Source organism: Pituophis catenifer, unplaced genomic scaffold, assembly GCF_029215685.1.
Source record: "Pituophis catenifer annectens isolate HBS135680 unplaced genomic scaffold, rPitCat1.0.hap2 SCAF_3, whole genome shotgun sequence".
Lineage (NCBI taxonomy): Eukaryota > Metazoa > Chordata > Lepidosauria > Squamata > Colubridae > Pituophis > Pituophis catenifer.
In genome coordinates this window covers 98,002,443-98,068,694 of record NW_027256883.1, presented here as the reverse complement: position 1 = coordinate 98,068,694, position 66,252 = coordinate 98,002,443, and the positions used below count along the sequence as shown (strand labels likewise).

The following is a 66,252-nucleotide window of genomic DNA, read 5'->3' as shown; positions in this document are numbered from 1 at the left end:
CTTAACACATTTATCACTAAGCAACATAGATTTTGGGCTCAATTGTGGTCATAAATTGAGGACTACCTGCATTTCATTTAATGAAATAATCTAGTCAATATACATTCAAAAATGATTTACTGTATTTTTCGGAGTATAAGACGCACTTACCTTTTTTGGTGAGGAAAAGAAGAAAAAGAAATCTCCCTCTGCCTCTGAGCAATTTTGCCTCCTTGCAGCAAACAATAAACAGCCTGCTTTACTTTCATTTTCGTTTTCAGTGTCAGGGTGCTAATTAATCCCATTCTGCTTTTGGGTAATCGCACCTTGATTTAGAGATGTGGATCGAGACTTTTCCTTGCAAGTATACATTAAGAAAATAAACCCGAAGATATATTTTCTAAGAAAAACTCATTTATTTCTTATAAAGAAAGTAAAACATCTCACTATCTAAAATAATTACATTTTGGCAACGTTCCTGCCGGCCACCCCTCTGTGGCCGGACCTCTTGGCAGCAGAACAAAGAAAGTTAGAAGGAAAGTGAAGGAATGCGGACATGCGCAGTGGATCAAAGATAAGGACTTGGCAAGCTACGGAAAGTCTGACAGTCCAGAAATATGAGCTCATCTGGTAAATACAAAAATGCAGTGACAACCCCTTCTTTTGCCAGTTGAGCGAATATCAGGTACATCATCAAATAAGGCACATCTTCTTACGCAGATACTCATGTTGAGCTGCTGGAAGCGGTTTGTTGAGCATGTCTGCAATTTGATCATGTGTAGATACATATTGCAATTTAACAAAACCTTTTTTCACTAATTGTTTTATGTTTTGATAACGGATGTCAATGTGTCTGGACCTAGAACCTGTGAAATGTGATTCAGAAATATAAACCACAGATTCATTGTCTTCCATCACTGTGATCGGTCTGATCAGGTGTGTCCAGATATCTGTGACCAAAGCATCAAACCACGTTAGAGAATTACATGCATCTGAAACACAAGCATATTCAGCTTCAGTAGATGAACAAGAAACAAAATTCTGTTTACGCACTTGCCAATAAACAGGACATCCATTCAAGAACATCATATAACCTGAAGTACTTTTACGTGATTTCTTATCACTTGCCCAATCAGAATCTGCATAACAACATAATTCTGCATAATCAGTATGTGTTGGTTCTAACAATAATTTCATATGTTTAGTGTGCTTTAGGTATTTCAATAATTTCTTAACACATAACCAATGAAACTGTTTTGCCTTACCTACGTGTCGAGATAAAAGATTAACACTCAGTGCAATGTCGGGTCTGGTCCAACTACTAATGTACAACAGTGACCCAATAACTGAACGATAAAGTGTTTGATCCTCAAACTCAGGACTTGCTTCATGTGTCAAGTTGTGAAAATCTGTTTGCATGGGTGTCTTTGTTGTGTTAGCATCCTTCATGTTGCAATGATGCAAAATTTGTTCAATTTTATCCTCTTGTGAAAGACTAAACCCCTTCTGTGTTTTGTCAATCTGAACACCTAAATAAGTGCTAATATGACCCAATGATTTCAATGTGAAGTATCTCTGCAAAGCTTTGGCAAAAATTTCACTCATTTGCTTATTTGGACCAATATAAACAATATCATCAACATAAACAAGAACTATCTCATATGTATTGTTAGATCTTTTTGTGAACACGCACTCATCAGTTTCGGACTTAATAAAGCCCATTGAATTTAGTTTGTCAGTAAGACATAAGTACCACATTAAACTAGACCTTTTCAGACCATAAAGACTTTTGTTTAGAAACCAGGTATCCCTTTCTTGCTGTTGGAATTCTGGAGGGCCTCTCACGTAGATCTCTTCATCTAGGTCTGCATGTAGATAAGCCGTGTCAACATCGAACTGGAAAACTTCTAAACCAAGGATAGTTGCAGTTGCTAAAGCAATTTTTACACTCTCAGTTCTGACTGTCGGTGAGTAGGTATTTGTGTAGTCCTCAGGATAACGTTGAGCGAAACCCTGAGCTACAAGTCTGGCCTTGTACAGTGACTCACCATTTGGCTTCTTTTTGATTCTGTAGACCTATTGAGTGCCAATGACCTTTTTGTTTGCTGGAGGTTTTGCAGGTGTAAACACTTTAAGTTTCTTTAGACTATCAATTTCAACCTGCATTGCCTAATACCATTTGTCTTGCTCTGAATCAGGAAGATATTTGATTTGCGTGAACGTATCAGGTGGAAGTGTAACATTGCAAATCAAAGGCAAGGGTGTTTTCGTCAGTTGTCACGAGTATCATTGTGGAGGGATTCCCTTTGTGACCCTTTTGGAACGTCTCGGAACAACAGTCCGTTCTTCTTCTGCTTCGTCCTCGTCGTCACATTCGTCGCTAGCATCAGCATCCGCAGCTTGCGAAGATGGAACATCAGGTTGAGAAGAACTAGTGGAATCTTGATCATCAATCTGCGCAGCATCAGCAGTATCATCTCTAGGAAAATAAACTCCAGGATCATTGGAATGAATCCTGGACCAGTCAACATCTTCCTCAAAATTAGCAGATTGGGAAATCAAAATTACATGTTCAGAGTCAATAAATTTGCTCCATTTTGAGTTATCATCAATGCCCATAAATCTCAGTCTCTTTGCTGCTGGACCTCCTTTTCTTCTTTGAGCTAAGGGGATGTTCACCATAGCATATGAACCAAAAATATGGATGTTTTTGAGATCGGGCTTGTAGCCATACAACATAAAGAAAGGAGTCTGATTTATTACACTGCTCCGAGTACGGTTGACAATGTAATTTGCATATTTGATAGCTTCACCCCAGTATGGGTTACTAAGGTTGGTGTCATCTAGGAGACAACGCATCATGGTTTGCAGTACCCCTTGTCGTCTCTCCGCAACCCCGTTGTGAGCCGGTGTGTAAGGGGCCGATGTCTGATGAAGAATTCCATTCTTACGCATCCAGTCCTGGAAACGCTGAGACATGAATTCAGCACCACGATCACTCTGGATTCTGGCAATGCGAACTTGGTGTTGGGTAAAAACAAGAGCAGCAAAGTCTTTAAAGATCTGAAAAGTCTCAGATTTTTCTTTTATAGGATATACATATCCATATCTAGAGTAATTATCAACAATTGTTAGAAAATATTTTCTACCACCAAGTGTTGGCGGAAATGGACCAACTATGTCAGTGTGAACCAAATCAAAAATGCGTGTTGACAGGCGTGTAGCGCGTTTGGGAATGGTTGCTGCTTTGGATTTGGCCTTTTTGCAGACAGCACAATCCAAAAACACCTTACACCCCTTTAGATCCAAACCTTTTGCGAACTCCGGCATCTTCCTAAGAACACGGAAACTGGCATGCCCCAATCTTCTATGCCATTTATGGATACACCTGGAATGCAAAGGTTTACCAGTTAGTGAATTCTCAACATTAACATTTTTATGAGGAACCTCAGGCTTGCTCTGAGCAACCTGTTTCCTAATTTTCATTTTGTTGGCTTTAGGAGCCTTTGGAGTAGCAATAGGATCTCTTACTGGAGCATCTCTCTCTGGGCCTGTGCTCTCCTCTTTTGGAGTTTGTATACTTTAATTTAATTTAATTTAATTTAATTTAATTTCGAATTTATATACCGCCCTTCTCCCTGAGGACTCAGGGCGGTGTACAGCCAAGATAAGAAACATAGAATACAAATATTAAAACATTTAAAAATATATATAAAATTTGGCCCAAAAAATTAAAAATCGCAGACTAATTAAAAGGATTTAAAAATTTTAAAAATTTCTTCTTAAGCCAACCCGGCTTGCTGAAAAAGATAGGTTTTCAGGGAACGACGGAAGGCATTGAGGTCCTGGATTCTTCTTATCTCCGGGGGCAACTGATTCCAGAGGGTGGGAGCCCCCACAGAGAAAGCCCTCCCCCTGGGGGCCACCAGCCTACATTGTTTGGCTGATGGCACCCTGAGGAGGCCCTCTCTGTGGGAGCGCACGGGTCGATGGGAGGTCATCGGTAGCAGCAGGCGGTCTCGGAGATAGCTAGGCCCTATGCCATGGAGCGCTTTAAAGGTGATAACCAACACCTTGAAGCGCACCCGGAAGACCACCGGGAGCCAGTGCAGCTCGCGCAGGAGTGGTGTTACATGGGAGCGCCATGTTGCTCCCATCACTACCCGCGCTGCTGCATTCTGGACCAGCTGGAGCCTCCGGGTGCTCTTCAAGGGGAGCCCCATGTAGAGAGCGTTACAGTAGTCAAGGCGAGAGGTGACGAGGGCGTGAGTGACTGTGCACAGGGAATCCCGATCAAGAAAGGGCCGCAACTGGCGAATCAGGCGAACCTGATAAAAGGTCCCCCTGGTAACAGCCATCAGATGTTCCTCCAAAGACAGCTGCCTATCCAGGAGGACTCCCAGATTGCGAGCCCTTTCAGTGGGGGCCAAAGACTCGCCCCCAATAGTCAGTGATGGAGTCAACTGACTATATCGGGATGCCGGGAGCCACAGCCACTCAGTCTTGGAAGGGTTGAGCCTGAGCCTGTTCCTCCCCATCCAGATCCGCACAGCCTCCAGGCACTGGGACATCACTTCAAGGGCATCGTTGGGGTGGCCTGGGGTGGAGATGTACAGCTGGGTGTCATCAGCGTACTGGTGGTATCTCACCCCAAAGCCACGGATGATCTCGCCCAGTGGCTTCACATAAATGTTGAACAGAAGGGGCGAGAGGACCGATCCCTGCGGCACTCCACAAATGAGAGGCCTCGAGGTCGACCTCTGCCCCCCTGCCAACACAAACTGCGACCGGTCGGAGAGAAAGGAGGAGAACCACCGTAACACGGTGCCTCCCACCCCCAACTCTTCCAGCCGGTGCAGCATGATACCATGGTCGATGGTATCAAAAGCCGCTGAGAGATCTAATAGGACCAGAACAGAGGAACAACCCCTGTCCCGAGCCCTCCAGAGATCATCAACCAGCGCGACCAATGCCGTTTCCGTGCTGTGCCCAGACCTGAAACCTGACTGGAACGGATCCAGATAGGATGTTTCCTCCAGGAATTGTGGAAACTGTTGCGCGACCACACTCTCAACAACCTTCGCAATGAAGCGAAGGTTGGAGACAGGACGATAGTTAGCCAATATTGCTGGATCCAGGGACGGCTTCTTGAGGAGAGGCCTCACCACCGCCTCTTTCAGGGCAGCGGGGAAGTGACCCTCACTCAAGGAAGCATTAATAACGCCCTGGAGCCAGCCTCGTGTAACCTCCCGGGAAGCCAGTACCAACCAGGAGGGACACGGGTCCAGTAAACATGTGGCCGCACTAAGTCTCCCCAAAATCCTGTCCACATCATCGGGAGTCACAGCATCAAACTCCTCCCAGATAACATTCTCAAGACTGTTCCTCGTCACCCTGCCCTGATCTACCCAGTCAGAGTCCAAATCCCCCCGGATCTGAGCGATTTTGTCATACAGGTATTGTCCGAAATCCTCCGCCCTGCCTTCTAAGGGATCCTCCCGCACTCCCAGATGGAGCAGGGTGCGGGTCACCCTAAACAGGGCGGCCGGACGATTCCCTGATGACGCAATAGAGGCGGAAAAGTAGTTAGACTTTGCCGTCTTTATCGCCACTAGGTAGGCCTTAATATGCGACCTTACCAGTGTTCGATCAGATTCAGCGAGACTGGCCCTCCAACCGCTCTCCAGGCGTCTTTTCCGGCGCTTCATTTCCCTCAGCTCCTCAGTAAACCAAGGAGCCACCCGGGATCGGCATCGGGTCAGAGGCCGCAAAGGCACAACTCGGTCCAAGGCCCCACCAGCCGCCCGATCCCAGGCGGCTACCAGGTCCTCGGCCGAGTCATGTGCTAGATCCTCAGGAAATGGCCCAAGCTCCGTCTGGAACCTATCAGGATCCATCAGGCGCCTGGGGCGGATCCATCTAATTGGGTCCGCCTCCCTGCGGCGAGGGGTCGCGGTTCGAAGATCTAGGCGAAGGAGTGAGTGGTCAGTCCATGACAAGGGTTCCATGTCTATATCCCCTATAACAAGACCACTCAACCACTGGCCAGAGACAAAAATCAGATCCAGAGTGTGACCTCCCCTGTGAGTAGGGCCATGAACTAACTGGGTCAGGTCCATGGCCGTCATGGAAGCCATGAACTCCCGAGCCACCTCAGACGTTTCACCGACAGATGGCAAGTTGAAATCACCCATGACTAAAAGCCTGGGTGTATCTACTGCCACCGTGGCTATCACGTCGAGTAGCTCAGGAAGGGCTGTTGCCACGTGGCAGGGAGCCAGGTACGTAAGCAACAAGCCCATCTGAACCCCACGGCCCCACCTCACAAGGAGGGACTCACATCCGGCTATCTGAGGCACAGTGGTCTCCCTCGGATCCAGATCCTCGTTAATAATAACCGCCACCCCCCCCGCCCCTCCCCTGGGCCCTTGGCTGATGGAATACTTGCCTGTGTTTGCGATTTAGGCTTTGGCTTTAAGTAATAAACACCACCAATTAACATGGTTTCAGCAACAATATCTCCATCTTTAACTATGTAACTTGCTTTTTCAAGGTGGTGAACCTGGAACTTTAACATTCTAGACAAGTGACTCTGACTAAGCAAATTACTAGTTGCTGTTGGTATGTAATAAACATCAGGAATGAATGCATCGAGCTCTTCAACATAAACAGTTCCTTTTCCTTTGAACTGACAAGGATGATTTGAAAAAGAATAAAGTTCACGTAGTTCAGGTTCAGGCTCGCGCATCTCTGTGAAAAGTTCCTTTCTGTAAGTAACATGCACCACTGCACCACTGTCCAAAGTCCACAGGAGTCGTCTGTCGTACTCTGGATGAGGTTGTGGACCATTGGCTAAAGCCAATGTGGCGAGTGGAGCTTGTGGATCACGCCTGGGACCATGACGACCTTGTCTACCGCCTCTGCCTCTGCCTCCTCTGGAATCTGTTCCTCTGGGCTGGTATGTGACGGGAGCTGGAACTCGGGGACAATCCCGGGTGGCATGTCCCACACGATTACAGTTGTAGCATCTTGGCATCCTTGGAGCATAGGTCCTTCCTCGGAAGGGGCGCCTAGCTGGAGCTCTTGATGCGGGTGGTCCTCTCAAATGTGGCGCGGCGAGCATAAGTGCTTCTTCTTCAATTAAAAGTCTGCATACATTGTCTACTGTGCGTTGAGCAATAGGCACTAGATTAATCTTTGTAATGGCATCTTTCCATTCATAATTCAATGAGTTAATAATAATGCTGATCATTTGAATATCATCAATATTATAGCCTCTTTCTCTCAATTCTCTTCTGATTCCTTTCAGTTTGGTTAAATGTCCTCCAATTTGTTCACCAGGTTTCAATCTCGAACCATGGAACTCAGACATGAGCAAACATGAAGATTCAATTGAAACAGGCCTGTAGCAATTTTCCAATTGGACCCAAATCTGTTGGGCTGTTGCATCAGGCGGACAGGTAACCTGCAGTTCAGTATCAATGAACATCAATAATGTTGTGCAAGCTTTAGTTTCTAAGTCTCTTATTGCAGGAATCCATGGCTGAGCAGGAGGATTAAAAATCATACAGTGAGTACCTTCTCTGCGAAGTAACAATCCAATCTCACTGACCCAGGCCTTATAATTCTGTCCTGACATCTTTAATTTCGACTCATCAGCTAATGCCTGGTGAGGAACATGCATTTGGTATGCTGGTTGTGACGGTAAAAATACCTGTGGTATTTGCTGTGCTTGTTGTGCTGGAGGTGGACCAGAAATTGGCCCTGGTTGTACAACTGGAGGCACGTGTGCATGCATTTGTGGTTGGAGCTGTGGCATTTGAGCTACAATATTAACATGACCTGCTGGAGACACAGTCATTTGCCTTTGCTGCATTAAGCGTTGTTGTGCTCCGTCTAAAAGGACACCAGCACCACCAGGGGGTGCTGAAGATTGAGCCTGTGGAGACACTTGTGGCATTGTAGCCTGAATATCTGAATGAGTTAAGGACATCTCTGATAAAGTCTTCTGCAACAATTGTAATTGCTCTCTCAAATTGTAATGCATTCAGCTTTCTCTAGTAAATTACTTTTGCCAGCAGATGGTGCTGCACCTTTAGTTTCGGGCAGCTCAGATAATTTTTCTGTCTTCATGGCATGATATGTAATTTGATCAGAGAGAACATCATGTGACAAATGTGACATGTGCACAGCTCTGTTCTGATTGGCCTGACACAAAATCCACCAGGGGATGTGTCTTTGGCTCCGAAGGAGAAGACAAAATGGCGTTTTCAGAGATTTTAAAAACACAAGACTCTCTCTTATCTTGCTCAAACATAGATAAAGCCATTTTTGCCTAGGATAGCTCATGTTCAAAAAATTTTATATGGTCATGATAGGCTTTTATAGTTTGCTCATCCAGGGCGAGCTCAGAGCTTTGAGGAGAATAATGAATTATTTCTCTCTCTGCATGGGAGTGAAAATGCTCGGCCATTTGTAGAAACTCTGGCCCTGCACCAAGCGTTACAAATTCAGAAGGTTCTGGGACGACTGTTTGAGAGCATGCATAATTGGAAGGGGGCGTCACCAACCTCAGTCGTAGCACATTACCTTCAAAAGCAGCTCTGCCTTTATCTTCCTCCTGAAGCCTTTGTAAGAGCATTTCGTCTGTTTCTTCTACTCCCACGGCTCCCTCTAGCCGGGTGGCTGAGGCAAGCGGCTGGAAATTTGAAAACCTTTCTGCCTCTTCTTCGTAGAAGAGGTTTAAATCATTAATAGGGAATGCTCTGAGTTTCATTTTGCCCTTTTTCTTCTTTTTCGGCATATTTGCAAAAATAATTAGCTTACTTTAGTAGCTAAAAACTAATTGCCTATGCGCTCATCATCAAAAGTAACAAGCAAGGAAAAACCATAAATCAACCATCGTTCTGCTACCAGGTGTCAGGGTGCTAATTAATCCCATTCTGCTTTTGGGTAATCGCACCTTGATTTAGAGACGTGGATCGAGACTTTTCCTTGCAAGTATACCTTAAGAAAATAAACCCGAAGATATATTTTCTAAGAAAAACTCATTTATTTCTTATAAAGAAAGTAAAACATCTCACTATCTAAAATAATTACATTTTGGCAACGTTCCTGCCGGCCACCCCTCTGCAGCCAGACCTCTTGGCAGGAAAACAAAGAAAGTTAGAAGGAAAGTGAAGGAATGCGGACATGCGCAGTGGATCAAAGATAAGGACTTGGCAAGCTATGGAAAGTCTGACAGTCCAGAAATATGAGCTCATCTGGTAAATACAAAAATGCAGTGACATTCAGCATAGCTTGATTAGCACAAGGAAAAAAAAAATCTGCTCCAGCAATTTACCTCTTTGCAGCAAGCAGCAGAGCCTGCGCAAAACAGCTGAGAGCAAATCAGCTGAGAGTCAGGAAGCCGATCCAATCAACTTGTGCTAATTAGGCTGTGCTGAAGCTGAAAGCTGTTTTATCTTGCTGTTTGCTTGCAAGGAGGTAACTACTGCGAGGCAGAGGCCAAAGGGTGGGGGTCAGTGGGTGGGCGGGGCTATATTCGGTGTATAAGATGCACTTAAATTTTCACCCCCCTTTTAGGGGGGAAAAAGGTGCGTCTTATACTCTGAAAAATACGGTGATATTTCCAAATGTTCAATCAATAAAGTCCACTCGATTGTGGTCTAAAATTGTAACAGCCTTTGTGTCACATGCTTCACCTTTAGAAATCAAAGAATAAAAAGATTGCCAAATTCTGTTTTAATTCATATATATTATGAACATATTATGAATTTAAAAGATATACCGGTAATTTGGGTGATAGTGCTATGAACTACAAAAAAATCCAAATTTTATTTAACTACCAGTATATTTATTATATAGTTCACATAAAGATCTTGTATTTGCTTTGAAGAATCTTGTGGTTGGACTGTAAGAATTCATGGATGCTGATTGACAATTATCTAACTATAAATATTAAAAAGCAACCTTTTCATCCTATAATGAATTCTGCAATTAGCCTAGAAAACATTATCAGAATTTGCATTAACCCCAACCTGGTTTCTCTAAAATTAATTTGTCTTTAGAGAGATGACAGTAAGGAACTGCATATCTATTTTCATAGGATAGTTTTTATTTAATTGATACTTTTTGTTAGACTGAGTACACCACTACTTATTTAAAAAAAAAAAACATGTAAAACAGCTTTTTTCTTCACACTTTGTGGTCATTGTGTAAATGAAGAAGAAAATAGGCATTTTCTCTTTATGACTTAATCCAGAGAACCAGGTTCTTACAAAAGACTCTAGAGTGGTTCTTATGAATGACTGGGCTTCAATATTTGGGAGACAAAATACTGAACTGTTTTACATAAAGGTGAAACAATTCTCACACATTTTTCACAAATCTCACACATTTACCATTCAATAACTGTGATTTATTAAATATGTAGAGAATAGCAACACTGACAAAAAAAATTAATCTTTAACTATTGGAATCCAACAACAAATAGGAAAACTTGCAGAAAGCTTAAGAATGGAAAGCTGTAAAACCAATCTTTAAAAATTATTAGTGGAGATTAAATAACTGATATTTTCAGAGCTAATGCTGTAAATCCTTCAGTGGAAAGTATTATTGTCTCTTCATTCATGATCATTAAGCAAATATTTACATTGTTTACTCCTATTTATATTGGATTAATATTCTATTAGCTTTAAAGACTTAATTGTGGCAATTTTAGTTCTTCGTTTAATTAAAATATTTGCATCTTATTATTTATTATTGCTGCTAACTCTGGGAATCCAAATATACAGTTTAAACAGTTTGAAAAACATGAAGTATGACAATGCAATCCAGACTAAAAACAACCATACTACTAAAATCTTAAGAGTGCTCTAGCAGGGATGTCAAACTGGTGGCCCATGGGCTGGATGCATCACACGCAGGCTACGTCCACTCCGGCTCGGCAAAAAAGTTGTGATACGTCACGTGATGTGATCGAGTTTGACACCCGTGCTCTAGAGGAATGCTGTCTCCAGGCTTGGAACAGAGCCAGGTCTTAAGGGCATTCTGAAACCCAAGGGGAAAGGCTGCTATTGGTGTCCGGGAGGATGCTGTTCCAGAGGGCAGTGGCAGAGAAGGCATACTTCCTTGGTCCCACAAGATGACAATGTTTGAGGGAGTTCAAGACAGGCAGAAACTTTCAGAAATAGTAAGTAACAATGGAAATAAAGGATTTTTCCTAATACGCGGAATATGCTATGTAAATTCATATGTATTTCTACATAGCAAACACTACTGACAAGAACATTCATATTGCATTCTGTATAAAAAAAAACCCTCCTAAATTGTACCTGCCCATAATGTCATGCATTCAAGGAGCACAATAAGAACTCTGTAACATAAACATTATAACAATTTTTTTATTGCAGTACAAATCCAAAGTGCAAGCCCCTGGGGAAGATGTGCTGTAGACAAGGAAAAAAGTATCTAAAAAGTTTCACTGCAATCAGGTGCTGCCCTTCGTTTTGACATGTAAGCAGGAAGCAAGGTGGGCTTGTTCCAGTGACTATTCCATCAGAATCAAATCTCCACTAGAGCTGAGCTTTCGGAATACAACTGAAGGAATCAAAGCCTCCTGGCAGCTTCAATATTTTGGTCTCTTCACCTCAACCCTGAAATTACAAACATTTATATGAAATGCTGTAAAATGGGACATTTTAGCAGAAAACACACATACACACACAAAACATACAGTATTAAAAACAAAGCATATCTTAGAACAAAAAAATGCAGAAGGTAAAGTAATTAATATTCTTCCGACCACCCATGTACTGTATCTCCTGCAAATGAGTAGCTGGACTTTGCTGAATACATACAAGGTAACATATATGAGAGAGATGGCTCCATGTGTACTTTTCACATCACATTAACTTTTCAAGTGAAAGCAATTATACTAACCCATCAGCCTCCATCTTCTTTCTTTTTTCAATGATCTGCAAAGAGAATACAATCACTGTATTCTGTATATGACATTAAAGCATTTATTTATTTTTGGAATGCCTAACTTTCAAGCAAAAGATCATGTGAACAGCAGGAAAATCAAATAGAGCAGCTGCTTTCTGGTAGAATGGATGCTGATTCTATTGCACACATGAACAAGTTTAGTTTGCTCCCACAATATAAAGATAACTTTAAGGCATCAGAATTTTGATCATAAAGAAGCTATTAGGTGTCACATTCTGATTGAAAGCCCTGACACAGAATTGCAAGGACCTAAAAATATATCCTATTTCTATGCATGAAACTGAATGAAATAGCAGAACACAATCCTTTCCAAATGTAAAATCCTTTACACACACTGTAAGTGTGTGTGTAAAACCTTAAAGAAAACTACAACCTATGCTGGACAAAACAAATGTTATTAAATAAATATAGCTTAAGATGCTTACTGCACTAATCTTTTTCCACTGCCGATCTAGTTCAGCTTTGTCATTGGTCTCTTTGAAACGACGTGTCTTACGGCCTTCAGACATCTTGATTCCATACTGGAACGCTGCTCTAAAATAAAAGGAACAAGTCAAGTACAGATGGGGAATTTGTGATTCAGCTAGTTTTGCTGCAAAAAAACTAAGAACTACTTTCTCAGCTTTTACATGAGGCATCCTGAGAGGCATTCTACAAAATGTAGTACGAATTTAGTTGTAATAATTTTAATTTAATTAACTTAATATGGCTACCCATTCCAGAAAACTCTGGGTGGGTTATAAAATCCATAAAAAGATAAAATAGTTAAAAACCACATAACAGGAAGCCCAGACTGAAACAACTAGAACAAAGAGTGCAATACAAATAATATGACAGGGGTACAATTAATATATCACATCACGTTAACCCTCGGCCTGGGGACAGAGACAGGTCTTAAGGGTTTTCTGGAATCCTATTATTTATAAATAATATATCCTATAATACCGTCTATCTTCCTACTCTTAAAAACAACTTGCAAACTCACTTAGGTAAAGCCTCCTTGTTATTCATGTACTCGCTATATTCTTCTTGTGTGTCGAAGTCCCAGCGACCCAGAGGTCCTTTTTTGTTTCCCTTGGGGAAGGAGAAAAAGACAAATGTAGTAGAATTATGTAGTAAAAACAACTGTACCACTTTAGGCTGAAAGTAAAGGAAACTGATTTTGAATGCTCCATATTTTAGAATACTTAATCACTAATTTTGATGCAGAAAAATGAACAAAAATGTTACCTTCCAAGAATAAAGTATCTAGACTAGAGAATTTTTGCAGTGGATATGCACACACACATATATAGACAAAAGCATTAAAATATTTTATCTCACATGGTAAAATCCATTGTGGCACCTTATTCAACTGCAAGTGAAGCTAGAAAGTTAAAGTTGCCAGGTTCCCATGAAAAATTTCAATATAAATATATACTAGACAAAGCTGATCCATTGGGTCAGCTTTTCAAATCTATTTCCTTATCAGATTCCTCAATGCTTTCAGCAATGGCAGAGCTAATGTTCTGCCTTCACTACAAAAAAACTTAAAAATTCAGGGAGATATTCAGAAGTGTATCTGCCTTGAAAATAGCCCATGTTGAACTGTACAGCACAATTGACCACGAGGTGGTTTATGTCATTTTGTATTATGTCATAAAATGTTTTATAACATTTGCCAAATTTCAATTGCATGAGAGTAATGGATTCTGAATTGTGACAACAATCTATAAGTTAATCCATTTGAGGTACCTTGGTTCAAAAATTATTGCCCTATGATATACCATTTTGTTGTTAAAGGTTACACACAAACATGTAGAGTTTTAATAGTATACAGATTCCAAATGACTCATTATGGAAATATTACACCATAGGAAAATACTTATTTTAAAATTATCGATGGTATACCTGATCCATTTTACTATAATCTACTTCTTCATCACTATCTACAGCCATGGCATCCATTCTAGGAAAAACACAAAATTGGCAGTAACTATATTTACAATCCCATTCAAAGTTATATTTTGAGATACAGCAGTAACAAATCTGGAATTCTCTGCTTAGTTTATATTCTATATATGTGGTAAAATCTAATACTGAAAAATTGGACTTCAGTCAGCATCTATATAGTAGGCTATTTCAAAAAAGTTATATTCTCCTAGCCCACTACTGTGCCCATTTATAACTCAGTTGAGTAGCAAATGTATGTGAATGCGCAAACTGATAGAAAACAGTTGCAAAACTGTTTTGAATATCTACAAACTATTTAACTTCATTAGCTAGATTTTACTAATGCTTCAGTATAAGGCCAAATATTTTCCAAGCATGTGCATATGATAATGAATTAGCCCTATCAGCCTCTGGCCCTGACATTTTAAATACATAAATGCTTTTATTTTGTCAAAATTTGCCAAGAAAATGTGCATGGTCCTTGAGCCAAAAAGATTTCACATTCCTGGTCTGAATGTTTTTTTAATTTGAAATTTATGTTCCACTATTCCAAAATTTTAAAACTTGCTGATGTTACTTCTGTTCCTATATCAGTAGTTCTCTGAATGTTGAATACATAATATTCTTACGTTGCAGGGTAGCATTCAGCATAGCTGTTTAGCATTCCGAAGAAATCACCCAGTTGCTTTTTATCTTCAGTTTTTTTTAATGTATTAAAGGATAAGGAACAAAAGTCTTGAAAAGGACAAGATTGTCTCTATCTAATAAGCAAGTACCATGAATTCGAGAACAAGCAGAATATTAAAAAGTTCTTAAGCTGTTCAGTCAATATTTTCTTTCTCACAAGCTATACTAACAAGCACATCAATTTCACTGGAGCCAAGTATCTCTTCCAGTCACTCCACTGGAAACAATAGGTAGCCTTCAACATACAACTGTAATGGAGTCTGGAATTTCTCATTTCAGCCAGAAAACGTCACTCTTGAGACAGAGCTGTTTTGAAAAAGAAACACATACTCCTGTTCCCCAAGGTCTGAAAAGTCCAAAACACACTCCATATTCAGATCCGAGCTTTCCCTCAGGAGTTAGACCAAGCTGTAGGACTCAATTCTTAAGTCATAACAGTTGTAAGTCATGGTACCCATATAACTGGCCCAATTTTATAACTTTTGTTGCAGCAGCGAATACTGTGGTTTTTAAGCTAATCACTCTGAAGCTATGGGTGTTTTCTACTGGAAACTGGACAAAAAGGCCAGAAACCAGCATAAAACTTCGTAAATTGTGGTCACATGACTATAGAACACTGTGACCAGCTATAAAGCTGTGCTGCTTGCCAAATGCCTAAAATGCAATCATGTGATCACATAGGATATGCAACTGTCAGAACTTTGGAACTGGGTTATATGTAGCTTTGCAGGGGGTGCCTGTCATAACTTTAAAAGGTCACTAAGCAACTGGTCATTAAGCAAGGATTTTTTTATATATATTTCCATAGACCATATATTAATGGCAGTCCTTGACTTACAACCGTTCATATGATGATCATTCAAAATTATGACAGTGCCAAATGGACTTGCAACTGTGCCCAAAGTTATGACCACTGCAGCACCCCTGCAGTCTTGTGATCAAAATTTGGATGCTTGGCAGCCCAGCCCACCTGCACTTACAACCACATGGGCACTGCAATTCCCCCCCCCCCCAATCCCTGAGGTACAATCCTACATAAAGGTCAGGGCCTTCAACAGTTTTAGCCAACTGTCCTACTCTTAGGCCTCAATTTCAATCTCAATACTGCCTCTACCATAGAGAATTGCTATCTCAAGCCCCATACTGCAGCCAGCCACACCAGCACCAATCAGCCCCATATGTGGGAAATGAAAAAAAAAAAAGAAAAAAAAATCAGAGAAACGTCTGAAGTATTAAGAGAATGGCTCCTACCTTTTCTATGCTGGCATTCTGGCAATCAGCAGCAGGGGAAACACAACTGAAGCGGAGTAGAATGCAGGGTGGCTGGCCACAGTGTGGAGCTTGAGACAGTATTTCTCAACAGCAGTGGCAGCATGAGGGCTGAAGTTGAAATTTGGGAGCAGCAGCAGCTGGCCAAGATTGTGAAGACCCCAGACCTCTATTCCAGGACCAACCCTGGCAATGTCACTGAATGCCACATTGTAAGGTTGGGCTGGGCTGGCTGAGGCTTCCTGAAGTGGTTGTGGTTTTGTACTGCACTGCAGCACCTAGCCAAACTCACACATGGCCTACACTGGGCTCCTAGGGCCTCCCCCACTCCTGAGGCAACCTTGCATTCCTTACCTGGGACTCCTCCATTTAACAACTTGCAAGATTGCTTAATGACTGCAACCCAGAGTGCCAGGATTGCAGTCATTGAGCAAAGCAGTCATGCAAGATCTCTCTTAACAACTATTTCAATGGACCATCAAGATTCTGGTTTCAAATGTCATCTTAAGTCTTGGACTACATGTATGGTGTTCTTTTGGAGCTTTCTCAAGATACAAAAGCAAAATATTTTTTAAATAAAGGTTGAAATTTATATAAAAGACATCTGTTTTACCAAAAACCCTACAGCAGCTGCTAAACCTAGAATCCCTCCTTCAATATACAGATGTAAAGGATATGGTTCTGTCCCTTCCCAGCCAGTAGCACCAGCAAACTTTTCATTGATTGATTTAATCAACTCTTTGGCTGAGCCAGGTCCTGAAAAAAAGGAGAAAGAAGAAAGAAATTATTGACCAGTTTGATAGAAATAATACTGTTCCAGCTGAATCTTATTGAAAACTAAGAGGAGATAAGGAGACATAGAAGATCCTCTTGATTGCGTGCCATTACTGTATAGAGATTGGAATCAGTAAATCCAAAACTTAAGGGATATAAAAAAGTCAGTGTTAGCTTATTGTGATATGTAAATCAGCCTTTAAATTCACCACAAATATGGAAATAATCATACAAGCAAACTAAAATATATGTTTTTAAAGATCTTTCTTGCATGGCTAGCCATCAAGCTAAAAAAAGAATCCCAGTCATACTGTATTAGATTTTCTAAATATTCAGTGGAGATAAATCTCTAGTGATATTGAATGACTGGGATAAAACTTGTTTCTTCTTAAATCTGCAATTGCAGAGATACTTTGTTTAGCAATCATATTTTTCCTGCTTGCAGCCAGTTTTTAAATCAAGGTTAACTTAAGAACTTACCTTTGTCTATATCATTAGGCTAAATGGAGAAAAGAAAATAAACACATTACTTTCAAAATAAACAATCAAGATGAAGGCTAGTTACTTAACGTAAGATAAACTGTTCCATGAATTCAAAAGATGCATATAGTGCAGAATTTTGTGCCCACGTGCCAGATACTGAGAAGCTGAAAGTTCATGTACCTCTGCAATTAACATCTGAGAAGTACTTGAGAATAGAGTAAAATACTACAAGACCATTATTTCTACAATTTTACTGACAATTTTGTACAAATAATATTCAATTTAATTCACTGTTTCCATTTACTTATTGTAACTACATTAAAGTTACAAAAGATTTCAAAACTGTTTTATAATGGTAATACACAGTCCTGATCAAAGAGCCACAAAAAACACAATATCTGTGAAGGAATGTCACCTACAGGAGCAGCGGGGGAGAGTTTTGGCAATAAGCACTTTCCCAGATAGAGGCCTAGACAATCCCACATTGGAGGGAGGGGGGAGAAAGAGGCTCAGGGTAACCACACTCTAGAATCTCTTAGGATTCATCTAGTAGGTTAGAATGTTACAGTTTTAGTTTGGCAAGATCCTGTCCATTCCGTGTAAGCAAGTAAAGAATTAAACTTAACTGAATTTTGGGCCTGACAAAGTCTCACTTTTATGCGATAGATAAATGATAGCCAGACAGACAGATATAGATGTGTGCTTACCTCATCATCAGCTTTAGGTTTCTCAAAGTAGCTGTGCCTCTTCTTCTCCTCTTCACGTTCCCTTTCTCTCTCCCGTTCACGATCTCGCTCATGTTCCCTGTCTCTCTCTCTCTCCCGTTCTCGGTCCCGTTCCCTGTATCTCTCTCGTTCCTTTTCTCGTGGCACTTTTGCCGCCGATGGTACATAATCACCAATATCTTCAAAAATACTTTTCATCAGACAAGCACATATTAAAAAGGCAAAAGATAAATCAAATACACATAAGTCTCAGAAAATGGCATAAGAATCACTGATCATAAATTATTCCTTTCTATTAAACATTTTTGCTTCCAAGGTGGTAATATCTTCTTTTTTAAACAATTCAGCTCCTGAACCCTGAAGGGGAAGCCAAATTAATTCACTTTAAGCAGCCTTTCGAAGTAACAGTAACAGAGTTGGAAGGGATCTTGGAGGTCATCTAGTCCAACCCCCCTGCTCATGCAGGAGACATTGTCTCTTCCTTCCAAACTGAGGACCATGCAAGAATGCAGCAGCTTCCTGAAAATAGTTCCAAATACAATGAGAAGGATCCAACCCCAAAGGATAAGCACTTTATGTACTTATACTTACTTCATGTCTGCCTCTGGGGGTTTCTTCTCATCCAGTTTCCCTACAAATACAGAGCAATCAGACTACACTTACTTCTGTACCTATGGTACATTATTTCTTTTAGGTGATAAAAATATGTTTTTGCAAATGTCTTGTAGCATTTCATCAATGGTGCATTTTTATATGATATGATACCCAATTTATTTTAATCTTTTCACCCTTTGATCATGCAAGTGTCTATTCCTCAGATTGAAAAAGAAATAATCCCCATCTTAAACAAATTTTCCACCCTAATGTGAAACATATAGGGCAATATAAAATCTAAGTTTTGTACTCTGTTACCATTCTGACAATCAAATGTTAACAGAATGTTAATTTTTAATGTTCATCATGTAAAATGAGATATGCAAGTCTGAATTCTAAACACATATGCTTACCTTTATCCTTTTTCTTGAGCTTTTTATTACGAGTGCCTTGCCTCAGATAGGAAAGAATCTGAGTCAGTTTACTAATTACAATATCATTTGTAGTCAATGTGGTCTGGGCCTAGAAGGATAAATTACAGGAATCACTACTCTGATAACTCATATACGACATATAATGCTCATAAAGCATTACCACAGCAATAAGGTCAATTACCTCCATGGTTGGACAATCAGCCTTACTTCTAATCAAAGTTGTGGGAATATCTGTGTCAGCATACTCATCATCAAGATCCACCACATAAGCCATTCGCCCTGGCAGGAAGAGCTCATTCCGCTCATATGCCTTGTTCCTGAATAGCATCCGATAGATGTTACGGCCTAGCAAAAAAGAGGATTCATGAATATGCCACTATTTACACAATACATTAAGCTAAACAAGCCACAGTATGTTTTTATGATATTGTCAGAACTAAAACCAAGACACTGCAGCCATTGCTCCAATAAGCCATTCTTCAAAGCACATAAACCCAAGCCTAGAAAAAAAAATATTTTCACCCTCAGGTTATTTAAGAACTCATAGAAAGAGAATAAACTTGCTCACAGTACATGTTCATGACATCTAATTCTAGGTAAAAAATATATAAGTTGGACTAAGATCAAGATGATCCAAGTTCACTCTCAAACACAGTTCATTGGGTGACTCTGGATGAGTCTCTCTCAGCCAGACCTACATCACAGGTCTTATTGTTGTTGGACAGAAAATAAAATGGAAGGAAGGCATATATGTTACCACAAGCATCTGGAGAAAAAAATAGAATGTATATCTAATAAATAAAATGTTTGAACAACCTTACCCAAGCGAGTCTTGAATTCAATTTTATTTTCTGGATCTTCATCCTTCCTAGAAAAGAAGCAATGAAATACATGTGAGTAGCTGGACTACTATTCTTTCAGCCTAAAATCTCATAGGTCAGAACTCTCTTATCCCTACTTACTTAGTTTCTTTTTGGGGCTTTTCCATTAGTTCTTCTTCCTCTTTTTCTTTGCTGGCAATCTCTGCCCGTACCTGAATAGAAATACATTTCCTTTAAAATTGTATTATTTTATTAATATAGATTCCGAAAAGATTAAATAGGATCAGACTTCTGGCTCCCAACAGGTCTTCACCACTGTCTGCAGATCGGAATCTACCATTTTCCACTACCACCCAGATGGTCAGCCACCATTGTTTTTCCACTGTTATGAGCAGCAGGAAAAAAAACTTCATAACTTATCAGGAAATTTAAAATATCTCCCTGCATAATAGCCTTGTTCAAAAGTACTATTTACTTACTGTTATTAGCAACCAAGAAAAAGCAATCTTCCATGCTCTCAGGATTGCTGAGGCAGGGAAGGTTAAGGAGAGAGGGAGAAGTAAGTAGTGGCAAATGGAAAAAAGGTTATTTAAATGTTTAATGCAGATATTTCATACATGAAATATATGTATTCTATGCAAAATATGTAACTGATATAATATACTTTAGTAGCAACCACTGAAAAATAACCCTGAACAAATTCTTTTTATTTCAACCAATTTCTGCAATTATATAATTGAGAAAAAGATAGGAAAAATTACACAAAAAAACCCCAACCCCTTAGATATATGGAATATTTTTAGGTAGAGCAGCAGCACAAATAAGGGCAAGAACTTCCTTAAGATGTGAATTGTTATGCACTGTTGCATTTTCTGGCTCACCTTTTGCAACAAAGCAAAATCAAGTCCCTTCACCAAGTGAGTGTGTTCCATGTCACCACCCAAGAATTTGGACTCCTGAATCAATTGCCGCCTCTTTTCTGCTGCTGATTTATCCCTAGTACAATAAAAATAAATAGTTTAAGGTAAGCACTATATTGTATTTCCAGCCAGAATGGCAATAACTGTGACTGTACTCACGCCTCTGCAGTGGGTCCTACTGCCCTGTAATTGGCAGTTGTACTGATTAGTTCTGTTTCTTCATAATCTTTGTTGACACCATCGCGTCTTTCCTTGGCACGGTCTCTGTATTTCTCAGCCAATTCCCTCTCTCGCTCAATCTCTTGCTGGCGTAGTTTTGCATAATAGCTGACATTTTAAAAAAGAAAAAAGGCCAAAATAAATTAAGCAAACAAAACATGGTATTCTAAGAATACTTTTTAAACACCAGTAATGCTGATTGCCACTTTCATTTCATTGTTAACCTAGACCTACATTAGTCATACAGAGAAATAACATATATATTGTCTGATTCATGCTTATATTAAGTACTAAAAGAGAAGCAAAATTATTAGCTCCATTTATCCAGCAATATGTTCTTCCTCCAGTTCAAAAATGCATCAGCTCTTTTGGAAACTTCAGGAACCAGTCTCTATTACCTTTTTTTCTTTCTCCTGCGGGCAGCTGGATCTTCATCTTCATTGTACTCTCTGGGCATTCTAAAAAGAACAAGAATAAAAATATTCATAATATTCTGTGATTAAACTGCAATAAAATGTGAATTCTAATTCCAAAATAATATTAGCAATAATGAAGGTTTACTCTTTATTCACCTCAGAGGAAACCATAAATGCCTTCAGGAAAAATGCTTTCAAAATAATAACATCATCATGTAGCCAGTTTATAAAAACTAATAAATCTTACTTTTCAGGATTCCTACATGGATAAAATGTACATGACATTCTCTGAAAAACATTACTTTTTTTGCAAATTTTATTTATTCAAGTAGTCTAGTCTTGATTTTAGCATTTATTGTGTGTGTATTTCAATTATTTTGATATATAAGTTATGCATGTATTTTTTTTATAGATAACATGAGATTAAATTAGAACTAGTATAAGATAGTTATGCATCAGCTAAAATGTATTTGGTAAATTTGATAAAAAGTACAAAAATTGCATGCTTACTCATGATGGCGAGATTTTGAAGGTGGTGCAGATGTTGGTGCTGCCCGTGGAGTCATAAGAAGCTTACGAAAGTCTTCATTGGTCAATTTAGACCTATCACAAAAACAATTGCTTATAAAAGTGCATAAAAACAGAATAAGTAACTACTGACTATAATTATTCATTAAATTTGTATGCCACCTGACTCCAAATGACTCTGAAAAGGTTAGAGGAATTAAAGCATTTGAAATACTGCAAAAATGTGCAACTCATAGTACATAATTTATTAAGAAAGAAAAACTAAATGCCCCTATACAATATTCACTTACTATACCCATACACTGTATATAGATTTGCCACAATCCCTGCTAGTAAGAAAATTACTTTGTGATGTCTCTTGATTTGCTCACTGATTATAGCATGAAAATTGGTCAGAAAAAACAGAGAGATCTAGAAAAAATCAAAATGTTACAGTTCCAAAGCATAATACATTACTGGACCCTTATTGTTTGCTTGGTCAGGTGGTATTTTATTTCATTATCAAAAGTACACTGGATAAAATGCCTCTATCTATCTATCTATCTATCTATCTATCTATCTATCTATCTATCATTTATTTATTTATTAAATTTGTTTGCCATCTTGTTGCAAGGCAATTCTAGGCATCTTACAACATTAAACACTATTTTGGCCCTTTGTAATCTCATTAGCTAATATGCCCAAGTTTTTGCTTGCCAATGTATTCCAATCAGCACTGACAAAGATCCCTCCCATGACAAGGCTTGCTTTTCCTCCGTATAAATTGGAGATAGAAGCAGGGATTCCGATCCTATACATATTAAGTGGTACTGCTTACATTTTGCATTCCACACAAGTGTGAGAACAATTAGCAATCTTCAAAGTTCTATGTATAGGATACGGAAACCCTATTGTTGGAGGAAAATGTGCTCGATTCCCTTAGCAATGTATATGAAAAAAAAATTGGTCTGTAATACTGAAAGCTGTATCTTAAAATACAATTAAAAGCTCTACTCACTGATGAAAAGAATGAGAATCATCCACATCATGGCCATCTGGGGCTAAAGGGTTAGAGAATGGCTCACCTAGAAAGAGAATTATGTCAACATAACATATCTGAAAGCTAAGTATACATTTCAGTCGAATAATCTATTGTGACATTTTTCATACAGAAAATATCTGCAGAGAAATAATACTAAGAAATACCTTATATGCAACTGATTTTCAGCCAGTTCCAAAATTTAACAGTGTGGAAAAATTAAGAGATTCAAGAAAGTACTTGCCCAGAACAGTATTAGCTTTCTTGCAGTCTACAGACCATTGTGTGAAACCCAGCAGGAAGGTACAGCGATAACAAACTATTTTTTTCTTTATCTTAATTTTTCCAAATTTAAACCTTCACAAATATAAAGTCCTCTTCTCACTTGAATTTTTCGTCACAACACCTTGGTCTTTTTATTTTGTACATAATAAATTATATTATTAAATAAATAATAATATATTATCTGTAGGAATATTAAGATTCTGTCTTAAAATTTCTACCAGAATTTTTTCCTTAAGAAATTGCAACCAAAGATTTTCTATGCAAGTAAAATCAAGGGAATAGCAGAAAGTAATATGATTGTTTGCAATACCTATAGTTATTTGGAATTGCTTCGGGATTCCTTGAAGACAGAAGAAACGAGAGATTCCCCAAAAGTCATGTGTATAAATCCCACAGAAGCATTATAATACATAAGTGCTTAAGAATCTGGCCATGTTTAGAAAAATCAAGAGGTAAAGTAAAATATAAAAGGGTGAAAAATAATTCCCATACAAACAAAACTTTGGTTTTCACCAGTCCATAAAAATGAATTCCAATAAGAAATAGAAACTGATGGAGACTTCCGGTGGCTCCGCAGATGACGAGGACGGTCTCCATAGACCGCCAGCCACCCGATCTGTAAAAACCGCCCTGACAGCGCTAAACTGCTGTCCGGCGGTTTGAAAAAACTCTCCCTCGGGCAAAGAAAGAGAGGAGAGTCGGAGGGGGTGGGTAGAGCTCCCCGAAAATCCCTGGATTAATTCCAGGGACTCAGAGGGAGAGAGCTCCCCAGTTCACCCCTCCCATTGCTCCGGATCGCTGGCAAGACGTCTGCGTCCAATTCTGCCGACAAACAGTGAGTTCTAATGATTTCTAACAAGGCAGACAGAGCGGAAGCAAGAGTGCAAGCTTTTTAAAAGAAACAAAACTTAACTCCGTGAATACATTGTTGCAAACGGAGCTCTCTTGAGCTGGAGGCTGGAGAGGAAGCCTTTGTTATGGGCGGAAGGGAAAGTGAAAGTTAAAGGGAAATTGCTTGTTAAGAGTCCTCTGCCTGAAGAGAAAACTGCTGGGGATTGAGTATAGCTTGAAGAGAGGACTGTTTATTTTGAAAAAACTCTGAAATACACTTTGTAAGACTGTTTATAAGACTTTGTGGCTGCAAAAGGAAAAAAACTCTTTTTAAAATAAAATGGCTGCTAAACAACTAAAGCCACCAACTTCTAAAGGGGGAGGAGGTTCCCCTGTAGTGACTCAAAAACAACAACTTCCGGCTGATACACAGTCACAAGACCTTAAAGAATTTATAATGGGTGCCCTGAACAATCAGGCAGAAATGATGAAAGAATTTTCAGAGGAGTTAAAGAAAATTAAAGGTGTGGTGGAGGAAAAACATGATGAAATAAGAGATGACATTGTTTTTGCAGTTTCAGGACTGGCTAATCATATGTTAAAGATTGAGGAGAGAGTACGGGAAATTGATGATGCTAACTTGGAGCTTGCAACTAAATTAGGAGAGGTTATGATACAAACAGAGAAAGTGGATGACGAAATGGTTATGTTACAATACAGATCAATGGAATTTGCCCTGAGGTTTGAAAGAAAAGAGTGGTGAAAACTTAAAAGATACTTGTTCCAATGCTTTAGCAGAGCTGATTTTAGAAAGGCCAGAAGACGTGGCAATTCAAATGGACAAAATTTACAGGGTTAATTCCTGGCTGGCAAAACAAAAGCAGCTACCAAGAGATGTGGTGATTTATTTCACAACAAGGAGAATTAGAAATGATATTCTGCAAGCTTCTTATAGAAACAAGATTAAAGTGGATGGACAAGAGTTGGTGGTCCTGAAAGAGCTTCCTCCTAAAATGTTAAGAGACAGAAAGCAGTTTGGTTTTTTGGTGAATGAACTAAGAAACCAGCAGCTCCAGTACAGATGGAATGTCCCATTTGGGATAATAGTGACATACGCTGGGCAAAGACATCGCTTAAACACAGTTGGAAAGGCAAAAGATTTTTACGTCAATGTTTTAAAGGCTGGAAGGCCACCCTCACCAGGGGGTGCTAGAAAGCAATTGGAAATGATACTACAAGAGAAAGATGGAGGGCAACCACAAACTTATGCTCAAGCATTAGCTGGAGGAGCTAATTTGGAAGAAGATTTACTCTTGAGTGGGGGTCCACCACCAACCCTTGAGCCATTAAAGATGATAGAGCTGCCAAAAGATCAACGATTGACAAGAGCTACTTACAAACAACATCTGGCACGACAGCCTCAAGATTCAACCCAACAAGTCCAAAAAACACAAGCAGTGGGAGGAGCTAGGCCGAAGTCCAAAATGGCGGAGGAGGTTCAGCTGATGCTCTCAAAGCTTGGAGGGCCCAGAGATGGCAAATAAATTCTTATCTTGGAATGAAAACGGTTTAAATTCTCCACAAAAAAGAAAGAAAATATTTCACTACTTGAAGCAATTTCAGAATGATGTCATTTGTTTGCAAGAAACGCATATTAAATCCTCAGATCAAAAATATTTGATAAATTCGAAATTAGGTACACATTTTGTTGCATCAGCACCAGAGAAGAAAAATGGCCTAGTTATATATGTTAAAAGAGGCTTATTGGCCAATTTAATTGAGGCTGACACTCAAGGTAGATATATTGCAATCGAATTAACAACACAGAATGCTTGTAATTGGAGTATATGCACCTAATCAACAACAAGACAAATTTTATAAACTTTTACATACTAAAATATTACAGTGGGATTACAGATCTTTACTTCTAATGGGTGATTGGAATGGGGTAATAAATACCCAGAAAGATAAAAAAAGTCTTTCCAAGATATCCATGCGTGCTAAGTTGCCTAAATCTTTTTTTGATATTTTGGAGGATATGGAGCTCAGAGACATTTGGAGAGAAAGGAACGTATTGGAAAGTGATTTTACTTTTTTTTCAGATAGGCATCAATCTTTTTCTACGATTGATTTTATATTAACCACAAATGATCTTTTTTCTAGGGTGAAGAATACGAAGATATGTCCAAGAACTTTAACCGATCATAGCCCGGTTTGGGTGGAACTAGAGCAGGAAAGAGGGGAAAGGAGGTCTTGGAGGTTAAATGAGAATTTGTTTAGATATGAAGATAACTTGAGTGAACTTAAAAAACAATTGAAAGAATTTTTTGTTAACAATATGAATAAAGGAACCTCGATGGAGATGGGATGGGATGCGAGTAAGGCATATATGAGAGGAACATTAATTTTCTTGAATAATAAATATAGACTAAAACAACAAAACAGACGGAAAGAGATAGAGGAGGAAATTAAAAAGAAAGAGCAATTGCTTATAATTAATCCAGGAGATAAAAAGGCAAAAGATATGATTAATATCTTAAGAGAGCAATTTAATATGTTAATGGCTGGGCAAGTAGCAACCAGCATACAATATGCCAGACATAATACATTTTGTAACGCTAATAAACCTGGGAGATGGTTGGCTTACACGATGAGAAAAAAACAAAAATCACGTGTTATAGACAAGATAGAATTTAGAGGTAAGGAGATTCATCAACAGAATTTAATAAAAAAAGGCTTTTTTGGAGTTCTATACAAAGTTATATGCTAAAGATGTAATTCAAGATGTTGATATTGATAGATATTTAAAGATGGAGATCCCTGAATTAACGCTGGAACAGAGAGAGAGATTGAATCAGCCAATAACATCCGAGGAAATTGTTGGGGCAATTAAACAATTAAAAATAGGTAAAGCTCAGGGAAGAGATGGACTAACAGCTGTCTATTATAAACATTTACAATCTGAAATGTTAGAACCGCTCAAAATCTTATTTAATAAAATACAAGTAGGAGGAGGAGTACCACCTTCCTGGAAAACAGCCTTTGTTTCACTAATTTCAAAGGAGGATCAAAATTCCATCAAACCTGAGAATTTTAGGCCAATTTCACTTCTGAATACTGATTATAAGATTTTTGCTAAGATACTAGCTAATAGATTAATGCCAGTTATGCAACAAATAATTCATAATGACCAATCAGGGTTTATAAAAGGGAGACAAATGAGATATAATGTTAGACAAATTGTAAACTTACTGGAATATTTGGAAAAAAATAATCAAGTCCCTGCAGCGTTTATATTTTTGGATGCAGAGAAGGCATTTGATCGCTTGAACTGGCAATTTTTGTTTAAAATAATAGAGAAAATGCACTTTGGGGAATATTTTATACAATCAATTAGAGCGATATACCAGCAGCAAACAGCACAAATTATAGTCAATGGAGGTTTAACAGAGGTTTTTAGAATTGAGAAAGGAACAAGGCTGGGGTGTCCTCTGTCCCCATTATTGTTTATTTTGACTTTGGAAGTACTATTGAATAAGATACGTGACTCAGAAAAATTGAAGGGTATTGTAATTAGACAACAAGATTATAGACTAAGAGCATTTGCAGATGACTTGGTTGTTACCTTATCCCATCCTATAGAGTCGGCTCCATATATATTGGATATAATTGATCAATACGGGAAAGTATCAGGATTTAAAGTTAACTCACATAAAACAAAGATGATAGTTAAAAATATGACTATACCTGAAAGAGATAAACTAGCAAGATTAACAGATTTTGAAATAGTTAAAAAGGTTAAATATCTAAATATACATAGCAGCTTCAAATACAAAATTATACAAAAATAACTATGAGGTTCTCTGGCAGAAGGTACAGAAGGATATGGAAAATTGGAAAAAATTACAGTTGTCTTTATTGGGAAGAATTGCAGCAATTAAAATGAATGTGTAACCTAGATTTTTATTTTTGTTCCAAATGATACCTGTGCTTAAGAAAGATGAAAATCTGAGAGAATGGCAGAAAGGTGTTAATACTTTCATTTGGGCTGGGAAAAAACCCAGAATTAAAATGAAAATTATACAAGATACACGTGAAAGAGGGGGTCTTAAAATGCCTAATTTAAGACTATATTATGAAGCAGCGGTCTTATCACAAATTAGTGATTGGTTTAATTTAACTGAGGGGAGAATTTTGAATCTAGAAGGTTATGATTTGTTATATGGATGGCATGCCTATTTGTTATATGACAAAAAAGTGGATAAAGTATTTAAGGCTCATATACTTAGAAATGCTTTGTTGAGGGTTTGGAAAAAATATCAATATAAGTTAAATTATAAGATACCTGTATGGGCAAATCCTAGACATGCAATAGAAAATATAAGTATAGAACAAAAACAGGAGGTGATTACTTATAAAGAGCTTCTTATTATGGAAAGGGGGGTAATGTATTTGAAATCTTCAGATACATTGAGAGAAGAAGATATAATTTATACATGGTTTCAGTATGGTCAGCTTCAAGCTAGATGGAAGGAAGATCAAAAAACTGGCTTTGTGCAAAATGAGAATTTGGTAAACCAAATTAGAGATCAAAAACAAATGCATATTAAAAGGTTGTATAATGCTTTATTGGAAATAGACTCTGAGACAGAACTGGTTAAAGACTGTATGATTAAATGGGCACAAAACTTTCAAGAACCAGTAATGATGGAGACTTGGGAAAAGATTTGGATTAGAAATGTGAAATTTACACAAGCACAAAATTTAAGAGAAAACTTTTATAAAATGTTTTATAGATGGCACTTAGATCCCAAAAAATTATCATGTATGTATCCCAATGTGCAAGCTAATATTGGAGATGTGACTGTGATGATGCAACTTATTATCATATATGGTGGACTTGTAGAAAAATCAAAGCATTTTGGATAAAGATTTGGTGGGTGATGCAGAATATTCTTAAAAAGAGACTGAAATTTACTCCACAGTTGTTCTTATTGGGTATAACCACGGACTGTACAGTTGCAGAGACTAAACTGATTTTGAACTTGATAACAGCAGCAAGATTGTTGGTAGCACAACATTGGAAGAAGGACTTTTTGCCTACTATTGATGACTGGATATTGAAAGTAACTAACTTAGCTGAAATGGCTAAAGTTTCAGCATATTTGAAGGATCAAACACAAGAAAGGTATATACAGGACTGGAGAAGATGGATTGATTATATACAAAATAAGTATCAGACCAAAAAATATCAAATAGCTTATGAATGATTTCTTTTATCTGTATAAGTGCTATATAAGTGATATTAGAAGTTTTATGTCTAAGAAGTAGGATTTTATATATGGGGGGTTAAGATTTTTTTTTTTTAGGGGGTGTTAGTTTAATGATTGGTTAAGCAATTTAGTTTATTGTTAAAAGTCAATAGAAATACCTTGTGATCTGCTCTGGGAAGTCAGGGAGGGGGTGGGGGGGTTGGGTGGGAGGGTTGTGGGGAAATTGTGTTTGTTTTAAAACTTTTTCAATTAAAAAAAAAGAAATAGAAATTGATGATAGTGATCATATTCAATTCTGAAATTGTAATTGAACAGGTAGTACTTCATGTAAGTAACCCTTGCTTTTCTCTTCATTTTTTCCTCAGGTTTCCCGACTGAAAATTCGCCTTTTTTATATCCAATGTAGTACCATACAGAGCAAAGTAGAGAATATATAATTTAGGAAAAAGTGTGGCATGTTTTGCAAGAATTTAGCAAACAAATCATCATCAATTTCTGGTAGAAATGTTAAGACACAAATGTTATTATTCCTACAGATAATATATTATTATGTACAAAATAAAAAGACCAAGGTGTTTTGATGAAAAATTCAAGTGAGAAGAGGACTTTATATTTGTGAAGGTTTAAATTTTGAAAAATTAAGATAAGGAAAAAAATAGTCTCTGTTATCGCTGTACCTTCCTGCTGGGTTTCACACAATGGTCTTTTCCCCATCTGACTCTATAAAGCTCCCCCCCTCAAAGCAGTAATTAGAATCGAAAAGCCCCCTACTGTATGGCCGTCCATTCTTTTCAGAGAGAGGGTCCCTCGTTCATTAGGGATTGCTTTGTTGTACCCATCACATGGGAGACAAGACCCCCTCCCAGCCCCCTTTGTATGGATTCAGCCCATCGGCCACTCAAGAATAAAACAGAGAAGGGACAGCAGGCTGCCATAGATCCCTCAGAATATATTCGCTGGCCCTTTATTTGAAAAGGGAGGCCAGCAACAAAAAGTCCGAGGCCAGTTCGCCGACTCCCTCTCACCCCCCCCCCCCGCCCCCGCCCCCCGCCGGCTTTAAGGTGACACTCACTGTCTCGCTCCGGCATTGTCGCTTCTCTTGAGATATAAACGGCTCCAACTGAGGTGACGAACAAGCTCCACGGAACTCTGCCTCTTTCCCACAAGGCACCGCGCAGGGAAGGCACCTTTAACCCGCAGTGCACTGCGCGGAAACTCTCCGGGAGCTTAGAGATATGTTATAGTTCATCCATAGTCTCATCGAGATAGGCTATTTCCGGGTTCAGTTTCAGAATCAAGTTTAGCCTTTCTTTCAATGATCTCTCATTAAAAATAACAGGCAAATCTAAGACTTCAGCATGTCTATTCAACAGATTGCAGCAAAAACACCCATTTTCATCAAGTCTTATTTTAACACTGAAAAACATCACTTTTTGCAGGTTGAGGGAACTTTAAATGAACTTGGCTATTTTATAAATTGATTTCAACGGCTTTTCGGGTTCTCTGCCTAAATGTTTATAAACTTAAATGCATCAGTTTTTAAAACAATATATAACGTTTATAGAGGACTTTGCGATATAGACTGCAAAGATACAATCTAATCGATCTTTCGGATTTTGGATGACCTGGGCCTATCAAGCCCTATTTGGTTGCTTACAAAAATGTTAATCTCGCTTTGCAGCCGCATTTCTTTCTACATAAATCAGCCGTTCCATCGCTGCTCTTCTAATTTTTCGCTGATTTCTATGCGTAGTAAAAAACGCTAGATCCCAGTATCGTAGAAAGTGCAGAGAAGAGCAACAAAAATGCTAAGGGGTCTGAAGGCTAAACCGAACGAGGAACGATTGAGCTATATCTAGTCTAACGAAGGGAAGCAGTAGAGGCGACATGAGAGCTGTCTTCAAGTTATTTGAGGAGCTGTCACAGAGAAGAGAGGTTCAACTTATTTTCCAAAGCACCAAAGACCTCCAGAGCAGAACAAGAAGCAATCGGTGGAAGCTAGTAAGAGAGAAATCCAAACTGGAACTAAGGAGAAATTTCCTGACAGTGAGACCAATTAATCAGTGTAATGGTTTGCGTCCTGGGGTTGTGGGTGCTCCAGTCTTCAACAAAAGATTGGTCAGCCATCTGTTCTGTTTGCAATAGAGTTTCCTGCCTTGGGCAGGAATTTCGGCTAGAAGAACAATCAATCGGAATAGAGCTGAGATCTGGAAGGGATCTTGGAGGTTTCCTCCCCTTGCTCAAGCAGGAGACCCTACATCATTTCAGATAGGCGGCTGTCCAGTCTTTTCTTACAAACCTCCAGGGATGAAGACCTGCAAGGTCCCTTTCAGTCCTATGATTCTAGTTTTCAGTCCCAGAACTTGGGCAGCCAGATACAGCTTTAAATTAAGAAAAAGATATGAGGTTTGTATCTCTTCAAACTGTTATAGGTTTATAAGCGGCAGCAAAGAACTATGCGTTCATTACCCATAATATCTCGCGCGCTTCTTATCCTGTCCGCGTCATTAAGCGTCGGTCTTCTGCTTAGCACCGGATTGGCTACAGCAACGCCCACTGCCCGCGGGACCTTTAGGGCTGGCGGTCACCATGGCGGCCGCCGTAATCGTCCGAGCTGTTGGGGGCAGCCTTGCCCAGAATCTCAAGGAAATTCGGATCCACCTTTGCCAGCACTCGGCGGCTAGTCAGGGAGTCCGGTAGGTGAGAGGCGAGCAGGGATCTTATCCGACCCCTTTGTGGAGGGGCATGGAAGCTGTCCCGCTTATCCCTTCGCTGCTTGGCTTTGCGCATCACCGATATGGTGAACACCGGTAGTATTGCCGAGCTTGGCGTTGTGTGCATTATAGACTTTTAGTACGCTTCAGTCTGCTTGGCTGCACGAAGTAGCCGTCCCAGAGTAAATGACTAGAAGCACTGGAGATACAAGGTATCAAGGAAACAAAAGTTCCTTTGAGAAGTGGGTCCTGGCGTGGCTGCTTCCTTAGGAGTTCCTGAGCGGATAGACTGGCAGGGAGAAAATCGCGAGGTGCCACCTGGGCTGCTATTAAGCCTTGTAGGAGGTAGCCCGGGGTGGGGGGTTAATCCTAATCCTTACTTATGTTTCAAGGCAGAAGGGATTTTAAAAAAATCTTGATTTCCTTACAGACAATAAAAGAAAGCTTTTTAAAAGATGGATTTAAGGGTGAATCATGTTAAGGACAGTCAGCCTTCTTTTTTACTGGGAGGGGGGTGTTTCCTAAACATATTTCTAAGTCTGAAGAATTTCAGAGTGATCTAATGTTCCTCCACCCATTACAGAAAAACCATGTTTTTTTTTTCAGCTATTCTAATATCCGTTTGCACGATACAGTGAATTAAAATATATGAGCTGGATTCACACACTGTGCTAGACAAAAATATGATTTGGCTTCTGTATGTGTGTAGTGTTCAGGTACAAAGTAAACTGACTTTGGATCAGTTGTTGTGCTCTCTCTCAGTACAACCTATCTCAAGAGTTCTGTTGTGGGGAAAGATAGAAGGGTGTGTTCCTATACAGAAGGTGGGCTGTAAATCAAATAAATATATGTAAATTTTGAAACATTACTTTGAAGTAAAGTGTAGCATATTCTGTGATTAATATTTATTTGTTAAATTTATTTATTAAGCATCTCACTATGGAGAGACTCTGGGCAGCTTACAATATCATAAAAACAGCAATATAAAACTTTAAAGTATTAAAATATTGAACCTTAAAAGTGAATCAAAACTGAGTCAGATAGGAATCAATACACATCTTTTTGGAATTTTGGTAATTGAATGGAATAAAATACTTGAACTGATTGTATTCTATTCTATTTGTTGAATTCTTTGCAGAGATTTCATTGAACAGCACTATGTCACATTGAAGAAGGCAAACCCAAACTTCCCCATCTTGATCAGAGAGTGCTCCAATGTTCATCCTATGCTTTGGGCTAGATATGGTGAGTTAGAAAGGGCTTTTCTGTAATATATTCTTTTACAAGAACAATAGAAACATTTTGTTCAATTGTTTGTTCACTAGGGTTTGTTATTTATCTCTAAAACATTTTACTTGAAATATATTGTTAAAAAGAAAAATCAGAAGGTTTTCTGCAGATATGCAGTTGTTTCTAAGCCAAAACCATTTTCACATATAGTTGATATCAACAGAATATATGCACATGTTGGCTTAATCTATTAAAAGAAATATACAGTATTACAAACAGAAGTTAGAGATTCAATAGAGACTTTTGTGTTAATTCTATTACATAATACTATTGACAAACCTAAGTTGAATTCTACATTCTTGCAACAGAGGGAAAGAAGTTGGCAGGAACCAATATTGTATAGAATAACTGGCAGAAAGGATTCTATGTTAGAATCATAGACAAAAACAGATGCTACTGTTAGTTTTTTTTTTTTACACAATTTTTACTTATCTTCTAATACACCATTATTTTAAAATTGAACAATTGATGAAGCAAAATGACTAGGAACATATGTGAATTTCAGCTTTGGTTGTATTCATATAACATGCTTAACAAGCCAGCTAAAAATCCTAAAGGTTGCATTCATGCCACATGTACTGTGTGCATCTTGAGTTTTGGTGGCATAGCATGATATGCCAGATATTGGTTGATGTTCTGGGTATTGTATGCACCAAGAAGATAGGCAATGGAGCACAGGTGTCAAACTCTATTTCATTGAGGGCCGCACCAATGTTTGACCTTGGGGAGCCCAGGGGGGCATAGCCACTCGTGTCGGGGGCGCCTGTGGCGGCCTGAGCATTCTGCCAGCGAAAACGGGCTCCCAAGCTGTTTTCGGCTACGACGGCTTCCTGCAACCCTCTGCCAGCAAAAATGGAGCTTAGGAGGGCCGTCTGCAGCACTTGCAAGTTTCATTTTCGGCTGTGACGGCCTCCTGCAACCCTCTGCCTGCGAAAATGGTTTTTGCTGGCAGAGGCACTGTGAGCCGGTCCTTCGCTTTTTCCAGAGCAGCCCCACGGGCCAGATGTAAACATCCCACAGGCCAGATCCGGACCCGGGCCTTGAGTTTGACACCCCTGCAATAGAGTATATATAAATGCAACCCTATGAAAATGAGTTGTATGCAGATCACAGGTACTCCTTGAGATACACAGCTCACTTAACCTCCATTTGAAGTTATGATCCCCCCAAAAGCTACATATAGCACTGTTTCAAATCTACAGCAGCTGCAGCAACCTGATCACAAGGATGCTGCAACACCCCCCATCCCGTACTGCTGGGACCTCACAGTGCTTAGGCCACTACTCCCGATGCCTCCTGGAAGACACAGCTGTCAATTTCAGTACCTAGACAATTACTTGTGGAAATGGTGACTCCTTTGGAAGTTTTCTGCCCCTATCAGCTGGTTATCAGGAGATTGCAAACCTCTCCTCAATGTCTTAGGCTGTATCAATAGAGGAATGGTATCAAGATAATGCAAAGTGATAGTACCACTTTATATTGCATTAATAAGACACACTTGGAATATTATGTCCCATTCTGGTCACCCCAATACAAAAAAGATTTTGAGGCTAGAAAGAGTGAGAACAATGACAAGGATTAGTGATCTGGGACTAAACTGTATGATGAATGGTTGTGGGAACTAGATATATTTAGTCTGGTGAAGAGGATTGGTGATGACATGATAGCAGTCTTCCAATACTTAAGGGACTATCACAGAGAAGAGGGGCTGAACTATTCTCCAAAGCACCCAAGGGCAGGACAAGTGAAGGATGGAAGATTATTAAAGAGAGATCCAACGTAGAATTAAGGAGAAATGAGAACAATTAACCAGTTGAACGGCTTGCCTCCAGAGTTTGTAGGTGCTTCATCACTGGAGGTTTTCAAGAAGAGATTGGACAACTATTTCTCTGGAATGGTATAGAGTCCCATCTCTGTTATTCTATAATTCTATCTTTGTGACCATAATAGGCAGACTCTATTATAGTTGTAGTTCAAGGACTACCTGTATTATAGAAAGTGCTGCTGGCACATCACAAAAAAAATATATCTTCATCAATGTATCCTTTGGCGCATTTTTTTTTTTTTTTGTACCATTCAGTGGCAGCTGAAAACGTTTTAGAAAAACAGTATTGTATATATATATATATATATATATATTATCCTCATAGGCTTTTCTTTTAATTGGATTAGCAAATCTTTTAGGTAAGCAATTCACTTGTAAAAAGACTTATAGATTAAAAACACAACTGTGTTTTGAAACCTTAAAATTATCTTTGAAGTCTATGTTTTTTTAAAAACAAATTTGCTTTTTTACAGCCTTTGGTCTAGAAAAGAGCGTGGCACTGAATAACCTAAATGTGGACCAAGTTGCCAAAGCCTTGGAGAATGCTGTTAATAGCAAAATATGAAGATAATCCTGTATTCTTGATTCTAAAACAATATATAGTTTTGTTTGTAATTTTCATGTAATTAATTGTGATCTACAAATAAAGTAATATACAATGTGTCCTGTTTTGATCAACATATGTACCAGGGCAATCTAAGCAATGTAGTGAAAACATTTAGAACAAGGCTTCTAGAATTCTTTCCCACAGCAGTGTCCATAAGAATTTGTGTTCATTCTTCTGATTTTACACTTCCCTTCATGTGTGTGTGTGGTTGTATGTGTGTGTGTGTGTATGCATTGGGAAACACATGGTGAATAACATTCGCTCCAGTTTGGATCACATCACGGAAAGAAGGGGAGTTTAGAATGCAAATCAGCAACTTTTGAATTTATTAAATTGCTGTCCAATTGACTCTCCCAAAATGATGAATTGGTGGATTTTTTTTTTCCTGGAAAGGTTTTTTCCACATTCACCAGATATATCCAATCTATTTCGAACTTGGTCCATTTTTGCTGGCTTCTGTCATCCAATCAAATAAATATTAGAAGCATATATAACAACCAATTTAATGAAGAAAAATATGTTACATTTGCAAATTAGAATGCAGGACTTTGGCAAAGTATTAATGACATATTTGAACACTACATTCATTATACTTAAAGTTTAAATCCAAATGGAAATCTTAAATTCTTACAAATAACAACAAATGAGTATTTATCTTGCTTATTTAAACATTTCTATTAATTGTGCTAATTGTTACAGAATTCCTGGAATGCCTTAATACATATACTTTTTTTAACAATGCTTTGTCATTTTTCAGCTGAAGGGAAAAGAAATGGAAGGTGCACGTGAGCAGAAATGCTCAGAAAGGAAAGGTGCTGGTGGATATGGATGTGTGTGTGAGAGAGAGAAAACACGAGCATAGGGATGCATTCTGTAAATTAACCCATTTGAGGTAAATTGATTCAAAAATTGTTGCTCTATGATCAACATTTTGCTTAATTGAAGGTTACAAACAATCATACAGACATGAGAGATTTAGTAGTACACTGCTATTCAAAAGGTATTGTTTAAAATTTGTTGGCAACAAATTAATATGTAATTGCTTCAAGTTTGTAAGGAAGTAAAATGAAGATTTTCAGTTCCAAGGGGATTATTTTGAGGGACAGCAGTTATCTGGCTAGTTGTTTGAATTAGCACTTTGACTTGCTCTTGCAAATGTAGGTTATTTTGATGCTGCTGTAAGGCATGTAGTCCAGAATGATTTACAAAGTCAATGGCAGCCTGATAGAGTGAAAGAATATACACATTAGTATTGAAACTGCTAGTACATCTTGGACTTTTAAAATATATAATAATACTGTGATACACAATGCATTAAAGTCTACCTTTGGCCAGTAAAGGAAGATGAGATGCAATAGTTCTAGATCTTGGCCTACTACTTGGACATCAGAAACAACAAGGATATTTACAAGAGAAGGAAGCATAGCTTTTTGATGCAGCATTTCACAGTAGGCAGCACCCTTGGCTGCTATATTGCATAACACAGTTAGAACCTAAAGGGGAAGATGGAACAAGAAACTAAGATGACTAACTTCAGTTACCAATATCAATTTATACTGATATTAAAAACTTTCCTCAAATATTGTAACACTGTTTACAAAGATTTCTTGCCTTTCCACTAAGATTCAGGACACAGTATCAATGTATCTGGATCCTCACACATGAAAACCAACAACACTATTGATTAGCCACAGAGTTTAAAAATTGAATTAAGCCATAAGAATAAATAAAAAACTGCATTCATATGTACTTACCACCTTAACAATTTACCTCAATCTGATTTACGTATATATGGCTCTCACCTGCACTGTTTTATTCAAAAGGGGGTGTTTAATATTTGTGTTCTGATCACAATAAAATGTTATTCTAAGATAAGGGGTACCAGTGAACCGTTAGTCTTCTATACAGTTGAAAATAATAATCTCATTCTATATGATAAAATGTATATTCATGATAAGGGACTTTACTGAATCTTCCACGTTGTGTTTAGTTCAAATTCACACAGGTAAATTCCCTAAGATACTTGGGGGCTTTTAAATATATTAAATATATTTCAATTTGAAAATTAATGTGTATGTAATTATATTTGTAGCTCATCCATCCTTGTTACTGAGAGTAACAATATATTCTCCTATAATGTATAGAGAGATTCTTTGTGCAACTATTTTCTGAACTTGACCAGATACACCTAAACGAGATGGGAAACCTATAATTCCTTATATAATGCGTAAGTAGTACTATCTAAGTGGCATCTAAATGAACCTTAGTATATTTCTAACGGTCACAAGTTTGGGAATCTCAATTTCCATGAAGTAATTTTCAACCAATAATTATATTTCCTAATTTTTGAGTAAATAAAAATGGATATATTCCCAATTTGGCTCTAACTGCAGCAGTTGGATTCTTTTATCCACACTCAATAAACTAATTTTAATAGTTTGCTTGAAAGGTCCAAACAAACAGACAAATATAAGCTGAGGTAACATCCTGGTAACTCAAGGAGATGGTGATCTGAGCATATCCAAAGTATGAAATTTTCAAATGTGCCCACCAGCCCATAATAGCTGAACATTTCTAATCTACAGAAATAGGAATATGCTGGTAGACCTCAACCTATGATCATTTGTTTAGCAACTGTTTATAAAGTTAAGATGGTTACGACCAGTCCTTGGTAGTTCTGACTATCCCAGCACTGCCGTGGTCATATTGCAATCTGTGCACTGACAACTGATTTGCACTTATAATGGGTTGCAGTATCTTGCAATCACTTGATTGCCATTTTCAACCATTTGCAAAAAAGTTTGCAAGTTGCTGGGGTAAGCCCCACACACTTGCATCCTTCCCCAGCCCTTCTCCACTTGCACCATAATGGCCTGTGTACATCCTCCCTAATCTATTGCACACTCATGCACAACCCTGACCTGTATTATGCCTCCTGTGCACCCACCCCAACCCGTACCTCTTTCACATCCTCCACAATCAATGCCTCTTGCATACACTCTTGCGCCCTACCTAACTCATGCCTCTCATGCACCCTCTCCTCCCTGATCCATACTTTTTGTGCATGCACACCCTCACACACTCCCTGATCCATAATGCACCTCTCATGCCATCCTTGCACCTTCCCCAACCCACACTACTTGCACTTCCCCTTGCGCTCTCCTGACCCATGCTACACCTCTCACACACTCTTGCCAACCTTCCCCAATACTCTTACGGATGTCCACACTCCTTTTGCACTGTCCCTGTATATTGTGTAAAGATCAGTTGTCTGAAGCAGCTATTTTGCTTTGATTAATGGCACGGCAAACAGTTTCATGCATGTCTTTTAACTTAACCTTGCCAAAAATGTCACTAAAACATATTTGCATCAAATTGTGAATACGCAGTTCCAGATTTTTCACAGTGACAATATTTTAGAAACAATATTTTTACCTACCAGCAAGCTGATCACCTGATAAGAACATAACAGCTTCAACAGATCAGAAAAGACTTCCAGGCTTAGCAGAACAGAACAAGATGTGGTGCTGTGGACTGAAAAAAGTACAGAAAAATCAGCCATTCATTTACAAGTACTCCTTGACCTAGGCCAGGAGTCCTCAAACTAAGGCCCGCAGGCTGGAAACAGCCCGCCGAAGCCATTAATCTGGCCCGCGTGGGACCACCAGGCTTCTCCGCCCATATTGCCCCGCCTACCCACCAGCCCCCACCCGCCTTCTGGAGGCCAGGGAGGCCAAAAACAGGATGCGTAGAGGCCTTAGGAGACCAAAACCAGGATTGATTTTGGGCGGCAGAATGCTACTGGAGGCTGGGGAGGCCAAAAATGGGACATGTGGAGGCCTCAGGAGGCCAAAAACGGGCCTGTTTTTTGGCAATAGAGTGGTACTGGAAGCCGGGGAGGCCAAAAATGGGATGCACGAAGGCCTCAGGAGGCCAAAAACGGGGCCGTCTTTGGCCTCCCTGGCCTCCACTGAGAGAGGGAGAGATAGAGAGGGAGGGGCACACACACACACACACACACACACACACACAGAAACAGAATGGACAAACAGAAGTCCATCATACACACCCCAAGGCAGCTTCATTAACCTGCTTTTCACCCCCAGGAGCATAACAAATTAAAGTTTAATGTGTGTATTGTTTGGACTGCTAAATTGGCCATGCTCACCCAGTCACATGACCACCTAGCCATGCCCACCTAGCCATGCCCACCCAGCATACGCCCCCCCCAACAGTCTGAGGGACCATGAATTGACCAGCTGTTTAAAAAGTTTGAGGACCCCTGACCTAGGCCATTTGTTTAATGATAGTTTAAAGTTATGATAATGCTAAAAAGTGACTTAAGACCTGTCCTTGAAATTATGACCATTACTCCATCCACCCCCAGTCACATGATCAGAATTCAGATTCTTGGCAACCAACTCCCATTTAGAACAGTCGCAGCATCCTGCAGTCATGCGATCGCAATTTGTGGCCTTCCTAGCCATCTTCCAATAAGCAAAGATAATGGGGAAGCTAGCAGGAAAGGTGGAAAATCATGGTCATGTGATGTCTTGCTTAATAACCATACTGATTCAATTAATGACTATGGCAAAAAGTAATAAAAGTGGATGCAGTGCCATAATTTAACAAGCGCATCATTTAACAATACATTTTCCAGTCCCAATTTTGGTAAATTGAGGACTACCTGTCTGGAAGTAGAGTCATGTCAACTAACTATTTTTTTGTTGGTTTGAAATATTTCATTGCTTATCTAAGTAGCTTCTTCAGTCAGAGCAAGTTATTCCAACTCCTAAAATTCTTAGGCATTATTAAGTATGGCCTCCCTGGTGAACTTGTGAAGTGCTCTTAACTTTCCTGGGGACTAATAAGAGAGCAGCACACAAAATGGGGGACAGGTTGTGTCTAAGGTCTCAATTTCTATTGAGGGAAGGCTTTTTGACTTTGGCATAACTGGACACCTTTACTTGTCTCTCAAACCATTTATCTTCTCTGTCCAAAATGTGAACCTTATTGTCCTCAAAAGAATGTCCTTTTTCTTTTAAATGAAGGAATGCTGCTGATTCTGGTGCTGATTCTCCTGTGCTGAGCCATATATGTAGAGCTCTAAACATTCCTCACTGCATTGAACTGCATACATATATTGCTCTTATTTTTTAGTGTCCAATCTTTAGGGTGGACAAGCCTCTGTGTCAGTGTGTTTGAAAAACACAGGTATGTGGGTTTTCAAATATTGGTTTTAGCTTCTCTAATATACCAGCCATGTAAGGAAGGTCCAGTTCTTCCACAGACTCTGACTCTCAGCTTACCTGTGGTTCTTTTGTTGGATCCAGATGCTGATTTAATAAAGGCCCAATTTCAATACCCACAAGCCTTAGAGAGCTGCCCTCAGATGCCTGTATTCCTTCTTTTAGGCATTCCTGGAGGTGAAATGTTTTCTGCCTGTGATGTAATGTCCAGATGACTCTTAGACTCTCATGTTGAAGTGAGTGGTGGGAGTCAAACAGCAGTTTTTGGGCTCTGTGTGGTGGTTTCCTGTAGCTCTCCATTTCTACAGTGCCACAAGGCACAACAGAAGTGGACTTCAGACACAACCTGTCTCCTATTTTTTATGCTGCTCTTTCATTAGTCCCAGCAAGTTTAAGACCACAGTTCTCCAGGGAGGCCCCACTTAATGACCGCCTAAGAATTTTAAGAGTTGGTACTGTCAGGTCCACCATCGTGTCCTGCCATTCTGTTGGGAGCGGGGAGGGAAGGTGGCTTGCTGGCATTTTTCACATGCTTTTGCTTTTGCTGTAACTGCTTGGGAATTAGGGAGGGGATCTGCTCCATCTTTGGAGATGGAGCAGACTCCCAGCCTGTTACAGCCTGATACGTGCCCTGAGGGTGAACTGTTATCTGCCTAGTACCTCAGAGTTCCCATAACAACTTTGCAGCCTCACATTGGCTACTGGTAAACTGGTCAGGGGGGTTGGGTTTGGGGAAACAAAAGAATTGCTGTGTACTTTGCACAGGACTTTTCAGATTCCACCTTGCTTTCCTGAAATCACTCTCTCTCAAGTAAAAGTTCTTTTGATTCAACTTAACGGATTCAAGAGACTTACTTGAGGGACCAGCTAGGGCATGTCCTCTGTCTCCTCAGATTCCCCCTATCCAACTTGCTCAGACTGAAGAAGCTACTTGGATAAGCAATAAAACGTTTCAAACCAACAAGAAAATAAGTTCAGTTGCTATGCCTCAACTTCAAGACAGTTCTACCTGGATGACTGAGAATCTTCATCGATATATTGAGGATTATCTGTATTTGCTTACCACTTCTCAAAAATTGATTTTGCTCTGAGCAAGGATGCTCTATCATTCTACCGTTTTTATAAATCTGTAATGTTCTAAAATTAGGCAGTTAATATTCTAACCAATTCTTTTAACTGAGTTCTTAGTATTATCAAAGCTATTACTCTTTGGAAGAGTCTAAATGACAACAAAAGAAAGACTAGCAATCCTGTTACTCTCTCAACCAGAATATCTGAGACATGTTCAAGGGACCTACCAGTGAGGTTGTTCAAGAGCCACAAACATTCGCTTACAACAAAGGTGTGTTTGGGCAGGAAATACTGCATAAAGATAAACAAGGCCTTCAGAAGGCACTCTTCCTTTATTAGCAGTTCATCATTATTTGCTTTGTCTTCCGCAAGAAGATTGCCAACACACCGTACAACAGGGCATATCAACTGAAGGTAAAATAAAATGAGATAGATTCAGAAAAAAGTTTCAGAGTCTTAGTCTGGTAAATCCAATATATAGTATTTCCTTTTCACTTTACCAATTCTAGACCCTCAACAGAAGTTGTTGCTATCAGAGAGGACAATTCCAGCAACAGTTGCACTAGGGATGGCACGGTCCTTTGGGAAATCAGCAATGAATTGTTCACTTGGCTACAAATAGAAGGAAACCAAAAGATAAGTATTTTATTTCAGCAACATGGATACATCCCAATGTTTCTCTTTTCCATTACTGTAATCCTTCCCACATTCATTTTTCAGGCACACCAGATTTTGAATCTTCACAATCTGAGTGGAACCCATGGAATGTAAGAAACACAGTGTGTTGTTGCCCGTCAGCGGCCTGTGTGGATTGTAGCTGATTCTGACAGCGAGGAGGCTGGTGTGGTGTTGTGCCAGCAGCCTGTGCAGCTGGCACCTGAGTCAGACAATGAGGAGGCTGGAGAAGATGTGGTGCCAGAGGCAGGGATTCAGCCAGGGCCTTCAGAACCTCCAGAAGCTCCTTTAAGTGAAGAGGACGAAGAGGAGGAGCCTCTTCTCGATGCACGGGCGCGCAGAGCTGCCAAAAGGCAGGAGTGGCTCCTCAGGAGGAGGTCTCCTCGAGAGCAAGGCTTGGGGCTAATTGGCCACTCCCTTAGCTTATTTAAGGAGGAACGCCGACTGAAGCAAGTTGTAGGGAACAACTTTAGTTCATTCTACTTCGCGTCTGGATTCTCTGCACATTGCTTCTGGGCTTTCTGCCAACCTTCGTAAGATTGTTATTACTTTATCTTTGGTTTCTTGTAGGCTGTTAAGAAAGTTTATTAACAGTGTTTGTTTTGAAAAAGACTGAGTTAATTTAATAAATTAAGTTTTGTACAAACTTTGTGTGTGCTGTGTTCTTTGGGATCTGTAGCTGGGGCAGAACACAGTGTTGGATAAAGACAAATCCTGATTTAGCTCGAGTAGAAGCTTCTTAGCAACTCTGATCTATTATCTAGAAGCTTACCTCTTTGGGTTTATATTACCTTATAGGAAAGAAATTAGAATATACCTTCTATTTATTCCAGATCTGTAAAGTAATGGATTTGTTTCATAATAATCTAAATAGAAGTTTAGGTATGTGGAGATATCAATTCTGGTATTCATAATATGTATTGACCTCAATACACAAACATCTATATCATTCCATTCTAAACAACAAATTCTGCAGTGAGTGGGAGATCAAACAATTCCTAACCAACCTCACTGACAACTTTGTCATCCAAAAGATAGAGGAGGGAACTAGACTGGACCTAATTCTTACTAATAGAGAAGAAGTGATAAAGGGGGTTGACGTTGCCGGAACCTTGGATGAAAGTGACGATATCATACTGGAACTCAATATAATGCAAACACAAGCAATAGAAAATAATCCAACCAGTGTCTTAAACTTTAAAAGAGCTGATTTTAACAAATTCAGAGAGAGCCTAGTAAAGATTCCATGGAAGAAAATCCTAAAGGGGAAAACAATTCAAGAAGCATGAGAAACTCTGAAAAATGTGATCATAAAAGCCCAGTCCAGCACAACACCACTGAAAAAGAAAAACAAGAAATTCAAGAAGAAACCAGAATGATTACACAAAGATCTCTGACAAACTGAAAGACAAAAATGACAAGTACAAAAAATGGAAAGAGGGACACATAAGTAAGGCTGATTATCAGCAGATAGCCAGAACATGCAAAGATAAAATCAGGAAAGCAAAGGCTCAGAATGAACAAAGACTTGCAACAAAAGTCAAAGATGATTTTAAAAAAGTTTCTTTCAACATATTAATAACAAGAAAAAAGTCAAGGAAACAGTAGATCCACTAAAGAGAGAAGATGGCAAGGAAGTAACAGGGAGTAGAGAGAAAGCAGAGCTGCTTAACTCATGCTTTGCATCAGTCTTCACACAAAAAGAAATTATAGCCAAACGTTCCAAAAAAACTACTGTAAAAGACAAACTAGAAATAAAAATTAAAATAAGCAAGAAAATGGTTAGAGAGCACCTATCTAACTTTGACAAACATAAACCACCGGGATCTGACAGATTACATCCCAGAGTTCTGAAGGAGCTGGCAGATATTATCTCAGAACCATTGTACCATATCTTTCAAAAATCCTGGAGCACTGTGGAAGTACCCAAGGATTAGAAAAGGGCTGATATGGTTCCCATCTTCAAGAAATGAAAAAAACAGACCCAGGAAACTACAGACCAATTAGCCTAATCTCAATACCTAGGAAGATCCTGGACAAGATAATCAAAAAACAGATCTACTAACAATTAGAAGCAAATAAAGTTATAACTAGTAGCCAGTACAGGTTTGTTAAAAACAGATCATGCCAAACCAATCTTATTTCATTGTTTGATAAAGTAACTAAATTAGTAGACCAGCAAAATGCTGTGGACATAGTATACTTAGATTTCAGTAAGGCATTTGACAAAGTAGACCACAACCTACTTCTTGATAAACTAGAAAAATGTGGAATAGACAACATCACCACTAGATGGATTTGTAGCTGGCTGACAAACTGTACTCAATGAGTAGTTTTTAATGGTATTACATCCACATGGAGAAAAATAAGCAGTGGAACACCACAAGGCTCTCTCTTAGGCCCAGTATTCTTCAATATTTTCATAAATGACTTAAATGAGGGAATAGAAGGGGAACCTATCAAATTTGCAGATGATACTAAGCTGGCAGGAATAGCCAACACCCCAGAAGACAAACTCAGGATCCAAAAAGATCTTGATAGACCTGAACAATGGGCCTTATCCAACAAAATCAATTAAAGTGGCGAAAAGCAAAGTTTTACATTTAGGCAGGAAAAATCAAAGGTATAAGTATAGATTAGGTGAGACCTGGCTCAAAAACAGTAACTGTGAAAGGGACCTTTGAGTCCTAGTGGATGATCACTTGAATATGAGCCAGCAATGTGTAGCTGCAGCCAAAAAAGCTAATACAATCCTGGTTTGTATAAACAGAGGCATAGAATCAAGATCACATGAAGTATTAGTACTGCTTTATAAAACCCTAGTAAGACCACACCTGGAATACTGCAACCAATTTTGGTCACCATACTACAAAAAAGATGTTGAGACTTTGGAAAAGTTCAGAGAAGAGCAACTACTAAGATGATCAAAGGCCTGGAGACTAAAACATACGAAGAACGGCTGCAGGATCTGGGTTTGGCTAGTCTAAAGAAAAGAAGAATTAGGGGTGACATGATAGCAGTATTCCAATATTTAAGGGGCTGCCACGATGAAGAGGGGATCAAATTATTTTCCAAAGCATGAGAGGGCAGGACAAGAAACAATGGTTGGAACCTAATCAAAGACAGAAGCAACCTGGAATTAAGGAGAAACTTACTAACAGTGAGGACAATTAACCAATGGAACAACTTGCCTTCAGAAATCACTAGATTTCTAGTGACTAGACTAGACAGTCACTTATGTGAAATAGTATAGGTTCTCATGATTAAGCAGGGGGCTGGACTAGAAGACCTCCAAGGTCCATCCCAGCTTTATTCTATTCTATTCTTATTCCAGAATGCAGGACATAGAATATGGTCTAAAATTAGAGTAAGACAGATGAACTGGCTATAACGGGGTGAATCCTGCTCATATTTCAACATATCCACAGGGCTTCCATCAAGCAGGCATGCCCTCATCACCTACCAAATGGACTATCTATTCAAAGTGGTTAGTGGGTAGAAGGTACTTTCATGTCAATGGAGAAGTCTTTGCAGTTTTCTTGGCAACATTTTTGGAAAAGTGTTTGCCATTGCCTCCTTCCTAGGGCTGGAAAGTTTGATTGGTCCACCCAGCTGGGTTGTGTCTATGGCAGGATTAGAACTCAGAGTGTCCGAATTTCTAGACCGCTGCCTTTAAGTAGTACATCAAAGTGGCTTGCTCGGCTCAAAATGGGACTATCATACAGGATTTTTGGCTGATACAAAATGCAGCTGTCTGTTAATGGAGATCTCCTAATAATATTTCGCAATACCAGTACTTCAGGAATTGTGCTAGCTACCAATTTGTCTCTGGTACAATTCAAGGTACTAGTAATAAAGGCCTTTATGTTTTGGGGCATAGATGTATGTTTGGCTGCTTACTCCAAGCAGAATCTATTCACCCAAGGTGTACAGCACAGGAACGATATTAAAACTCCCTATCCTCCACCCTCAAGGGGCAAGAGCAGGGGATTTAGAAGGAAGCATGTTTCTTGATGGGGAACTGCTTCTCACTGGAAATAAAATCAGCATCCTCATTGTGAAAATTGGTGAAAACTGAGTTATTGTATTTAAGCGAGCATTCAGAAATTAAAATATGTAGCTAGCATGTAGTTGAGCATTATAAATGATGTTGTCAATATGACTTTTACTACTGATATTATATTAATGTGTATGGTATTGCATTTGTTTTTGTTAAGGCACTCAGGTTGCTTTTTCCCCCTGAAGCAGAATAAAAGCACTTGTAAATATATAAACCAAGCTCTTTTTCTCCTGATTTTTCAATTGTACTGGTAGCTGGTTCTGTTTTTCTTTGTTCTTGCTCTGATTTCAGGCAGATTGAAAATTCCTCTTTTTTCCTGATTTTCTGACATAATTATATCATCTTAAAAATCCAGTGATATGATGCCAAAGGATCAACCTTCTGTGTTGTTTTTATTGTAAATCAATGTGTACAATTATCCAATGTACTTACAGAACTATAAATAGAATCCTACCAAAGGGATTGTTTTCTTCTGTTTTCTATTTACTGACACACCCTCTCCCCTTCAAAAAAACAACAGAAGAGTAGTAATCTAGCACATGAGCTAATCTAATTTCCTACTTAAAATAACAATGTTTTTTCCTTAGGGAAAGCCTATAACTAAATTCTGTCTAAAAATTAGTCCTGCTACCAACTGTCTTTTGCTCAACATTTTCCCCATCCTCAGTTGCTAAGAAGATTAATTAATTCTTTAATGGCCACTCCTCCCACAATGACACCAGGGTTGACAGGGTTTTTTTTTCATGATTTACCTACAAAGCCTGGAATGAAAAATTAAGCCTCTGCTTAACGTTTATTCCCCTCTATATGCTGACTACTATTTGAGACCTTCATTGTCCACAAAATATATTTACCTGCAAATAATGTAGTGAAGACCCCATGCACATTCCACTGCAGTTCCTATTCCATCTTCCAGCCTGGAACAAACCAAGTGAAGCATGCGTTGAGGAAGGGTGGATTCTAAGAGCAACCTGCAAACAAAAAAGAAAATCTTATTTAATTACTAAGCAAAGAACTAAGCAGTCAGATAAGTACGATCGTATCACAGAAGCTTATATCGTGTGGAAAAAAACATTGTACTATTGAGGCCTTGATAAATGCAGCAAGAATTTATATACAATTTTACAGGGTTACTACATTTGGATTCTCTGCATTAAAATGTATGTAGGTACTGGTTAAGGAATAAGGCTAGAAACAGGGAGACTCTAGTCCTGCCTTAGGCACAAAGACAATTTGGTAACCTTAGACCAGTCACTTTTTCTCAGTTGAAGGAAGGAGGCAATGGCAAACCACTTCTGAAAAATCTTGTCAAGAAAACTGCAGGGACTTATCTAACCAAGCACGATTAAGAATAAATTTTAAAAGTGTACTCTTTACCTTAAGACCAAGGAAGATATAAATGAAAAGGCGAAAACAGATTACTTCTTTTTTATGGGGAGGTTGTGCGAGTGACCAGCAAGAGACAGCTTACCTATGAGAAGCACCCTACTAGAGGCTAGTGAGAAGCACCCCACATTTTTTGCCCCACATCAGGGTGAAATCCAGCAGGTTCTGACAGGTTCTGGAGAACCAGTAACAGAAATTTTGAGCAGTTCGGAGAACCGGCAAATACCACCTCTAGCTGGCCCCAGAGTGGGGTGGGAATGGAGATTTTGCAATATCCTTCCCCTGCCACACCCACCAAGCCACACCCACAGAACTGGTAGTAAAAAAATTTGGATTTCACCACTGTCCCACATCACCCAGGACACTGTTGCTGCAGGAGCAGTTTCCAAGAGACATACTTCCTTGAACAGCCCTCATGCCACAGCTTGACATTGCCAATGTCCAATCAGGGCAGGAGGAACTGAAAAATGGTATTTGGATCCAAATGGGCATCACATAATTACATAAATAAGCATGTAATTCCTAATTGGAATTTCACTTACGGTATGATTTCAGCTGCAGCTTCCTTGGATTGCACGAGTTGTGAAAGAACATAGCCAACACCTTCTTGTATCGTCACATGAGAAGACTGAAATCAAACAATCCAACTTATCATCCAATAGTTTAGGGTCAAAGAGGCAGTTGGAGAAGGAAGCAGAGAATAGCAATGCATATACAAGAAAACAGATTGTTCTAAGTATCCCACAAATTGTACGGAAACACCCCACAAATATTTTCTTGTTTGGTAAATTGGGCTAAGTCAGTGAAGAAAAAGCTGTAATGCTGACAATTCAGTTGCCCATATTCAGTAGCATTTCTAATAGTTTTGTGCAGAAAATAATATATTGGACCTGTGGACAAGGTTACCTATGCAAGAACTATCTCAGAAAATATACTCTTTTAGAAATATTCAGAAGTTTCTCAATAAGTTAAGCAACTCTTAGTAATACAGTAACAAGCTATATTTTTTAAAAAAGGAAGATATCCTCTTTGAAAATTATTTAAATGTCTTGAGCAACTGTAAGATATTGCACATGCTACAGAAAAAGGAGATTTCATTTTTTTTAGTCATGGACAATGAAAAATGAGTGCATTGTAGTAGTTGAGGCATTCAATCAAGACTAGGAATACCCATTTAGTCTTGGACTTCATTGGAAGGCCTTGGGCCAGTCATTATTTCTCAGTGTAACTTAAATCAAGTAACTTATCATGTAACTTAAATGAAGGAAAATTTCACATTTGTATCAGGAATAATATATAATAAATAAAAGTAATTCATAAACCAAAACTGATATTCAAAATGGCTGGGCAAGAATTATATTTGATACTCACCTGGATACAGGATGCCAACACTGGAATGATGCCCTGAGGTAGAAGGTATTTCTTCACAGCTTTCATCTCAACTACTAAGTTCCCTAATGTGTATAAACACAACTCCTGAAATACATTAGGAAAGAGTATGTTCCTCCCCTATGTTCACTCTAATTGCAACTTTATGAACAAGAACTGCAAACAAGAGTAAGATTGGTAAATATTTGGAAATTTAAATTTTACTTCTGGCTTAACAGAAGTAAGAGCTATAAAGCACAAGAATCCATCTTACCATGAGAGCTACACTGTGTCCAGAGAGGTAAGTCAGGAGATAAGAGGTTGCTGGCAAGCATGCTTCGACCACAGCAGGATCAGTAGACAGTGAAAGTTCGTGTAAACAGCAAGCTGCATCCATCTGCAGATTGGCTAGATTGCTGGTAAATAGGCCAATCAGCACAGACATATTTCCCTCCAACCTATCAATTAAAACATATATATTCTCCTGTTACATTGCATCCTTGTTGGATATGTCTAAGCAAAGGAAAGCAATGCCCAGTTGAAAGTATCCTACGGTAGAACAGTTACAGGTAATCTAACTCGTCAGCCCTTCATGCTAGTCCAGACAAGAAGCACAAACTATGAGTATTAATAATAGCTATTATAAGGCTACAATAACAAATCTGAAAGTATTACAAGTCTGAAAGTATTCCTCGCCTCCTTTACTTTCACTTTCCAGAAAACTAGCAAGCATCTAGTACCTTCTGTCTTTCAAGATTATTCCTACATACCATTACAACCCAAGAGGCAAAAGTGAATAGCATTTATGGAACCAGAACAACAACAAAAAACCTGACTGCATTTATTCTCCTCCCCAGAACTGGATTAGAATACAATATGTACATTTTTGAACATAGATCATAAAGTTTAAAGATTTGGTTTGTGTTTCCTCTTCCAAATTTGAGTTATCTGTTGTAGGTTTGAAGTATATCAGCCAGGTGGAACAAAGGGGAAAAAACAGTACTGCTGGGGCTGCAAACTGCTTCCCCATTCATAACATTTATTTCTGAAGCTGTTGATTTTTTTTCCTATGTAAGAAAAGGCGAAGGAACAAAATTATCTACATTCAAAACACTGAACAGTAGGTGTAGTAGTTCAACTTCTTAACCCTTGTATAAATTGGAACTGAATTTCTAATTCTGACCTAAGACAAAATTAATATCTAACCTCTTAGTGAGGACTGAAAATTAATTATAATTAACCAAGAAAATGGTGCTCCTCTACATATTAAACATGAATGTTTTGTAATTAAATGTTTATATACAAACTTCTAAATTTTCTCTTTCTCTGCCAAGCAAAATAGTGTTTCCACATTGCAAGTTATTAGGAAAGGGGACAATTTATTTTCAAATATTACAAGATTGTACACACTCATCCATGTATGTACAAAATATCCTATAGAAATTAAAAAATCCACCAGTGTGGCAACAGAAAGTTACAATAAATATTAAAAAGGGAAAAAAAATTATGCTACTACCCTGTTTCCCCCAAAATAAGACATCCCCTGATAATAAGCCCAATCGGGCTTTTGAGTGCATGGCAATAAGGCCAAGTGCTTACTTCAGGGTTCAAAAAAATATAAGACAGGTTCTTATTTTGGGGGAAACACGGTATATTGTTTACTCAGTAAATGTTATTTTGGCAATCATTTATAGAATCAAAATGAAAAAGTAATGAATCTTGTGAAGAGAAAAACAAAATCAACCAAGTATTATGTCTTGCAGGAATGGCAGAGACAGACGTAAATATTTAGGAGGAAGGAACCAAAGCAATGCCTTTCTTACCAAGTGACCAAGAAAGACAGACTCCTGTTGGTATATCTTTATATTTTTCTTTTTAGGAAGGTTTTTACCAGTATTGCTTCCTATTCCAGACTCTTATATAGATCAAGTGCAAACACTTGATTTAGAGTGAAAATTAAACTTAATCTCCCTTAAGTTCCAACAAATTCCTTTAAACTCTATTTGCTGACTCAATGACGAAGTTATAATACATATAAAATTTACTAACAAATGCAGACTTCAAGACTAAATGCAGAAAAAAGGCTGTAGTACTTTCAATGATATGCTCTGCTTTGAAAGACACACATTAAAGATGCCTTCTGGATTCAACAGGAAAATTTCCTGAAAGCTCTAAAACTATTAAGCTAGTAATACTCTTAAATCTAGACACTGAAATAAGTAAGCTAAATGCTCCTGAATCTAGACATTGAAATAATGAGCCATATCTTACCAAATAACCACTTCCCAATGGTTATATGTAAGCTATTCACAAGCGTATACGGTAGGTCAAGATCAAAGCCTTTGAGGCAGCATGTTATCTAGCACGTTGCCTTCTGAAAACAATCCAGCTGGGGAAAAAGGCCTCTTACCCAGATAAATGTGACAGCATAAAGTTTTAGTTGATTCTATCAAACCAAAGAAGCAATTTATACTAGTATCATTCTATAATGGATGTGTACATCAGCTAACCTGATAAATTTCTGCTGGATTTCTCTGTATTGTAGGCCTTGTCGAAGAATTTGCATAGAGGCTGTTCTGTCTTCTGTTCCTCTCTGGATTTTTTTTAAAAGCTGTGAAACCTGCCAGTGAGCAATACTGAATCAACACAAAACTTTACAGAGAAACCAAATCTGAGATGGAAGCTTGTTTTTATTCCACTTGATATGGAAGGCAAAAATACACATTTTGCAACAGGAGAGAGACTTTTTTTGTCAAGAAAACAAATGGATCATAGAACAAATCAATCCAGAATTTTCACTTAAGGAATAAATGGCCACTTAAATGATAATAAGAGGTTGTGAAAATCAAGATTGCTATAGCTAAAGCATGAATGACTGTCCAAAATGGATCAACTCATTAACAACTGCAATTGGCATACCAGAAATATTGATAAAACCTTTGCTCGCCATCATTTGTAAACCTAAAGACACCCTCTGTTCAATAGTGAATACAGGTAGTCCTCAACTTACAATTCATTTAGTGATTGTTCAAAGTTACAATAGCACTGAAAAAAGTCACTTATGACTGTTTTCACATTTATGATCATTGCAGCATTCCTACGGTCATGTAATCAAAATTCAGATGCTTGGCAAGTGACTTGTATTTATGACGATTGCAGTATCCCAGGGTCATATGATCCCTTTTGCGACCTTCTGACCAGCAAAATCAATGGAGAAGCCAGATTCACTTAACAACTGTGTTACTAATTTAACAACTGCGGTGATTCACTTAACAACTGTGGCAAAAAAGATTGTAAAATGGGGCAAAACTCACTTAACATAATAATGCTGGGAATGGTAAAAAGAGAGAGAGAAATAAGGTGAGCAGACTTGATTGTAGCAATGATGTGCGCACTGTTGAAAGACCTGAAGGATCAGGTTGAGGACACATCACCCTGGAGAAGGTCTATCTATGTAGTCATTAATTTTATTTTTATTTATTTTATTTTCGAAAATTTATATTGCCGCCTACGCGACTCAAGGCAGCTTACACAGATATCGACACTGACTCATGATAGCATCTGATAGCATGTAATGTAACTCTTTAAGAATGCTGAAGGGAGGGCATTAAAGCAATCTCTGGAGAATGGCCACCAGTACTTGAGGTAAGTTTTCAGAAAGTTGATAACCCAAAGAGTGGAACTGAATATACTGCAGTGAATTCCAATTCATTTAGTGATGTATATCTTACCTCTTCCTCTGATAAAAAAGCTGCTGTCTCACCATCCATTTCAACTTCTCCATCGGATGACTTGTCTTCACCTAAACGCCGCTTACTGAACAACTGTTTTAGCCTCCGAGCACTTCTCAGAGCTGTAATAAAACCGTAAAATTATCAAAGTGCCCTTGTATAAAAGGAAGAGTGAAAAGAATAGTTTAATGCTATTATACAAGATTACCCAGCTGTTCAATTATATAAAAATGCAATTGACAAGGGGAAAGCATAATGAAAGCTTAAAGAAGTTTGTATAAATGAATCAAAAAATGGATATCTTTTGAGACATTTAGTAAGTTTGACTTTTTTTTTAATATTGTCTATGTTAAATGTTTGGATGGAATCATGCTAAAATGACAACATACATTAAGTGGGATAAAAAATAATGAATTGTCTCAGTTCAAAACTAAATAAGGAAATTAGAAACACAGTTACCTGCTTCTTTCTCTCTCCACCAAGTTCTCAGGTGCTCAACACTGCATCCATGCCAGCGGTAACAACTTCTCTTCCAGCTTTTCGGACCAGCCATTCCAGGTACCGAAGCAGCCATCATGAAAACCCGAGAATAGACGAATAGAAACAGTAGCTAAAATCAGATACAGCACTATGGCATGGGATGGTGTTGTCTCTTTAAAGTTCAGCTTAGTCAGCTCCAGTTCTGATTTGGGCTCTGTTTACATATTCGTTTTCTATACTAGGACTCCTAACGTCGCATTCACACGAGTAAGTAAGAGGCGCTCTATCAAGGCCAGTCTACCTTTCCTCAGCGCTTTCGAAGAGAGCCAAACGAGAAATGGGGCATGACGGAGCAGTTGTCTCCAATAATCTTTTCCGGAAGGCCTTTTCCCGGTGCAAAGGGCTACTGCTGTACGCCGTTCCTAGAAGAACAAAACCAAGACGAGCAACCTCCCTCCTCCGGCCCACGTCGGCTCTCCACAGCCTTTTTCGTGAGGACACGGGCTTCACACAGCGGTGGAACGTCTGCGCAGCAGAAAGGGGTGGAGCTGTGTTCGGGTTGGTTGATATAGGCACGCCCGGAGAAAGGAACTGAAGATGGGGGGGGGGGGCGGGACTGTAGATTGGAGGATTATAATGTGCCACGGGACTGTCTCAGAAGTGGGGGGGAGACTAATGTGATATTTTGGTGAAAGTAGAGAACTAGGATGAAAGGTGGGACACCCAGACTTTAATTTGACAACTTAATCTGACAATGTAATTTGACAAAGTGACTACATTAGCGAATAAGGGGAATGCTGAGGACATAGTTTACTCTACTTGGACTTCAGTAAGGCATTTGACAAAACAGACCACAGTCTACTTCTGGTAAGACAGAACAGATGGAACTCCTTCTACACGGAGGGAGCTATGCAGTGGGGTACCACAAGGTTCTTTCTTGGACCCAGCATTCTTTAACATCTTCATAAATGATCTAGAGGCAGTGGTGAAATCCAGGTTTTTTTTACTACTGGTTCTGTGGGCGTGGCTTGGTGGGCATGGCAGGGGAAGAATAGTGCAAACTCTCCATTCCCACCTCACTCCAGGGGAAGGATACTGCAAAATCTCCATTCCCATCCCACTCCAGGGGAAGGATACTGCAAAATCCCCATTCCCTCCCCACTCTGGGGCCAGCCAAAGGTGGTATTGGCCGATTCTCCGAACTACTCAAAATTTTCACTACCAGTTCTCTGAACTGCTCGAAATTTCCGCTACCGGTTCTCCAGAACCTGCTGGATTTCACTCCTGTCTAGAGGAGAGGATGGAAGATGAACTCATCAAATTTGCAGATAACACAAAGCGGGGGAGGGGGAATAGCTAACACTAGATCAGAGATCCCCAATACCTGGGCCATGGTACTGGTTCGTGGCCTCTTAGGAACTATGCCACACAAGCAGCAGGTGAGTGAGCAAACCTTCATCTGTGCATGCACGGGTTATAGGCTGCACACGAAACTATCCCCCCTCTCCCTATCTGTAGAAGATAATTTTTCTTCCGAAACTGGTGCTGGTGCTAGTTTAGTTTAGTTTAGTTTATTATATTTGTATACCGCCTTTCTCCCAAGGGACTCGGGGCAGTGAACAGCCATGGTAAAAACAATGTACAACAAAAATTAAAAGCTTGTTAAAATAATTCAATCATTCGGTCAAATTTAAAACATCCTACTAAGATCATTTTAAAACCCCTATCAAAACCCAATTTAAAAAAACTTTTATCCTGTCAGTCCAGCTTGCTGGAATAATAGGGTCTATCTGCTAGAAAGGTTGGGGACTGCTGCTTTGGAAGATAGACTCAAGATTTAGAACTATCTTAACAGACTTGAACACAAGACCTTATCTAAGAAAATACAATTCAGTGGTAAGAAAAGTACACATAGGCAAGAAAAGCCAAATGCATACATATAAAATAAATGGCACCAGGCTCAATAGCAATAACTGTAAGAGCGACCTCACAGCATCCAAAAAAGCTAATGTAGTCCTCAGTTGTATAAACAAATAGTTTCAAGTTCATGTGAAATTCTAGTACTACTTTATAGTGCACTTTATAGGTGAAACTACAGTTGGAATACTGCTTCCAATTCTGGTCACTACAATACTAGAAAGAGTGCATAGAGTAACATAGAATAACAAAGAATAACATAGATTAAGGGACTGAAGGCTAAACCATAGGATGAATGATTGAGGAGACTATGTCTAGGACTAGAGAAGGACTAGGAGTAGTATGATAGCAGTCTTTCAGTACTTTATGGGCACTCACAGAGAAGAGGGAGTTGGCCTCTTCATCAAAAAACCTGAGGGCAGGACAGGAAGTAATGCGTAGAAGGTCATTAAAGAGAGATCCAACCTAGAACTAAGGAGAAATTTCCTGTCAGTGAGAACAATTAATCAGTGGAATAACTTGCCTCCAAAAGCTCTGGATGCTCAATTACTTGTGGTTTTTAAGAAGAGATTGGACAGTCATTTATTCAGATTGGTATAGGTCTCTTGGTATAGGGGATGGGCCTACCTAGAAGATTTCCAAGGTCCCTTCCAACCAGTGGTGGGTTTCTACCAGTTCACGTGAACCGGTAGCGGTAATTTGGCCTGGGTTGTCAAACCAGTAGCGACTGCTGGCTGGCCACACCCCCAAACTGGTTGCCTGGTCATCGCTTGCTTGCCCCACCCGCCTGGTCATCGCCTGCTCGCTCACCCCACCCACCCACCTCTCCCAGTCACTCCTCACCTCCCGGGCAGCTTGCCTGCCTAAGCTGCCTTTCCATGTGCTGCGCCCCAACTGAGCTGCCTCCTCCTGCCTACAGGTAAGTTCCGTTAGGGCTCCCCCTCCCTGGAGCTTGCTGTGGCCCCCCACAGTCCCCACCGAGCTCATGTGACTGGCTAAGCTGCCACAGCCTGGTGCGGCTCCATTCCAGGCCGCACTACCTGCAGCCTAGCTTGCCGCCGGCCCATCGTTCCCCACCAGGCTTGCGACCTTACCTTTGTCCCATGGCTGGTGGCAGAGAGGAAGGCATGCCAGCACCCATGAGGAACATTGTTGTTAAGGAGGACCAATCCTCGGCCCCAGTCATGCGTTTTCAAGCCTGGGCTATTGCAATAGCTTTTCACTCCAAGCAACCCGGGCTTGAAAACGCATGGCTAGAGCCGAGGAGTGGTCCTCCTTACCTCCAAGCCTTGGTTCCTCATGGGCACTGAAAGTACTGGCCTTTAACCTGGCTGTTTCTCTGTGCCTGGCTTTCCGGATGAGTCCCCAAAGTGCTGTGCTTGTTATGGTCTGCCAGCAGCCTGCGGATCTGGCAGCGGAGTCCGACAGTGATGAGGCTAAGGAAGAACATGGGCTAGTCCTGGAGGCTGGGTAAGGCCCGGATGAGGGTTCTGTGTCAGATGCAGAGATGGGGCCAGGGCCATCGGGGAGTGAAGTGTGGACTCCAGAGCCTCCAGAGACTGATAGGAGTGAGGCAGAGGAACAGGAGGAGCCTGTTCCTAATGCACGCATGAGAAGAGCTGCCAGAAGGCAAGAGCAGCTCAAGCAAAGAGGACAACTCGGGAGTAGGGCCAAGAGATGATTGGCCCCTCCCATAAGGCTTAAAACAGACCAGCAACGGCGTTTGGGCTTTGCCGGAAAACAACGTTGGTAGCTTTGTCTTCTTCGTCTACGTCTTGTATTTATTTTTGTATCTGTGACTTCTGAACATTTGCCAAGAAAGGCCTTTGGCAATTTGCCTAATTGGACAAGGTTTGCGATAGGACTGAGGAATTTGTGTTGGGAGGAATTTGCTTTAATTTAGTTGAACGATGCTGGGAATGAAGTAATTTTCAGCTGTTCGAATAAAGTTTGTTTTTTCACTGACTGATTTTCCTACTACTTACTTGGGCCTGGGTCACAACAGTGCTGCAAAAGACACTCCCTCAACAAAAGAGTGGTGGAGAGAAGAAGCAGCTGCTGATCACATGGAGCATTGTTCTCCGGCGACCTGTTTTCTCTTCCCCGCTCTCTTGCTGGGGGAGCGTCTTTCACAGCACAGCATTTTGGGTCCCATAAGTGTAAGTCCCATCCGGAAAGCCAGGCAGAGAGAAACAGGTTGAATCCTGTTTCTCTCTGGCACAGTGCTTTCCGGACTTACCAGGACCCAAAGAGCAGTGCTGCAAAAAACTCTCTCTCTCTCTCCCAGCAAGAGAGTGGGGGAAAGAAAACAGGTTGCCAGAGAACACGTGGAGGGCTCCATCATGTGCTGTCCAGGTCAGTGGCTGCTGCTTTTCCCCCCTGCTGCTCTTGCCTGGGAGAGAGAGTCTTTCGGAGCACTACGCTATGGGAGTCGGACTCCTGTAAGTCCCATCTGGAAAGCTTGTGTTTTCCCAGGGCCCCAAGAGCCGCCCCCCCACCTGCTGCCACCTGGAGCTCCCCTGTCGGCTGCCCCTCACCTGCCACTGCCTGGAGCTCCCATTTCGCCCACAGCCGCCACCCGCCCGCCTGCCACCGCCTGGAGCTCCCCTTTTAGCCGCCACCACCAGCTTCTGCCACCTGGAGCTCCCATTTTACCCGCCCCCCGCCTGGCGCCGCCTGGAGTTCCCATTTCACCGCTGTCACCGCCCCCAGCCTGCCGCTGCCTGGAACTCCCCTTTCAGCCACCGCCGCCACCTGTCCCCACCTGGAGCTTGGCACGGCAGCCCTGGGAGGGAGGGCAGATGTCCCAGAGCTGCACTGCAGCGGAGCAGCAGTCTCGGCTCCAGCGTGGTGTCTCCCCTGAGGGTCGCCTGCTGTCAGCCTTACCTTACCTTCATGGACAGCCACGCGCTGGCTCCATTGGGATCTGAAGGGATCCCATATTCAGGCCGGCGGAGGCATGTGGAAATCTAGAAGGTAAGTCTGATGCTGGCAGCAGGGGAGGGAGACCCTCTGCGCTCAGCCAAAGAGCCGCCTTGGGGGGACATGGCGAAGCTCACTCGCCTTTGGGCCTGGCACACTTGGCTTTTGCGGGGCCTTTGGGCAACTGCCGTCTGCTTGCCTTCCCCTCTGCTTTGGGTCCCGCTGCCCACATCCAGCCCATGACTGGGGATGCGCCGCTTCCGGCCCAGGCTGGCCAGCAGGTGAAAGAAAAAGAGAAGGAAAGAGAGAAAGAAGGAGAAAGAGAGAGAGAGATAAGAAAGAAAGAGGAAGTAAGAGAGAGAGAAGGAAGAAAGAGAAAGAAAGAAAGAAAGAAAGAAAGAAAGAAAGAAAGAAAGAAAGAAGAAAGAAAGAAAGAAAGAAAGAAAGAAAGAAAGAAAGAGTAGAAGGGAGAGAGAGAGAGATGAAAGAGAAAGAGACAAGAAAGAGAGAGAGGAAGAAAGGAAGGGAGAGAGAATTGAAAGAAAGAAAAAGGAAAGAGGAAGGGAGAGAGACAAGAAATAAAGAGAGAAAAAGGAAGGAAGGAAAAGAAAGGGAGAGGGAGAGAGACAAGAAAGAGAAAGAAAGAAAAAGGGAGGGAGGGAGAGACAAGAAAGAAAGAAAGAAAAAGAAAGGAAGGAAGGGAAAGAGAGACAAAAAGAAAGAAAGAAAAAGGAGAAAGAAAGAGGAAGGAAGGGAGAGAGAGAGAGAAAAGGAAGGAAGCATCACTAACCCTGGCACTAGACATGGCTTCAGAAGATGCTGTGAAACAGCACAGCAATCTAGGGCTGGAAGGAAGGGATCTCAGAGGTCATCTAGTCCCATGCCCTGCTGCAGCAGGAAACCTTACATCGTCTGGATTATTTCGGTACCTCTAACAGAGAGGAAAATTGCCAGAAAGGAGAAGGAGTTTACTAGGACAAGGCTGCCATGCATAGGAAGGCAGAGATAGTCCTTGACCTATGACCACAATTGAGCCCAAAATTTTGGTTGCTGAGCAAGAGCGTTGTTAAGTGAATTTCACCACATTTTACTCAATCCATGACTTCTCCTGGCTCTAACAGTCATGTGCAAGCTAGGGAAGAACATCTGAAGGCGTGTGTAATATTCTAATGTACAGTAGTTATAGTTAAATGTGGGGCAGAAAGTGGATTCTGGGTGTGTTTTTCCCAGTAAGTGAGGTTGAATGTGTATAGTTTTAGAAGAGCTCTGTGTGTGTGTACATACACATACAGTATATATAGTAGATAATGTATTTTTTTTATATAAAAGATTTTTATTTTTATTTCTCATAAAACATATATAAATGTACGATCTGTGTAACCATTCTTATCACACATATTATCTTTTGGTTTCATATTGGTTCATTCTTCATCCTAAAACTTTAAAATACATTCGGAGTTGCTCTTCTACCATTCCATATCTCCCTTCTTCCACAGCAACCATTCCTCTCTTTCTCCACTCTTACCCTTCCCTCCCTTCTTCTATTCTTTTCAACTTTCTTCTTTCCTCCTCTCCTTCTCTACTTCCCCTTCCTTTCCCCCACTCCTCCCCTTCCTTTCCCCCACTCCTCCCCTCTTCCTCTCTTTCTAACCCTATCTCCTACTCTTATTTTCCCTCCCTTTCTTCTCTCTCTTTTCTTCCCTTCTCCTCTCTCCTTCCTACCTGTCTCTCTATTCCTCTCTCCCTTCCCTCTCCATTGTTGTGTCCATTTTCAATTCAATATTTTGTCAAGATGGTATTTGAGCAACCCCGATCTTATATTTACCCATATTTTCCTTTCAATTTCTTTTCTATTTTGCTGGTTAGACATATATCATCCTTAACGTACATTTATATACTACCTCATTTTTCATTTCCCCCCTCCTTCCTCCTTTTTCATTTACTCAGGTGTCATCTGGATTTCTATTTTTTTTTGTCTTTTCTCTCATTTATTTTTATTCATATTCCTTTTCTAGCCAATCATAAAAACGTCCCCATGTCTTGAAGTACACCGATTCCTCTTTATCTTTTATTCTTAATGTTAATCTGTTCGTTTCTGCATATTCTAAAATTTTCTTTATTATCGCTCCTTCTAACGGTTTTTTTTCTGCTTTCCAGTTTTGTGCAAATACTATTCTAGCTGCTGTTGTTATATGTATAATCAAATATGTATCTTCTTTGCCATATTTCTCCGGTAAAATTCCCAATAAAAATGTCTCTGGTCTTAACTCTATACACTGGTGTAGCATTCCTTCTGACCATGTTTGTATTTTAATCCAATAATTCTTTGCTTTCTTACATGATCACCACATATGATAATATGATCCCGGCGACTGATGACATTTCTAACATTTAGCTGATTTGTCTTTAAACATTTTTGCTAACCTTTCTGGTGGCATATGCCATCTATAAAACTATAAAATCTAAAAAATGCTGTTGCCATTGTTAATTTATAATTTCCTTTCCCATAGTTGTTGCCATTTCTCTAATTCAATTGTATAGCCAAAATTTTTGTCCCTGCTATCATTGTTTCTTTTACTTCTTCATCTTCTAATCTAATTTGCTGTAGATAATTATATAATTTCTTAATCATTTTTTCATCCGTTCCCATCAGTATCTCATCCAATTCTGAGTTACCCATATTAAAACCATACTGTTCAAGATCTTTTTCATAGCTTGATTGTATTTGCAATGTGTAAACCAATCTGTCTCAATCCCTTGCTTTTCCAACTCATGTTTTTGTTTTAGTTCTCCCTTTTCTGTTAAAATATCCTTATATCTAACAATATTTTTCATATTAATAATATTTGGATGTGTCAAAGCTTCCGTCGTCGAAAGCCACATTGGTATTTCCATATAATGTTTTTCTTTCACTCTCTCCCACATTGTTAATAAACCATTTCTTACATAATGTCTCTGGAAGTATCCATGTATCCTGTTTTTCCCATACCATAAGAAAGCGTGCAACCTAGTGGCAAATCATGTCCCTCCAAAGTCAATAGTCTTGCATTTCTCAATAAGATCCATTCTTTAATCCATGTTAGCACTGCCGCTTGGTAATACGGTTCCCAATTTGGAAGTCCAAACCCGCCTCTAATTCTAGAATCTTGTAACATTTTTATATTGATTCTTGCTTTTTTCCCTTGCCATATATATTTCCACATTGTCCTATTCAAATTCTCAAAGAACTTTTTCTCAATCTTTATTGGTATTGTTTGGAAGAGAAATAAGATTCTTGGTAATATGTTCATCTTAATTAATGCTATCCTTCCCATTAATGATAATTGCAAATTTCTCCATTTCTCCAAGTCTTTTTCAATTTGATTTATCAATTTATAGTAGTTATCTTCTTTGATGGTTACACATCTTGAAGTTAGCTGAATGCCCAAATATTTCACTTTCTTCACTATCTGAATATTTAGTTTCTCCATTATTTCCTTTTTTTGTTTTTCTATCATATTTTTAACTAAAATTTTTGTCTTACCTTTATTAATTTTCAGTCCTGCTACTGCTCCATATTCCTCTATTTGTTCCAGTAACTATGGGCCTGTTTCTTTAGGATCTTCCATAATAAACACTAAATCATCTGCAAATGCTTGCAATTTATATTCTTCTTTTTTAATTTTCATTCCTTTTATTTCTTGTCTTACCCTTCTGTTTAAAATCTCTAATGTCAATATAAATAATAATGGCGATAACCGACATCCTTGTCTGGTTCCTTTTCTAATATCCACTTTTTCTGTCATTTCGCCATTTACAATTACCTTTGCCGATTGTCCTTTGTATATAGTTTTGACCATATTTATAAACCTATCCCCGAAGTCCATCATTTGCAATTGTGTTATCATAAATTGCCAATTCACATTATCAAATGCTTTCTGTGCATTCAAAAATAATGCCATTTGTTTCTCTGAATGTGCTTCATAGTATTCCAATGTATTCAGTATAATTCTCATATTGTCTCTAATCTGCCTTTTAGGTAAAAAACCATTCTGATCTGTGTGTATAAATTCATTTAGTAGTCTCTTTAGTCTTTCAGCCATGATTGATGCAAAAATTTTGTAATCCGCATTTAATAAAGAAATTGGTCTATAATTCTTTATTTGTTGAAGAACTGATTCTTCTTTTGGTATAAGAGTTATGTATGCCTCCATCTACGAGTCTGGGATCTTAGCTTCTAATAATAAGTCATTAAATACCTGCAACAATACGTTACTTAATACATCTTGCAACATTTTGTATAACTCTGCTGGTAATCCATCCGGTCCTGGTGTTTTATCATTCTTTTGTCTCTTAATTCCCTCTATTAGTTCCATCATTGATATTCTTTCTTCAAATAACTTTTAATTTTTCTGGAATCTTGGGTATTCCAGCTTTTTCTAGATACTGTTCTATCTTTCCCTCTGCAACTGTCTCTTGCTGGTATAGTTGTTTGTAATATTTTTCAATTACTTTTATCTTTTCCTCATTTTGGTAGCATATATTCCCATCTTGATCTACTAGTTGGTTTATTAAGGTCTTTTTTTTCTCTTTTTTCATTTTATATGCCAACCATCATCCTGGTTTATTTGCATTTTCAAAAAAGTTTTGCTTTGTTGATTTTATTTTATTTGTCAAATCTTCATTTTCCATTAAATTCATTTTATGTTTTTGCAAGTCCATCAAATTCTTAGTCTTTTTATCATGTGGATTTTTCTGTAGTTCCATCTCTAACTTCTTATACTCTTCCTCAGTTCCTTTTGTATTTGTCTATTCTGTTTGTTCTGTTTTCTTAGATAAGTCATTGTTAGTCCTCTAATATACACTTTGCTGGTATCCCACACATTTTGTAATAATGTATCCTCGTTTTTATTTTTTTTAAAGAAATAGGTCAATTCTTTTTCCACATGCTGCTGAAAATTATTTTCATTTAATAGTTTTTTATTCAATGTCCATCTTATTCTTTTCCTCTGCCCCTTCCATGTCATTATTATTGGGTTGTGGTCTGCCCATGTACTTGTTTCTATATCAATCTTGTATATTTTAGATATTAATTCTGTTGACATCCACATCATATCTATTCTTGACCACGACATGTATTTGAGTAAAATGTGTACTGCTTTTCTTTTGGATATCTTCTTCTCCAAGCATCCTGCAAGCTCAATTCATCTATCATTGTAAAAAATGCTCTAAGAAGAGTCTTTCTTAACTTCTTATTCATTTTTGTGGATTTGTGATCTAATTCATTATTTACATTAAAATCTCCTATTATACACATATCTTCATATTCATATTCTATTATGTTTCTATGTAATTTCACATAATTTTCATTTCTTCTTGATTTTCATTTGGAGCATATATCACTACTAACAATATTTTTTTTATGGTTCATTACTATTTCTACCATTAATACTCTTCTTTCCTCATCCTCAAAAATTTGTTTGGATTGAATTGTCCTTTTAATATATAGTGCTACTCCTCTTTTACTCTGACAAGCAAGTGTTGTATATATCATATTTTTCAGAGTATAAGACAAACCTTTTTCCTCCTAAAAGGGGGTGAAAATTTAGGTGCATTTTATACACCAAATGTAGCCCCACCCACCCACTGGCCCCCATCCTTTGGCCTCTGCCTTCCAGCAGTTTACCTCCTTACAGCAAGCAGCAAGAAGAAACAGCTCCTTTCAGCTTCAGCACAGCCTAATTAGCACAAGTTGATTGAATCGGCTTCTCGACTCTCAGCTGCTTTGCTCTCAGCTGTTTTGTGCGGGCCTCTGCTGCTTGCTGCAAGGAGGTAAATTGCTGGGAGCAGATTTTTTTTCTTGTGCTAATCAAACTATGCTGAAAACGAAAATGAAAGTAAAGCAGGCTATTTGCTGTTTGCTGCAACGAGGCAAAATTGCTGGGAGGCAGAGGCAGAGAGATTTCTTTTTCTTGTTTTCCTCACCAAAAAAGGTAGGTGCATAGTCTGGAGTGTCTTATACTCCGAAAAATATGGTAATGTCCTCAATTTAATCTGCTCCAAAAACTTCTTATGTTGTTTTCTAATATGGACTTCTTGTAAGCATATTATCTCTAATTTTAACTTCTCTAATTTATTAAATATTCTTCTTTTTATTGCTGAATTTAGTCCATTTATGTTTATTGATATCATTTTTATTTCTTATTCCATATCTTACTTATTTACTTGTTTAGTAGATCTAGTCATTCTTATCTCCCTTTGTTCTTTTGCTTCTTTTGATCTTGCTCCTTCTCTTACTGCTCTTTCTTCTTCTTCTTTAGCTGTCTCTTTTGGTTGTTCCCTTTTCTCTTCCTGATATCCAGCCCCTCTTTCTTCTCTCAATATCTCTTCTTGGAATCCTATATATTGTTCATAAAATAGTTCCATAGATTGTATCCAATTTATGTCTCTGTTCCTGCCAGTTCACCAAGATTCCTTCTGGAACCAACCATCTTAAACTCACTCCTCTTTTAATCAAACATTTTGTCAGGAACTGGTATTCTTTTCTTAAGTCTCTGACCCTTCTTGGAACTTGTTTCAATGCCACTATCTCTCTACCTTTGTGTTTTATCATCATATTTCTCATAAGCTGCAAAATCTCTGTTCTCAATGTTTTCTTGGTAAATCTGACATGTATCTCTCTAGGCAAATTATTTCTCATTGCATATCTTGTATGTACTCTGAAAATCTCATCAATCCCATTTAATATCTTTTCTGTACTCTCTTCCATTACTTCCGCTAATATCACCACAATTTTTTCGGGTAGATTCTCTCCTTTTTCGTCTTCTTCAATATTTTGGAATCTTAGATAATAATCAGCCTTGTCCATTTCCAATGATATAATTATCTTTTCTTATTTTTGTCTGTTGTTGTAGTCTATAATCCATCTCTTCCACTTTTTTCTCTGTTGATTCTGCTTTCTCTTCTACTATCTTCAGTCATTGTTCATTTTTCCCCATCATCTCTGACTTCTTTTATTTCTTCTTCTACTTTGTTTATTCATTCCTTAAGATCTTCATGCATTGCCTGTAACATATTTTTTAATTCCATATTAGCTTTCTCTTGTTGTGTTGTAGTATCTACTATTTTTTGTGCCGTGGAGCTGGAAGCTGTTGTTATTGATGGTGATGATAAATGTGCTGTTATTTTCTTCATCTTGTTCTTTGTTTTCAAACCACAAAATTTATAATCCAAATATTGAATTTAATTGTAATTTACATTTGTTATCTTGAAATCAATCCACTTCCACTCTGTTCCACCACCAAGCAATCAAATTCTGCTTTCAAATTAAATCCAAATTTAAGATCCAAGTCAAAATCAAAATTAAAATTCAATCCAAAATCTTCAGGTTCTTGTTACCTTAATCCACATAGATTTGAAGGAAATAGAAAAGGAGCCAAAAAAAGGAGAAAGAAAGTAAAAAAGGAAAAGCAAAAAACAAAAATTTAAAAAGGAGAAAGGTAAAAAGGGGAATTTAAAAAATATTCAAAAATTTAATTCCAAAATTTCCAAATGTCAAAAGAAATCCAAAAATAAAAAATTATAGATCCAGAAAATAGAGGGAAAGCAACTGGATATTTAGTCTATTATACAGCTGGCGGGTTTTCTTCCCCCCGCCAAGTCACAAGACAATTATTATCAGAACTCTGTTGCCAAGTTTAAAAACATTGCCCAAGGTCATTCCATTTCATATCGTCTTCTTTATTTTTCTCTCAGTTAATTTTCCAATAGTTCCTCTTATG

General features: G+C 39.1%; 3 protein-coding genes across 5 annotated transcripts; 1 reads left to right on the top strand and 2 right to left on the bottom strand.

The window, feature by feature from the left end:
* Positions 1 to 11,364: 11,364 nt before the first annotated feature.
* On the bottom strand, positions 11,365 to 30,362 carry IK (IK cytokine). The gene is made up of 20 exons (XM_070940835.1): positions 30,270 to 30,362; positions 22,788 to 22,854; positions 21,773 to 21,865; positions 21,245 to 21,304; positions 20,787 to 20,954; positions 20,589 to 20,703; positions 19,849 to 19,919; positions 19,708 to 19,754; positions 19,068 to 19,231; positions 18,866 to 18,974; positions 18,450 to 18,489; positions 17,841 to 18,048; positions 17,131 to 17,149; positions 16,555 to 16,632; positions 14,550 to 14,631; positions 13,879 to 13,936; positions 12,974 to 13,062; positions 12,414 to 12,522; positions 11,923 to 11,957; positions 11,365 to 11,636 (listed from the first exon to the last, which is right to left on the bottom strand). The coding sequence occupies exons 1-20, from the start codon at positions 30,283 to 30,285 to the stop codon at positions 11,609 to 11,611; spliced, it is 1,656 nt and encodes a 551-aa protein (XP_070796936.1). The 5' UTR covers positions 30,286 to 30,362; the 3' UTR covers positions 11,365 to 11,608.
* A 1,375-nt stretch (positions 30,363 to 31,737) lies between these two features.
* Positions 31,738 to 35,687, top strand: NDUFA2 (NADH:ubiquinone oxidoreductase subunit A2). Its single transcript, XM_070939158.1, has 3 exons — positions 31,738 to 31,893; positions 33,050 to 33,156; positions 35,500 to 35,687. Exons 1-3 carry the CDS (start codon positions 31,787 to 31,789, stop codon positions 35,589 to 35,591), a joined length of 306 nt encoding a protein of 101 aa, XP_070795259.1. The 5' UTR covers positions 31,738 to 31,786; the 3' UTR covers positions 35,592 to 35,687.
* Positions 35,688 to 36,111: 424 nt separating this feature from the next.
* Positions 36,112 to 54,173, bottom strand: TMCO6 (transmembrane and coiled-coil domains 6). Of its 3 annotated transcripts, XM_070940831.1 has the most exons (12): positions 53,633 to 54,173; positions 53,174 to 53,295; positions 51,953 to 52,062; positions 49,717 to 49,900; positions 49,446 to 49,550; positions 48,617 to 48,702; positions 47,543 to 47,659; positions 42,454 to 42,565; positions 42,181 to 42,361; positions 39,073 to 39,167; positions 36,959 to 37,126; positions 36,112 to 36,854 (listed from the first exon to the last, which is right to left on the bottom strand). In XM_070940831.1, the coding sequence occupies exons 1-12, from the start codon at positions 53,748 to 53,750 to the stop codon at positions 36,678 to 36,680; spliced, it is 1,575 nt and encodes a 524-aa protein (XP_070796932.1). In that variant the 5' UTR covers positions 53,751 to 54,173; the 3' UTR covers positions 36,112 to 36,677. The 3 variants fall into 3 exon arrangements, with proteins under 3 accessions (XP_070796932.1, XP_070796935.1, XP_070796933.1); XM_070940834.1 differs by lacking the exon at positions 36,959 to 37,126; XM_070940832.1 differs by lacking the exon at positions 49,446 to 49,550 and having other exon boundaries at positions 36,113 to 36,854.
* Between the last annotated feature and the right edge of the window lie 12,079 nt (positions 54,174 to 66,252).

What these genes read in the sequence shown, in the direction of transcription:
- TMCO6 (XM_070940831.1), bottom strand. Translation starts at nt 53,750, where the DNA reads ATGATGGCTGCTTCGGTACCTGGAATGGCTGGTCCGAAAAGCTGGAAG. An exon ending in GCTCTTGAACAACCTCACTG is followed by an intron (nt 39,168 to 42,180) that starts GTAGGTCCCTTG and finishes TACTTTTTTCAG; the next exon opens with TCCACAGCACCACATCTTGT. An exon ending in TCTTCCTTTACTGGCCAAAG is followed by an intron (nt 36,855 to 36,958) that starts GTAGACTTTAAT and finishes TCACTCTATCAG; the next exon opens with GCTGCCATTGACTTTGTAAA.
- NDUFA2 (XM_070939158.1), top strand. Translation starts at nt 31,787, where the DNA reads ATGGCGGCCGCCGTAATCGTCCGAGCTGTTGGGGGCAGCCTTGCCCAG. An exon ending in GCGGCTAGTCAGGGAGTCCG is followed by an intron (nt 31,894 to 33,049) that starts GTAGGTGAGAGG and finishes AATTCTTTGCAG; the next exon opens with AGATTTCATTGAACAGCACT. An exon ending in TATGCTTTGGGCTAGATATG is followed by an intron (nt 33,157 to 35,499) that starts GTGAGTTAGAAA and finishes GCTTTTTTACAG; the next exon opens with CCTTTGGTCTAGAAAAGAGC.
- IK (XM_070940835.1), bottom strand. An exon ending in GTAGGACCCACTGCAGAGGC is followed by an intron (nt 20,704 to 20,786) that starts GTGAGTACAGTC and finishes TTATTGTACTAG; the next exon opens with GGATAAATCAGCAGCAGAAA. An exon ending in GCTCAAGAAAAAGGATAAAG is followed by an intron (nt 18,490 to 18,865) that starts GTAAGCATATGT and finishes CTGTATTTGTAG; the next exon opens with GGAAACTGGATGAGAAGAAA.